The sequence below is a fragment of the Miniopterus schreibersii genome, assembly GCF_964146895.1.
Source record: "Miniopterus schreibersii genome assembly, chromosome: 8".
In the NCBI taxonomy this organism is placed as follows: domain Eukaryota; kingdom Metazoa; phylum Chordata; class Mammalia; order Chiroptera; family Miniopteridae; genus Miniopterus; species Miniopterus schreibersii.
Genome location: NC_138109.1, coordinates 78,791,367 through 78,862,769, shown reverse-complemented (window position 1 = coordinate 78,862,769; position 71,403 = coordinate 78,791,367). Strand labels below are relative to the sequence as shown.

Genomic DNA, 71,403 nt, shown 5'->3' with positions numbered 1-71,403 from the left:
AACACCCGGGCACCTCGCTCACTTCAGTACCACCCGCCACTCCGCGCAGCGCCCCTCCTTCCTCCTTTCCTGGGCGGGAGCCAGTGGCAGGGAGAGCGGAGGGGAGGGCGGCAGGGCGGCAGGGGGGCGCACTGGGTGGAGTGTATTCCGGCTCCCAGGCCACCAGCCCACTGTGACCCTCAGCTCTGCCCCTGCAGCGTGGAAGCAGCCAGGGACAGCACACCGCGGACGAGCATGCGGTGCCCCTCACGCTACATTTATGAGCACGGACATTTGCATTCTGTGTAATTTTCATGTGTTACAAAATACGGTTCTTCTTTTGATTTTTATTTATTTATTTATTTATTTATTTATTTATTTATTTATTTATTTAAAATATATCTTTATTGATTTCAGAGAGAAGAAAAGAGAGGGAGAGAGAGAGGCAGAAACATCAATGATGAGAGAGTCATTGATCGGCTGCAGCCCGCAACCCGGGCATGTGCCCTGACCGGGAATCGAACCCTGATCGCCTGGATCCTAGGTTGATGCTTAACCACTGAGCCACGCCCGGCCTGGCTTCTTTAGATTTTTAAAAAGAAAATAGCTGTTTAGAGCAGTTTTAGGTTCGCAGCAATTTTGAGAGGAAGGTACAGAGATTCCCATTGCCCCTGCCCCCCCCACGCACAGCCCCCCACGACCAACATCCCCACTGGAGTGTGACCAGCACCAAAGTGTTCGCTTGTTACGCCGATGAAGCCTTGGTGACACATCCTATCGTCCAGGTCCATCCTTTACATCAGGATCCCCTCTTGGGGCTATACGTTGTATGGTTGAGGGGTTTTTTCAACTATTAAAAATTTTAGCACCATTCTTGGCTCATGCACAGTATAAACACGGGGGATGGGCCAGACTCGCGCAAGGCTTGAAGTTGCTGACCCCTGATCTAAGAGGTTAAATCGACCAAAAGAAGTGAGTCGCTAAGCTTCCCTTCCCTCCTGCCTTCTCCTTGTCTCCTCACTCCTCCTGCCACCCCGTGATGTCCAAACTGTATTTATGCTTCCCGTCTCAGCTCCTGCTTTGCCTGTGCACTAACACACACTCACACTTGTGTTAGCAAGACACGGTTTCCCACCGCACACTCTCGGTTCTGTACAGGAGGACCAGGGCCACCCAGAACTTTCTACAGGGCAAAGCTCTTAAGGATCAGGGTAGGTGGAGGTGGCAGGCACTGTCAGGGGAGAAAGTGACTTTTACAAGCCAGCCCTATGAAGTACAGGCCCACCCAGTATCTGTTTTCTATTGCTTTATTACGAATTACAAACCATTTCTTGCTAACTATAATGCTTATGTTTTATTTTTCTTACCTACTCAAAATGTTAAGCGATTTTCTCTAAGGTTTAAAAATACTCAATAGTACCTACTTTGGGATGAAACAATGAGCAGGTACCACAGCTGGCAACAAAGGAGACACTTACTACACATGCCTGTCGCGGACTCATGTCTTTGAAATTACATTAGTAGAAACCCCTGCCCAAGTGAAGGCCACTGGCACCATGGGAGGACAGTGTTTAGAGTGAGACAGACCTGGGTCCAGACCCAGGTCTGCCCTGGGTGTTGACTCACCTTCCTAAAGCTCCAGTCCCTTTACTGGGAGGGGAGACAGCGAAGCTCTGCTGTCCTGACGCTGTATGAGGGGCCTGGTTTGTGTTGTGCAATTCGTCCTTTCACCTCAGGAGTCTCCCCCAGTCCCCTGCCAACCTATCTGAACTTATTTTGAGCACCACTGTTTAGTATCAGCAACAGCTATCTATTTTTTGCCTTGAGAGTAAAATCTGGAGGTAGAGCAACTAATAAAAAAAGCATTCAAAGCAAACCTCCTAGACCGCAGTTATTTTTCTGAGCTGTCTCAGAATATTCAGCTTAGATTCAATTACTTGCAGCAATAATTAATAGCACATTAGTAAATGAAGCCAGATTTCCAGAAGCAATAGAGCTAGCAGAACAGGAGCTGCTCTTGGCTCTTAAGTCTCTGCTGAGGGGGAGAAGGAGAGCCTGCCAAGGAATGTTGGGGGAATTATCAGCCTGTGGCTTTGCCAAAGAGAATTAACCAGGCTGAAATGCTCAGGGGCCACCGTGCAGATGGGGAGATGGCTGGGGGCAAGGCAAGGCAGGAGCCTGGAGAGGGCTGGCTGCAGGGGAGAGCTGGAAGGACAGTGGCAAATGTGCGCTGGGGCAGTGATGGGGAATTGTGCACTCAGTCACATATGGGCCTTGCTAGAAGGCCCGATTCAGGATGTCAGAGCTAGCAAAGGCTCTGCCCTCTCACAGCACAGGTGACGAAACAGAGGCCCGGCCATGTTCTGACTTGCCCAAGGTCTGGCATGTTTTATAAAGGAGGGGCCTCCTTGTATACGGCTGTCTGTCTAGGGGTCATTCAGACAAGGGAAGTTCAGTGTCCTGCTGTTCGGCCAAAGTAAATGTCTAGAAAGTTCTAAGCTCATGTTGTACAGGCCCCAAAGCAACGCCGGTTGCTTGCCTGTCACAGACTTACACCTCCATTGTCTCTCTTTTGGAATTTGGGGGTTGTGGGAGTTGAAGCCAACTGCTACAGCTTTTAAAAAACGTTGTTGTTATTGCAACAAATATTTTAATATTTATTATAATGAATATTAATACTCATAATGAACCAGACACCAGTTTGTGAAAATGACTCATCTCATGGTCCCTGTCCTCTGTCCTGAGAAAGGGGCATGGAAATGAGTACCTGTGGCCAGCTGGGGCGTGTCTTCAAAAACACACCTCCTGATAAGCTGTTGGGTAGTGTCCCAAGAAGTGCCCAGTCCCCTGCTGCCTTTACATTTGGAGCCCTAGCTCTCAAGCTGAACACCCCCCCACCCCCCCAACTGCCCCACCCCACCCCTGCTCCTCCCTTGGGCCAGGCTCCCCCTTTTACACCTCTCCCTATAAGGAGAGAGCCTGGTATTGGGCGAAGGTGGCCGCTTGGTCTTGCAGGAAAAGAGGTGCCAATTGTAGTCTTTATTAGGCTCACACCCAGTCTCAGTGCAGACCACACACACACTCCGCTTCCCTGCACTGGGCCCGGAGACCTGTGTGGTCCTGCCGACTCACTTATAAGAAATCTGTGAGCTTAATGAAAGCATCACTTCTATCTTTTGATCTCTCTTGAGTTACCCATCAGCTCTGGGTAACATGCTTTTTGACTGACAGGCTCTTCCCAGGGAAAACCCAAGCATGGTGGTTCTTCAAACAAAAAGCGTCATGGACAGGTGGTGTGTGCATGTGTGTGCAGGTGCGTGTGCATGTGCGTGTGTGTGTGCGCCAGGAGTGGTGCATATGTGATGTGCAGGAAGGAATAAGGGGAAGGAGGAGCTTGGCCATCCGGGGGGACAAGGTACCCAGACAGTGAACATCGCTTAGGGCCTGCGGCTCCCTGCAGAAGACTCCAGAGCCCTCGGGCTGTTGGGCCCTACATGCCTCCCCCGATCCAGTCTCCCCTCCTGCCTGCCTGCCTTCAACATCCTTCTCAAGATTCCACTTCTCTGTGGAACCTGCCTTTCACCTCCTGTTAGCACCAAGTCAGCTTCATTCACCTGCATTTGTTAAATGTGTGGAGGCTGCATCTTGGGCAGCCCCTTGCCTATCACTTCCTTGAAGGGATCAAAGTCCCATTTTCTTTCCCACTTCCTGGCACACCCCAAATCTGTCACACCAGCCACACGTGCAGCTATTTGCTGCCCTTCCTCTGGGCCAGGCGCTGGGCTGAGCTCTGGACATACATTGTTCTAGTGTCCGCACGATAGCTCTGTGAGGTAGGGACTGTTATGATCTGCATCTAACCTGAGGAAGCTCAGCAGAATTTAGGTAAGCTGCCCAAGGCCGCACAACCGATAGGCAAGGTATCGGGGATCTCATCTGAGAGCTGTGTGAACCCACTGGCCCTGCTCATTCCTGCCGCGCCCAAGGCACCCATCAGGCCTGCCGGTCGCTCAGCCGGGCATGCACCGTGCACTCCCTGCAGCACCCAGGCCCCACGATGAGGCGAAGCTCCCGAGGTTCCTGCTTCCCCAAGACTCATGTCATGCCCACTGCCTCTGGGTTACTTCACCTGGGCCACGGCTGCTCAGGGAAACCACAGCCCCCTAAGGAATCAAGGGGAAGACGCCAAACTCAATAAGGACTCACTGGCTGTTGCTGTTTCAGCTGAGAAAACAGCACCAGGCCAGCGTATGTGGTCCTCTTCACCACAGACACAGCCTTCTTCACAGCCACCCCACAAGACACCACAGCGCAGGGACCACAGGCCACGCACACCGAAGAATGGGCTCTGTGCCTGGTGGCTGAGGGCGCAGACTCTGCAGTCAGCTGGGGCCGGGTCAGACCCAGCTCTGCCCATTCGTACCTATCTGACCTTGAGCCAGTCACTCAGCTTCTCTTTTGTCTTCTTGCTGGTAAAAACAAGATAACAATAGCGCTTATTTTATATGCATGTTAAATGAGATAATCATGTAAAAGAACCAGGAATAAAGGAAAGTCCTTTTTTTAAGGTTAGAAATTATTAGTTTTGTGGATTGAATTGAGTCCTCTAAAAAGGTGTGCTGAAGTCCTAGCCCTAGTACCTGTGAATGTGACCTTGCTGGATCTTTGCAGATGTCATTAAGCTAAAATGAGTTCTTTGGGGTGACTGGTGTCCTCATGAGAAGTGGGAAACTGGGTACAGGTGTCTGGAGAGGAGGACACCATGTGCACACACAGACAGAGGAGAGATGGCCATGTGAAAATGGGAACGGAGATGAGGTGATGCTGCCACAAGCCAAGGAGCTCCTGGAGCCCCCGAAAGCTGGGAGAGGCAACATTGTCCCTAATGGTTGCAGACAGATCATGGCCCTGATAACACCTTGACTTCAAACTTCCAGACTTTAGGCCCGTGAGAGAATAAATTTCTCAATTTAAGACATCCTGTTTGTGACTTTATTACAGCACCCGTAGGAAACTAATAAAATTAGCATTAAAAAGATCACTGGTACAAGAGCCCCAAGACTTCTGTCCTAGTATTGACATTGCTTCTAACTAGTTGTGAGAACTTGGACAAGTTATAGAGGCATAGACTATTAGACTTGAAAAAGACTTTATGCCCTGATGAGGAAACTGAGGCCCTCAGAGGACAGTGTCTGGTATGTGACCCCAGTGACCCTCAGTTACTTCATCTGTCAACAATAGCTAATCAACCTGCCCTGCCTGCTTCACCCAGCTGTGGCTGGGGTGTCAGTAAGATAACCTAGGTAAACAGGTTACCATCACAGTCCCAGCAACACACACGCCACTGTCTGCCTTCCGAGGAGCACCCTTGTCATTTCCCAGGATTCCAGTTCACCTGGAGAAAGGAACCAAGACAACAATGAGCTATTTGAAGTAGATGAAATCAATAACAGCCCCTGGGCACCTACGTGACAGCCAGCCCGCAAGTTGAGTAAATATGGAAGAGGCGAGTGCCACTTGAGTCAGTGTAGACAATATATATGGGCATCCATGAAGGGGGGCTTGGTCTCTTAGGAAAGCGTATGAGGAGTCGGGACACCTAGCCCTGGCACCGCTGCCCGACTCCCGTGCGTTCTTGGGCAAGTCTTCCCTGGGCCTTCCTGGGTCTGTCTACAAAAGGTGGAGCTGGGCCTGCACCCAAGTCTGTGTGACTGCAGAATCTCTGACCTTAACCAGCATTTTACACTGGTTAAGTATAAAAGAGCTGAAACCGGTTGGTCATTCCAGGGAGTCGAGTGTCAGCAGGACACATATGTATGTATGTCTATGTCCTGAAATCACAGAGCTGGCCGGGTCGGGAGGTCATCTGGCCATGAGCAGATGTCTGAATAGCTTCTGGACATCCCAGTGATGTTTTCCTCACTCTTTCTGAGGATGTTTGCTCTGTTGGCATGGAAGCAGTATTGCTTATATGGGAAAGTGATGAATATAAAGATGAAGAGTTTAAAAAACCAGAAATGCCTCAGTTTTGGTTTTACCCCCCTTTTTTAGCTCATATGACTGGGGAAAAATCGCTTTGCTTTGCGAGGACTGATATGGAGACTGCAGACTCACTGCGGGGTGAAGCAACGTAAGGCTGTGAGAGCTCCTGGTGGCCCTGGAGCGTGACTGGTGCTCAAGAGACGTGGGGTTTTCCTTCCTCGTGTTAATCTGGAGCTGGACAGATCAAACCTATTCCTTGTGCCTCTGTCAGCTCTTCAACTGTCTGAAAACTCTCAAGTGGTCCCCGGCTCGTAGCACTCTCAACACATTTCTCTTCATCACCACCTTCGTTATTGTCATCAATGTCCTCACCAGCACTGTAGCCTTTACAGTCATGGGCTGCTCAGTGGTGGGAATATGCTCCGAGAAATGAGTCCTTAGGCCATTTTGTCATTGTGAGAACATCACGGAGGCAATTACACAAACCTAGAAGGTCTAGCCTACTACACACCTAGGCTAGATGATGCAGGCTACTGCTCCTGGGGCACAAGCCTGTACAGTGTGTTACTGTCCTGGACACTGGACACAATTCTAACGCAGTGGTGAGCATTTGTGTATCTAAACAGACCTAAACATAGAAAAAGCATGGTATAAAAGATTTTTTAAATGGCACATCTATAAAGGTGGCACTTACCATGAATGAAGCTTGTAGGACCGGCCGTTGCTCTCGGAGTCAGTGAGTGAGTGGTGACTGAGTGTGGTGGCCTGTGACACACTGTGCACTATTGCAGGCTTTATAAACACTGTACATCAGCATCCACACAAACATGAGCAATGTTTGCACTACAACGTTCCGGTGGCTCCAACGTCACTAAGCAATAGGAATCTTTAAGCTGCATTAAACCCTGTGAGGCCACCATTATATATGTGGTGTGTTGTTGACAGAAACATCACCATGCAGCGGGTGGCTGTGTCATCACCACCAACAGCCTCCTCGCCACCACTTTTATCAACATCATGACCTATATCATTACCAACCTCGCCACTGCATCACACATTTGGATTAATACTAGAATTTATTACGTACTTTCATAAGTGTGGCCAGTTGATCCTTCAACAATTTAATAAACTAAATATTATCATTATTTTACAGATGATGAAACTGAATTTCAGAGAACTGAGGTGACTTTCTCAGGTTCACACAATAGAAGCATCAAAGACAGGGACCTACCTTAGGTCATATTGTGCCGGATCGTTGGATGGCTCTTTGATGGCATTACTGTTTTTAACAAACACATCACCCAGCTAGCACATTAGCTCACATTATACACAAGATGAGGGAGGAACCTCCAGGCGTGTTTCAGTGAGGTTTGATATTCTCCGGTATGTTCTTGTACAACTGACTTCTCAGCCTTAAAAGGAATGTTTTATGTGTGAGTGTGTGTATGTGTGTGTGTGAGAGAGAGAGAGAGAGAGAGAGGGAGAGAGAGAGAGTGCACACATCTCTGGACACCTCGGGGCTCTCCCCTTGCCCAGCAGACCTGAGATTCGGCCCACACCTTTGGGATTTGGATGTCTTTTGTCCCTGAGAGTCTCACTCTGCCTGGCTAATCCAGGCGGAACTTCCTGCTGCCTCCTTATAGGACAGAGCTCAGACCAGAATATTAATGGAGACTACAGGAAGGAGAAAAACAAATTTGGGGGAGGGAGGGAAGGAGCTTCCTAATAGGGAAACCTAGCACAGAGGCGGGCTCCTTCCATGGGTGCAGTAGGCCCTTCCCAGGGGGGGCTCACCTATATAATATACTCTGTCCCTAGGTTGTTCTTTAGACAAATCTGCCCACCTTTGTTTTCCTAGGTAATTCACATGCACACACCGTTTCCCCTGCATATCAAATGCTATCTACGGTGTAGGGTGACCATGCAGCCCAGTCTGACTGAACAGTTAGGTTCACATCAGATGTCCTGACATCCATCCAATTTACCAATTGTTATCATCAAAAGTGTCCCTGTTTGCACATTAACCAGAGAATATTCTTTCAAGGATGAGCATTAAAGAAGGCAGGAAACAAAGGCTACCAAATGAGGGTTTTGCCATGTTGTTCAAGGGGGAAGAGCATTAGACTTGAAAGTAGGAACTTAGTTTAAGTCTCAGCTATACCACTTTCTACCTAGGTAAGACTCAGTTACCACATCTGTAAAATGGGCGTAATTATACTCACTTCACAGGGTTGTCAAAGGTGAATGACCTTAGTAGGTTCTCTTCTCTGCAGCCATCGCCTTGCATGATCTGTTATACCTTCATTTTTTCAATTAAAATGAAATCTGGTCACATGGAATTAGTAGGGGCCTTGGGCCAGGGTGAGGGGCTCACCACCTATGAGGTACACTCAGCTGTAAGAATCTAGTTATACCTAAAAAAAATCCAACCCATCTCTCAGTGGAGCAGTCACACCCTAGGAACTGCTAATTTGGTAAGTGGACTTGGATAATTTAAAAGATTATAAAAGGCATTTACTTGTTGAAATTTAGAAAATGAGAGCCCAAACGCAGAAAGTAGTATTGGAAGGTAGATTAACTACAATAAGGACTGAATCTGTGTAGGGAGGAAGGGATGGGAGTCAGCCTGCAATGTCATTCCCCTGGGGAGCCTGGCCCAGAACGTTCTCTCCAGACTGGTTCTTTAGCCTAGCACCACTCACTAAGCCCCATGTTGGTGAGTTCCAAGGGGCTTCCAGGTACCACTCTACCCCTTTGCCTGCTTATGGCCAACAGGGACGCCCATCAGGCACAGCTGGCCTGCTGACCATGCCCACTCCTTTTCCAGCCACATGCCAGCTGTGTGCCAGAGACCTTAACTACTCGGAGCCACACAGTGTGTCCAGATGCAGACGGCACTGCCCGGCCTCCTTCAGGTTGTTTCCTCTTCTCCGCAAGCCCTGCTTCTCCCCACTAGGTGAGTAGCCACCTTTCACACCCCAATAAAGACTGTTGACCTACAAACCTTTTCTTGACTCTGTCTTCCAGGCAGTGTGAACTGCTTCCTCCCCACCACCTCGCTGTGAGCTTAACTCTCCTCGCAAACATAGCTGCACTTTACAAGGGACTGTCTCTGGGTCTCTCTCTATCCACTGAGCTCTAAGAGGGCAGGCACTGTCCCACCCAGCTCTGTATCCCCAACACCTCACACAGTGACCTTGATTAGGTTGACCTCTAAATATAAGGTGTTTTGACCCCTGTATTAGTCAGTGTTCTTCAGAAAAACACAACAAATAGAATATTTGTGTGTGTATATGGATGGATAGGTGATGATAGATAGATAGATAGATAGATAGATAGATAGATAGATAGATAGATAGATAGATTTAGTATAAGGAATTGGCTCACACAATTGCGGAGTCTGTCAAGTCCAAAATCTGAGTGGCCAATGACCCAGGTGAAATACTGTCAGGCAGGAAAATTCTCTTACTCAGAGAAAGGGTCAGCCTTTTGTTCTATTGAGGCCTTCAACTGATTGTATGCGGCCCACCCACATTGGGGAAAGCAATCTGCTTTACTCAGTCTACCAATACAAAAGTTAGTCTCATGCAAAAATACCCCACAGACACACCTGGAATGACATTGGCCTAATATCTGGGCACCCCATGGCCCACTCAAGTTGACACATGAAATCAGCTGTCACAACCTCCCGTGCTGGATCTGGCTTAAAGGCAGAGAGCATGCATTCCCTGCCCTCTTTATGCTCTCCAGTGTACTGCAGAGGCTGTTTCCTAGACTTTCTCACCAGCAAGAACATGGTTGAAGTTCTGCCAATGGGTCAATTTGCACGAGGTTTGCAGGCAAGGCAGAGGCATCCTCCTGCCAGCAGGGGACCGGAGAGTCAGCATCGCAGATGTGATCTTGAATGGCCAGCCAGCGATCTCATCCTGTCCCTGTCATCTGTGCTGGCAGCAGCAGCTTCCTGCAGCTTTCTGATGTCTGGATAGCGACTTGCAGAGGCAGACTGACCAAAATCTCCTGGTGGCCCCTCACTTTGCTTCTTTATTCTAAGCATCTCATTCTTACATTAAATCCCATTTTTCTTGAAATACCTAAAGTATTTTTTTCATTTTCTGCACTGAGCTCCAGCTGATACATCATCATATTGACCTGAAGGTATTTGGACTCTGGATTTCTAAATATAAAATTTTAAAAACAGATTTATACCAATATTAATACATTTTTACCAAAGGGCATTTTGGGGAGCAAATCTCATTAAACTAATATAATTTCTAGATCAGTTTTCTATATAATGCAGTTATGCAGTTTTCTCCCTTATTTTCATTTTTATTTTACTGAGAAAATTTAATCAGAATCATGTTTTTTTTCTTTTTGCTGTAAAATTAACAATGAAAAATTATTTGCTTATTAATTAGGGTTTTATTTTTTGTCAAATTGAAAGATACCACATCTTCTAACATTGTGATTTTGGTTTTCTTACAGCATAGTAAAGGCTGGAAAATTCCAGACAAGTGGGATAGTTAAACAGTAGTTTGCAGCCGCCTAGTAAATCCTGTCTTCCCTAAACCAAGGACAGTTGAGAGTAAATGGTCTGCATTTCTCCTCCCCAGCCAGAGGGTAAATAGTTTAAATCATACTACTCAGGGAGACAGATAACAGAAATCCAATTAGTGCCATTTGCCAACCACACCCAAGGACAGACAAATTAAAAATAAATCTCATTTTGGTGCTTGCCTAAAGCTGATGAATATTCTATTGATCCACCCCTAGGACCTCCCCTAAGCACTAGGGGCTTTAAAGCCCCGGAAAATGAAGGTCCCAATGTGAGCTCTCTCCAGGGAGCGCACCCCGCCCGAGCCATCTTCCCCCTTCTTCCATCTAAGGGACCCCACGAGACTTGCAACCAAGGGAGCAATGGCCAGCGGCAGCTCCTCCTGGGCTAACCCCCTGAACCAGTCTCCAAGGCCCCCTTCTCTCTCTGACTTCCCAGTGAGCCAGAGCAGCCCAGCCCAGGCTCTCCTGTTGCTACTTCTAGGCCCTTCCTTATTTCACTGTCCTCAGTATATTTTTGCTGTGGTCAATAAATTCTTGCTTTCTTTTCTACACTTCGTCTCTTGATTGAAATATTTCCCTCAAGAAGACAAGAACAAAGGTCTCATCATCTCCCATCTCCCTGGTAACAGTTTCATGGTTTTATTTCTTTTTTTTTTTTAAATATATTTTTATTGATTTCAGAGAGAAGAAAGGAGAGGGAGAGAGAGAGATAGAAACAACAATGATGACAGAGTCATTGATCGAGCCCGCAACCCGGGCATGTGCCCTGACCAGGAATCAAACCCCAATTGCCTGGATCCTAGGTTGACGCTCAACCGCTGAGCCACGCCCGGCCGGGCTCATGGTTTTATTTCTAACAAATCCAATTTTCCTAGTGAGAGTCTAAAATTTTCAGTGTTGCCAAGACAATTTAATTCTTCTGTCAATTTTAATTGATAACAAATTTTACCATATACAGCTTTAGCTATTGACAGTTTAATTATATGTTGAATATTTTCACACAGACCAATTTTCTTGGTTTAAATTTTGATATTATTGTTAGAAAACAAAAATTCAACTGAGTAAATGTAAAGATTTGAATTTAAATATCAGGAATCTGGCTGCATCCCATCTAGTAAACAGAAAGGTGCTCCAAGGAGCTGTACCGAATGGAAGGAGGTAAGACAAGGGAGTTAAAGGAGTGGATGATTTGGGGCAAGGTCACCTTCTCTTAGGGATCTATCAGGCAGATGACCTCACTAGTGCTGACCAGGAAACTCCAATCTGATTGGCTTAAAATTCCACTCCTGGGAGCAGCAGAAACTGCAATGATTTATAGCCAGGATTGACAGGTTGTGGGTGACCTGGGAACCCCTCACTAGCAATTACTGTCTGACATTATATGGGGGACAGTCTTGTGGGATCGAGCCCTTAACCTGAGATATCGGCACTAACTCTGGTTAGCATCAGAGTTAAGTTGAATTGTAGGCCACCCAGCTGTAGTTGCAGAACTGCTCCATGTGGGAAATGTTCTGGAGTGACCCGCGACAGACGACCCCCAGAGTTTGTGTTTGGATTTTGGAGCCTTTATTAGCTGCCAGCGGCTACAGTTGCGGCGTCTCACCCACGTAAGAGCCGAGCTGCAGCCCCGACCCTCAGTTCTTCTCTCCCTTTATGCTCAGGGACCACAAAGGCACTGTGGTAAAGGGGTTGCCAATAATTTGTCAGGCTGTCAGCTTTGGGTACAGGAAACAAGGGGGGACCTTTAGCAACACAAAAGGAACGATTTAAACACAATGTCTTACAATGAGTAATGGGGTGATGCTTGGCCGGAGTGTGACTGGTTTGTTCTTTCTATGGGAACTCAGGGGGGCGGCGATTATTGGGCCGGCTTGTCGGGCCTTGTCCTGTACAGTAGGGGTCTTGCTCCACCTGTACTGTTAGTTCCTTAGGTATATTCTTCTGGCCATGGTGGCCAGAACAGGAAACCCACAAGTTTGGTGGCTGGGAGTGAGGGGTTCTGTAAATAGTGGTGTAGTAGAGAAACAGGAGTTTTGCCTTCTATTGTGATTCTTCAGTTCTCAGATTTCACTGTGCATTCTTTGAGCTTATGTCAGATTTCTTTCTTGGTTATTAGTTTTTTTCAAATTATAGAAGAAAGATTATTTAGAAAATTGCAGAAGTAGAAGAAGGGAGCCACTGAGCTGTGTAAGCTCAGGAAACAAGTTACAGAAACAAAAAAAGAGGAGCTTAGGAGAGAGAAAAGCAAAGGTAATGCAGGGGAGGGGGTGGGGGGGGAGGCATGGGCATGTTCCCGGGAGGGAGAGCGCACCTTGGTAATTATTTCTTCAGGTAAGTTCTACCAGTAATGATCACTAAATTAATTGTATGAAGATTTATTATTGGTGGAAGTGAGGTATCCCTTTCCCTGCTGGGTGCTTGGGGTGGAGTCCTTACGATGTCTCGAGAAAAGAAATGTTCTGAGATTCGCAGGGAAGGATGAGTGATTTTTATTTGCGTGGAATTACATCTCTGGGTTTCCAAAGTCCCATTTCCCTTAATCCAGTCCCCGAAGATGTGCAGCTGGAGATTCAGCAGAGCTAGAAGCAGAGCCAGCATCTGAAGTTTCTTTTCCATGGGGAGTTGGGTCCGATACAGCATCAAGTTAGTGCCATCCGTCAGTCCATTGTGTGTGGGGTTCACATGGCCGTGGGCCACGTGGGCAAGTGCAGGGGGCCAACAAGGCCAGAGAATAAGAGAGGGAACTGCCCTGTTTAGGAGATTAAATATCCCACATCTTCCCGAGCTTGCAGTGGCCAGGCCTACTCTGGCCAACGACCTGTTCCCAGGTGTGACTGACAGACAAGTACCTTCCCTATGTCACCTAGACTTTCTCCACCCGGTTCAGTCCCTTCCCCTAGCGACCTGCGGGGATCAGACTGGTGACTCTCCGGGGAGTGTCAAACTGCAGCTTCCTGGCAAAACTGCGCAAATGGCCCTGCCTATAATATCTGACCTTCCCTTTGCTCCTTTCCAGTTATTCATAACTAGGTCAATTACAGCAGGGTCCGATGGGTTTCTTGCATTGTTTTTTAATTGAAACAAAGCATCAGGTGTATGGGCACAGTAAGCTCATTACATTGTCTTCAAAGTGGTAGGGTAAAAAATTCCTCCTTGTTCTGAAGATTAAATTAGACAGCACATCAAATGCTTAGCATGATGTGTGGAGCATAAAGCGCTCAATAATCAGTGGTCATTTTATATTAACTCTAAATATTTGTGAGTTGAATAGAACTTTGAACTCTGGGAGATGGGTATTATTATCAACCCCTTTTTATCTAGAAGAAGCTGAGTGGATTGATGCCTGGCTCAGATTTATCTAGGACGTGGGCCTCGCCTTCTGACCCTGGGTGCCAAATGCTTTCTCACCCTACACAGCTCTTCTGGGGAAAGATGGATTCTGTCCCCACAGGAGACAGCTCAGCTCTGTGCTGGGCCAAGTGGACACAGGTATGACATACATGCCAGGTTGTTGCAGGAATTCCACCTGAACATTGCCAAGGACAGACCAGGATGGGAAACAGGGCAAATGGGACAAAAATGCCAAGCAGACCCCAGAAAGTTGAGGCACCAGGCAAAACTCACCATATCAGGGCACTACTGATTGTAAGGGGGCCAACACCACCTCAGGAACAGCCAAAAGCTTTGGGCAGGAGGGGCCAGGAAAGACTTGAAAAGTATCAGAGATACTGAGATCTCCATGGCCTAACCCAATGCTCAGCCTGCCTGTCAGGGTTCAAGAGAAGTAGGGTAGCAAGTGGAAACAGCAGCTCCCTCCGAACATTGAGGTGGGGCCAGGCCAGAGCAAGGGCTATGTATTAGTTCCCTATTGCTGCTATAACAAGTAACCACACACTCAGTGTCTTAAAAATAAAAATACAGCCCGGCCGGGAGCGGCTCAGCGGTTGAGCATTGACCTAGGATCCAGGTGATCGGGGTTCGATTCCCAGTCAGGGCACATGCCCGGGGTGCGGGCTCAATCCCCAGTAGGGGGCATGCAGGAGGCAGCCGATCAATGATGACTCTCTCATCATTGATGTTTCTATCTCTCTCTCTCTCCCTCCCCCTTCCTCTCTCTGAAATCAATAAAGATATATTTAAAAAATAAAAAAAATAAAAATAAAAATACATTATCTTACAGTTCTGGAGGTCAGAAGTCCAAAATGAGTCTTCATAGGCTAAAATCAAGGTGTCATCTAGGTTGTGTTCTTTTTGGAGGCGCTAGGGGAGAAGCCATTTCCTTACCTGCATCCAGAGGTCATTCACAGTCCTTGGCCACTTTCAGTAATGCCAGCCCAGGTCCTCTCACACTACCTTCACTCTGGTTCTCTCTTCCAATTCCCTCTTTCACTTTCAAAACCCTTTGACTACATTGGGCCCACTTGCATAATCCAGGATTATCTCTGTCTTTTAAAGTCAGATGATTAGCAACCTTAATTCCATCTGCAACCTTGATTTTGCTTTGCTGTCTAACCTAACATATTCTTCAGTTCTGTGGATTAGAACATAGGCATGCTTAGGGCCCACTTTCTGTCCACTATAGGCTGATAGAAGTAAACCTGGACAAAAGTGAGGTCATGAGAGGGCCAATCACTATGGAAAATGGGTCGGTCCTTGCATTTCATTCTAGCTGTTGGGCAAACTCCTGGCAGATGGTATGATGTAGTTTTGGGATCAGGCAGATCTGGATTAGAAGCCTGGCCTTAAAAAGAACGGTGAACTTTTGACTGGGTACAGCTTGATTTAATGGACTTCGGATTTAACAGACAAAATTTCTGGTTTGAGTGTCATATGTGAAAATTAACACCCTGCTAACCAAGATTTGCTTATAATTAAATTAACAGATTATTATTTTTTTGTTATTGAATCACTGTTATTTTTAAACAAATTTTAACAAATAGGCCATATGTTAGAAAAAACACTGCAATAATTTTGCCAACATAAATAAATACTACATATCTACAACTATAGTCTACATATGTAAATCCAAGAGTCACTGCTCATAAACAATGTTCAGCAAATTATTAGCATGTGATCACACTGCATCTCCCCGTAATTGGTTGTGCTGTTGCATGGCCTGACTTCCTGCAGCAGTATGTTTTTTTGTTTTTTTAAAATTCATCTTTATTGTTGAAAGTATTACAAATGTCCTCTTTTACCCCCATTAATCCCTTCCACTCTGTACCCCTCCCCCCAGGCCTTCACCCGACTATTGTCTGTGTCCATGGGTTTTGCATATATGTATATAAATTCTTATGTTAACCTCCCTCCACTCACCCACCCATCCCCATCTTCCCTCTGAGATTCCTCAGTCTGTTCCATGCGGCAAGCCAACATTCCAAAGTGTGCTAAGCTCCGTCCTAGTGTGGGCGTTTGCTTATTCCTGATGACTGGGGAATGCACGCATTTACCAGACCTAAAATTACTGTAGCAAACATAGAAAACTATTTTGTGCATCAGTTTATTTTGTTCATTAGATTCCACATAAGAGTGAGATCATGTGATACTTGTTTTTCTCTGATTGGCTTGTTTCACTTAGCATAATCCTCTCCAGTTCCATCCATGCTGTCTCAAAGGGCAAGGGATCATTTTTTACAGCTGCATAGTATTCCATTGTGTAAATGTCTGAAAAGATGCTTGATATGACTTCAATCTTCTTGAACTTGTAGAGACTTGTTTGTGTCCTAACATGTGGTCTGTCTTTGAGAATGTCCCATGTGCACTTGAGGAGGCCTATTCTGCAGCTTTGGGATGAAATGTTCTGCAAGTGTCAATGAAATCCATCTGATCCAGTGTGTCATTTAGAGTCACTGTCAATGAGCGCCAGCAAGCCAAAGTTCCAAAGCGCGCTAAGCCCCATCCTAGTGTGGGCGTTTGCTTATTCCTGGTGACTGGGAAATGCACGCATTTACCAGAACTAAAATTACCGTAGCACACATGAAAAACTTCTCTGTGAAATTAAGCTTTTCATACATAATTTTAATTACACAAACATGCCTACATAAGTAAAAACAAGTAAACTAACTTGTCAATTTTTAAACATATACATGAGGAAATCTACTTTATTATGTAATTGGCTTTTGGTTTTGCTGAACACCCCCTTGCCTGAGTTAGTTGGTTATATTGAGGTTGTAATGTAATGATTGGTAACTTAGGCACTCTGAGTTATTACCTTATCTGTAAGGTGGTGATGATAAAACTTAAGGCACATATTTTTAGCACAGGTTCAGTAAGTCATCTTGTGTAGAAATGCCCAAAACATTCCAAGTGTTCAATTTTCTCCTACTGTCACCCACTTTACAATATGTAGGAGCCTTTGTCTCCTTCTTAACATTCATTTACTTAGTGAATGTATATGGAACATGAACTGTGTGTTGAGTGCTGTGTGGTTCTGAGAAAGAGCCAGCACCTGGGTCTGCCCAGTCTGAACTTCAGATCCACAGCAGGAATAGAGCTGGATCTTAAGTCAGGCACCAGAGGACCATGAGGCTTATGCTTCTCCCAAGATGTAGGTATCACCCTTTACTGGACAGTGTCAACCCACAATTTGTCACCAGCTGAACTGCCCTATGAGAATAGTTAAAGGAAGTTCTCAAAACAAAAAGGAAATTATAAAAGAAGGAATCTTAGAACATCAAGAAAGAAGAAAAAAATATAGAAAAAGTAAAATGTGACTAAATATAATAGGCTTTCCTTCTCTTCTTGAGTTTCTAAATTATTTGATGGTTGAAGCAAAATTTTAACATTGTATGATGTGTTTATCAAAGTATGTACCATAAATATTTAAGATTATAAATGTGGGAAGGTAAAGGGACCTAAATGAAGATAAGATTTCTATATTTCACACAAAACAGTAAAATGTTTGCAGTAGTATTCTGCGATGTTATGTATGTACATGTAATACCTAGAGCAATGATTTTAAAAGCTATACATAAAGATACACTGCAAAACACTCTTGGTGTATCAAAATAAAATTCTAAAATATGTTCAAGTAATACACAGGGAATCAGGATAAAGGAAATAGAAGAATGGAAAACAGAAGAAATAGACAAAACAACAACAAATTAAAATGTCATACTTAAGCCCTAACATATCAATAATGACATTAAATGTAAATGGTCTAAACAAACCACGTAAAAGACAGAGATTAGTCCAATGGATAAAATAATATGACCCAACTATTTGCTGTCTACAAGAAACTCACTTCAAATATAATGATATAGATTGAATGTAAGAAAATACAAAAAATACCATGCAAACATTAATAAAAAGAAAGTAGGAGTGGCTATATTAATATAGATAAAGTAGACACTGGAGTAAATTAAATTACCAGAGACAAAGGGGAATATAACATACTGATTAAAAGGTCAATCCACCAAGAAGACCTAGCAATCCTATATGTGTATGCATTGAACAGCAGTGTTTTAAAACATATGAGGCAAAAACTCGTAGAACTAAAAAGAGAAATACACAAACTCAAAATTATAGTTAAGACATGAGCACTCCTTTCTAAACAATTGATAGAACTTCTGCTGGACAGAAAATCAACAACCAACAAGATTTAGTTGACATTTATAGACTAATCCACCAAGATGAATTCTGTGGTCCTAGATTTCAGCAAATACCATATTTTTCTGAGCTTGGCACCCTGAATAATAGAAGTCCTTAAATAAAGGTTATACAAGAAGACAAATATTTTGGTAATTGCTAATTTTTTAATGATTATTTTACTTTTAAATGATTATTTCTATTGCTGTAAGAAAACAAGAAGACTGTGCCCCAATCAATTGGTTGAGAACCTTGGTACTGAACCATGGAAACTCTGGGTGGAAGCACAAGTGATTTTAAAAAGGAATAGAGCTCAGAAGTCACTCTGGCTGCTCATGACCAATGCCAAGTGTATTAAATAGCCTGAAGCCAAGAGTTGGTAGAGCCCACTGCCAAGTTTACAAGGTTACATCAGCAACATAAGGAACCAGATAGAGAATCTGAGAACATAAATACTAACCCTAAACTCGGTCTAGCACATACTAGGTACTCAATAAACATTTGTTAAAAAAAAAAAAGAATGAATGGTTCCAGCTTTGCTGCTCTAACTATCTATTGTGTGTTGTTGTCTTTCTGAGCTTTCTTGTGTGTAAATGGAGTGAGAACTTGGGTCCAATGGTCTCTCCAGTCCCTTAGCTCTCACAGTCTACAATAATGCCTCACATTGCACAGCACTTTTTTTTTTAAAACAAGGCCTTTATGTTGTTGTTGTTGTTTTTAAATATGTCTCTATTGATTTCAGAGAGGAAGGGAGAGGAAGAAGGAGAGATAGAAACATTGATGATGAGAGAGTCAGCGATTGGCTGCCTCCTGCACAACCCCTCCTGGGGCTCAGGCCCAAAATCTGGGCATGTGCCCTGGCTGGGGATCGAACCTCGATCTCCTGGATCATAGGTCAATGATACACATACATGATATCAGTGCTCAACTGCTAGCCACGCCGGCCAGGAAACACATACATGATATCACTCTGAGTGTCAGTGCATCTCCACTACAGGGCAGAGTGAGTTGAGCCATTTTAAAGATGAGAACACAGTGCTTAACACAGTGACTGGCATATACCTAATAATTATTAGTTGTGATTTGTTCTTCTAAAAAATCTAGTAATTAGCAAAAAATGTTAGTTTTATTATTTTAGAGATGTGGGAATGAGAGGAGTGTTGCAATTTTCTCACCAATGACAGCATCCATCGTTTTGTAAATGAACATGTTTTCACAGACCCTTCCTGAGGACTGAGGCTGGAAAGGAGAGTTCAGGTGTGAGGGATGCTGCTGTGCACCTGGAGACTGAGGCTGGAAAGGAGAGTTCAGGTGTGAAGGATGCTGCTGTGCACCTGGAGACTGAGGCTGGAAAGGAGAGTTCAGGTGTGAGGGATGCTGCTGTGCACCTGGAGACTGAGGCTGGAAAGGAGAGTTCAGGTGTGAGGGATGCTGCTGTGCACCTGGAGACTGAGGCTGGAAAGGAGAGTTCAGGTGAGGGGATGCTGCTGTACAGCATCAAGTACTCACTCAGTACTTGACTAAAGAAGATGTCTGTCCAGAGAGAGGGAGGGACAGCCAGACAGCCAGAGAGATTCCCCCTGAGGTGAAAGGCAGAGGCAAAGCTTGTTCTCAAAACCTGTAGTTCTGGCGTGTCCTCCAGGGTGTGCTGTGTGCTGTCATCAGTGACCCGTGTGCCTCTGTTCCTCCCAGGGCCAGGATTTCACAAACCTGGCATCAAGGAAAGGACATGGAGTGGCTCATCTCACTACTGACCCTCAATCCGCAGCCAGCATTTTGCTTCCCACCCCCATAACTTTGGGCCCTGCTGGTCAAGAGGTTTTAAGTCCCCAAGGGAGGGGACATTTCCACATGGAACACAGTGGTGTTCCACTGAAGTAGGAGTTGGGGCTGCCACCTGGCACCTTTGGCTCCTCACTCCAGTGAATCAACAAGCAAAGAGGTCACTGTACTGTTTGGGGTGACTGATCCTGACTCTCAAGGGAAAATCAGGCTCAAGCACACAGTGAGGTCAGGAGGAGTATGTCTGGAATGCAGGGGCTCCCCTGGGCTAGCTCCGGGCTCCCATGTGCTGGGATAAAATCCAGTGGAAGCTCCAAGCCGAGGCTCTTCAGGAGGAAGGGTCAGGCCACCCCCAGGCAAGGACCTGGACCAGCCGAGGGGCCTGCTGAGGGCAGGTGGACTACGGATGGGCAGTTACAGAAGAGAATTATAAATATGAGCTACCCTAAGACCAACTACAGGAATTAGGGCTGTAATATTTGTATTTCTTCCTCTTTTTTGATATGAATACACTTGTGCATATATTAACTAATTTTTGCACCCCTCTCCTATTCTCCTACCATCTAACATAAGATGCGTTAACGGTAGTAAACCTTATATCTCAGTATTTAATTGATAGGATATCAAAGAGGGAACATAGATGAGCTTGAAGAGTGACCATCATCTAGAGATGAGAAAGGGACCCTGTGTCCAGTGGAGAAGCAGCTGCGCCTGTTAGCAGTGGTGTGTGGAACAGCCAAGCTGTGACTGCGGCAGCCTGGCTTGTTAGGTGCAGCTTAAAAAGACGGATGTAAGTGCTAAGCTGACAAGGGGGGGACTACGGTGGCTTTGTAATGCGACAACATGGCTGGGATGGGCTGTTTCCCAGTGTTTTTGGTTAGGGCGGGCACAAGGAAGTAGGGCTGGTTGCAGATGGAATTGTGCCCCCACCCCAATCACAGATTCATATGTTGACGCCCTAACTCCCAGTAAGACTGGGGCTAGGGCCTTTAAAAGGGTAATTAAGATTAGATGAGGTCATAAGAGTAGGGACCTAATCCACTAAGACTAATGTCCTTAAAAGATGAAGAAGAGACAGCAGGGATGCATGTGCACAGAGAAAGGGCCAGGCAAGGACACAGCCAGAAGAGGGTGTCCACCTGCAAGCCAAGGAGAGGCTTCAGGAGAAACCAGACCTGCCAACACCTTGAGCTTGGGCTTCCAGCCTCCAGAGCTCTGAGAATAAACGTCTATTGTTTTTCACTCTAGCGAACTGCGCAGGCTTGACCTGGGCTCCAGCTGGTGTACCTGGCACCCAGCCTACCCTGGAGGTTCCCCACTTGGCATCTCCTCTTCCCAGCTGCCTGCCCTGCGGACTTCAAGCTCCAGCATCAGAGGAGACAAGCCTGCCAGCCACTGCTGACACCGCTCTCACAACCCATGCAGTCACATCTTGTGACAACCCTGGGTTCTGCTCTCCCACTGAGGCCCAGCTCACACAGGAGAGCAGGTTCTTGCATAAGCCCACAGGGTAGCCCTGGAAGACTGAAACTCCCGACTGTGTTAAAGGACATGCACTGGCCAAGTTGTGGGCACATTGACAACATGCCCCATGCATCTCCCTCAGAATTGGGCAGGAGGTAGCCAGTATGCCACCGGGGACCCTCTGGCAACCCCCAGGAGAGAGGCAGATGGCAGAAGTGAGTTAAGTAATGGGACCAGGCAAGCACCCAGTCCGCAGAGCAGATGCTGGTGGCCCCACCAGCAAGCTGCCAGGCCCTGTGCAACATCAAAACCCTGCAGCCTTGGTCCCTGTGCCCCCGGCGGCCTGGCCCTGCTGTGGTGGGCACAGGCCCAGACAGAGCCAGGAGCCCCCAGCTGGCAGGGATGAAGGTGCTCCCCTGGGTCACTAAGGGGTTAAACACAGGCAGTGTCCCTCCTTCACTGAGCCCCTCTCCTCTGGCTCTTTTTTCTGATGGCCCTTTGTCTCCTCAGCAGGGCCAGACACCCAGCAGAGCCTGTGGTGTCTACTGCAGGCTCTGGGGTTGGGGCAGTTGCTGGAGGGAGTGGGGTTCTTAACCAGGCTGTTGCTGCTTTTAGGATTGACTTTTGAAGAACATGGAGACCCGGTGTTCAAAGGGAACCTACTATGTGCCAGACACAGGCTAACTGTTATGAACTGAGCTCCTACTAAGCACCAGATGGGTTTATGGCTATATTCTCAGCAACTCTATGAAGCAGGTTTTAGCATCTGCATTTTCTTGAAAATTCTCAGAGGGTCAGGGAAGTTAGGTGAGTAAAGGAAAGTTGTATAGAGACCAGAAAAACAACAGAAAAATCAAAACTCAGTTGGTCTGACTTCGAAGGCCTTTCTCATCTCACTTCCTGAGGCTGCTGCTTGTTTAATTCCCCCTCTCTTAGCCCCGACGGGGCTGGGGTGTGCGTGGGAGCAGACACATTGCGTAGTGCAGTGGTTCTCAAAGTGTGGTCCAATAGGCAGCCTCAGCGTCACCGGGGCCTTGTTGGAAACCCAGGTTCTCAGGCAGGCCCGCCTCAGAACTGCTGCATCCGACGAGGGAAGGGGGCCCTGGGCAGCCCCACGTCAGTCCTGCAGCTGGCTCGGAGGTGTGCTCAGGATTGACAACCACCCATCAGGGGGCCGGGGCTCCCTCGGCTTCGCCTTGGGCTGCGCATGCGGGACTCCCAGGTTGGAAGGGCTGAGCATAGGCCCTATAGCAGGGCAATGACCAAGGGATGCGCCCCTTTCATTCACAGAGCACCTCTCCACCCTCGGCTGTCCCAGCCTCAGGCCAATGGCAAGGGTGATGCATTGCCCTCTTTTTTCCTGACACTTTCTGACAAGCATCTGGTTCAAATCCTGACTCCACCACATCCTCTCTGTGTGGCCTCAGCCACGTGCATCCCTGGTCTGAGCCTTGCAGTCTTTACCTGTAAAATGAGGTGCCTGTGCCTCCACCTCCTTGGTTTGAGGGCCACGAGCTCAGTGCTGCTCCTGGCAGACAGCCTGTGCCTGTGACAGCGAGGGTGGTCCTGCCATGGTCGGTCAGGGCTGGGAGAGGAGCCTCTCCAGCTGCCTGAGTCTCCAGGAACCTTGGGAGGAACAGTGTCCCGCTGGGCTCAGGGATTCTAGACAGGACAGGGGCTCCGAGGCCCTGCTCATGCCAGTCTAGCTCCAGGACGCTGGATTCATAAGTCACCTTCCTTGGGCCTCAGTTTCCTGTAAGAGAGGGGGCCAGATGTGCTCAGAGTCAATCCACTGATTCTCAAGGACTCTCTGGGCTCCGCGTCTGGGGAGGGGCTGCCTGGACACCAATGCAGACAGATCCTTCCAGGGGTTGGACAACATCTCAGATGACACCAAGTGTCCTCATCTACTGTAACACTCCAGACACACATATTTATTAAAACGTGAGTTTCCCAACGAAGGAAACATTCTTGGCCCCGGACCACTTGGCTCTCAGCAATTCCACTCCTGAGGCTCCTCAAGGAGGCAGCAGAAAGGATGGAGCCCAACCTCTTCCTTCTGGACAGACTCCTCAGGGTGGGAGCCCAGAGCCCTGCCTCCAGGAGAAGGCAGTGATGCTAACGCTGAGTGTGCAGGCGGGTTTCTCTGCCTCACAGGTCCTTTCCTGTCACATTCCATCACAGAATGAAAACCTCTCCTCTGTGTAGTCATGGAGCCTTTCCGGGCTCATTTGCTCCTCAAAGCTGTTCTGAGAGCACAGTGTCATTGCTCCCATTTTCCAGAAGCTGGTGCAGCAAGAAGGCAGTGGGGCTTGGATTCGAGCCCCCACTCCATCTTCTAACAAGTGCTTTATTTTAGAACCAGAGTTCCTAAAAGGTGGCCGTGAAGCTAGATTCCTTGGACCCTCATAAGGAGCCTCCTACAGGGCCAAGCTCTGCTTCAGGAGGGAGGCTGCAGGTGCAGAGGCCTGGGTTCCAGTCCTGACTGGGCAACTTTCTAGCTGCATGTCCCTTGACAAGTCAATCAATTTCTCCAGATTGAGTGGTGCTGTTTGAGCCTGTAACCACATACATTGAAAAAGGCAAGCCTAGCTTTTTATAAGAATAAGCTCTGATTGGCTCTGATTTCATAAATAAAATGAATGGAGTTTCACTGTTTTATAATAAAAGTGGTTCACCTGGTGGTAGGTAAAGCCTTTGAGGAATAGAGCCACAGAGTGGGGAACAAAAAACAAAAGGACTGCGAGTGATGGTCCATCCAAGTACTTCTCGTGGCAAGTTGTCCTGCAGGAAACCTCTCTGTGTGATCCCTACAGGGGTTCATCTGCCTCTCCTTGAAGGCTTCCGGTGATGAAAGCTCCCCTCTTAGGATAAGCTCTTGCAGGTTGGATGACTGATTATTATTAAGCTTTTCTGCAGAGCCCATCAGCACTAGCCTCTAGGACCTCAAGCCTTTGGTCACCCTCCAGTCTCTGAAGCCCGAGGGTAAGTGTAGGCCAAGAGTCTTCTGGATATTTGCAGACAAGCTCTGGAGTCTCTCTATCAAAATCTCATGTCTGTTTGGAGTCCTCGGCCTGGTCTTTATGACCTACCACCTTACTCCCAGAATATTCTGGCATAGTTTAAAATTTAAAGTTAATTAAATTCATGTAGAGAATTTCGTAACCCCTTCCAGGCTTATACATGAGAATGCCACCAACCATTCCCCCATCTGGGTAGTGCTTCATTTCCTTCTAAGGCTCTTGCATTTTTATTTCAATGCTCTCTGCAGCAGTAGAGCAACGAGGATTAGTGTCCTTATTTCATGGATGAGGAGCCCGAGGCTCAGAGAGGTCCAGTGATTTGTCCAGGAGCAAGTGGTGAGCAGTGTGGGCAGGGCCATTACCCTGAGGACACCTGGATCCATGGTTAGTGCCCCATCTACTGCAACTCATTTTCAGAACTAATACTAGGTTAAAAAACACTCTGCTTCTAAGACTGACATGTATGCCACCAGCTGAGCCACGTAGCATTGAGTAGGGGAGAAATGCTTTTTGAGAAGTAGATAAAATGTTCCATTTTTATTTCAGAAATATATATGTTTAGATGTCATAAGAGCTTGAAAGGACCCACACCAGCTCTCAACCATGGTTATGTTTTGTGTGTGGAAGGGTGGGGAAAATAAGTGGTTATTGAGTAAAGGGAGGTTTACTTGCCCTTCTCCATTTTTTCACTTTTTTAAACCATGACCGCAGAAAGTTGAAAAAGACAATAGAAGTCAGAGTCCTCACATTACAGATTTTTGTTTTGTAATAAAGACACATTTTTATTTGAAAAATATATATACCCCAAAGCATTGCCAGAAAATTATTTGATTTCAAAGTAAGAAAATTTTAGAGTTGCAGTCACTGAGGTCTCTGTCTCATCCTCAGGGACAGCACTCACAGTCTACAGAGATGGCCCTTCTATATCCTTAAATAATCTTACACTCAGCAGGTGGGAAGTCATCAGGCCTGATGGTTCATGGGGTTCTCGGTGAATTCTTTTAACAAGTGTTTAAATTTTAAGGACAGGACAAAAACACAGTTATTGAGGATCCATTAGTTATAATGTAATGACAGTGGCAGTGATAATAACAAAAGCTATTATTATTGCCATTGGGTAATCTGAAACCCCGGAGGCTGCCTCAGCTGCTGCAGGAAGCAAGCCCACCGTGTCTACTTCCTGTCTCCAGAATTTAAGACAGTGCCTGGAGCACAGTAGATGCTCAATGGACACTTTTGGTAAATATCTGTTGAAGGAATGAATGAAAACTATTTAGATTCTAACTGACAGTTATCATAAAGATGGTTTGCCCTAGTGATGCTGCTTCAGGAGTTTTAAAATAAAAGGACACTTAGTTTTCCAAAAATTAACTTTCATGATTTCCTTTAGTTATCAAAAACCCTGGCAGATCAATCCTCCTAATTCTGCTTCCATGGGGCAGGACCTCCTTCTCTTTTGAGGCTGGAAGGTGAGTGGTGGCGCCTGGAGGCCAACCTGGAAGGGGAAGCACATTGGCAGGTACCGCTGAGTGGTGAGCATAGCCACCCACCCAACACCCTACACAGCGTGGCCCTAAGACAATTCTCCCAAAATTTCATGAAGATGTTTACTAATTTGAAGACTGACAAAGGTTTTGAACTTTTTCTTTAAATATATCTACTGCATCTTTAATCTTATTGCCCTAAATTTCATAATCAATGCATTCTTTGTATTCAGATGTTTGGGTGATGTTCTTTAACTCCTAGGGAGAGGCCACAGCCCCTGCTTCTTGCCCTCTTCAATTTCTCTAGGCTCCGCTTTCTGAGGTGGTGGGACTGTCTGATCCAGGGCCTGGTGGGGAGGGGTGTCTTTGAGATGAGGGGGTGACCACTGGGGAACAGGTGAGAGCGGCCATGGTGTAGACTGCGTCATCCTTACTCCAACCTGAGACTTAAAGGAATGGATCACAGGAGGTCCTCAAGTCTTAGTGGGGTCCCGCCCAGTTCCCCAGGGCTTTGACTTGTAGCAATTCAGGTCCAAGAGGCCAGTGTGCCTCTGGGCCACAGACCCGCAGGGCTAGGGAGTTCACATTGTTCCAGTCCTGCCCACTTGGTACCACCCTTAGAACTGGCTTCAGGGATCCATTTCAGTGGGGTTGTCTCCAGGAATATCCTTGACTGTCTTAGGGTCTGACGACTGTGATCTTCACTGAAGAATCTTCGTCTACCTGGTCCCCTAGCAACTGGTGCTGCCATAGCTTCTCTTCTCGTCTCTGCCTTGCCCCTGAGCTGTGTACAAATCCTGTCTGTGTGAAGGAATCCCACCGAAGCCTCCATATTTCAGAAAATCTGAATACCAATTTCCTAGTTATGTGAGGATTACGAAACAGAAACAGCATTTAAATTGGGTTTTGGCCTGTAAGGGGGGCTCTCACACCCTACCCCTCACTGTCAGTTACCCTACGCAGGAAGAGACACGCTCTCCACCTCCAGCAGGAGCTGCGTTTCTACTCTCCTGCCCCCGCAGGAAGGGGGGATGTCCTCCTGGTCTGGCAATGGCTCGGCCAACGAGAAGCCACTGCACTTCAACTCCCAGCTTCCTCCAGTGGACTCTGTTTACAACAGCCCCTCTGACCTCCCCTTTTCCTCAATAAAGAACTTTCCTCTCCTTTGTTCTTTGCACTTGAGTGTGGTTCTCCATTAGACCACATCCCAAATTACAGTTCTTTGTTGTTTCCAATTCATCCTGCTTTGCTGGAAAAATATCTGACCTTCTGTTTGTCTGAGGTCAACATTATCTATTACTGCAAAGCAATAAATAGTACCACAAACTTAGCAATTAATACAACACACAGTTATTATCTCTGTTTCTGTCAGTGAGGAGTCTGACATGGCTCAGCTGGGCCCTCTGCTTGGGGGTCTCTCAATAGGCTATAAGCAGAGTGTCAGCCAAGGCTGGGTCTCTGAAGCTCAAGTGGAGGAAGCCCATGTTCAAGTTTACATGGTGGTTGGCAGGGTTCATTTCCTTGCAGGATGTCCGACTGAGGGTTTTGGTTTCTTTCTGGCTGTTGTCCAGAGCCCACTCTCAGTTTCTTGTCACACGGGCCTCTCTGTCGGGCAGCTTACAACATGGCAACTGGCTTTGTTAAAGCAAAATAAAAGTTACAACCCTATGAAAAATAATCAGGGGAGTCACAACCTTTGCTGTTTCTATTGTTTAAAAGTAAGTCACAGGAAGAAGACCATCAGAATAACCCAGGAAGATGGGGAACTGCCTCAAATTCCCCGCCTGGGGTGGCATCTCCCTGCTTCAGGAGCCTCAGCCTCACCTTCCAGGCTAGTTTTGGCGCCGGGGGTTGGGGGTGGGTCAGGAGCTCCTGCTGCCGCATCAGGAACAAGTTCTAGTTCCCATCTATCATCCAGCACCTCGCCAGACTCACCTGGCAACTCAGCTGACTGAAGGGGGACAAATTAAGGTAGCTCACAGCACGGGCCTCATGTGGCATCTGCCTCAAGGGGTTTATGGCCCGGAAGAGATGGGTGAGGAAACAGGATCCGGGAGTGTGTGGTCTGCTTGATGGACTTGTTGATGGGGACCCAGCTCCAACCCTTAGCACATGGATCACCCAGCTGCACAGACGAGTGGTCGGATCCTTCCCGTGCCACCGGCATGGAGCCCAGTGGTGCAGCGCTGTTTTCCTCCTGCCAGGCTCACTGAGTTCAGGCCTGTCTGACTTCAAGTCAACCATCATTTTTGGTGGTTTTGATCTTTTGTCACTGAGCCCAAAGAGCCAAGGGTGAGGAATTAAGGTCACGCACAAAAGTTTCCTGAAAATTCCTGAATGGCTGCAGATACTGGGAAAAGTACCTGATATTTTAAAAACTTAGAGGGAAAGTAGGATGGTATTTCTATGTAAAGATTTGACCCAGTGTTTAAGCATATAATTGCATTTACATCTTGTTATTGCTCCAATACATAGGAATCGTGGAAAGTGTTACAGCAGGTGTGTATGTTTCAATTGTGTGTGTTGAAAATCAAGGAAAAGATAGTGGCTGTTTTTCCTAAATGAAATCACTTTCTTCTTCCCCCATCTAAATTCTTTTCTGAAGTTGTTGGCATTTGGGTCAAGGTTTTATTAAAAGCTGCATTTTATAACGCTAGCACACAAAAAAGCAAGTCCCAGGCTCCACCCTCACTCAAGAAGGGATTCCAAAAAGGTGTGAAAACCAGAGTGAATCAAGTGCCATTTAGAGTCTGTCGACCACAGGGGACAGCAAATTCCTGGAAAAGCCCAGCGAGTATACATTTCAGACTTAAAGTGAGATGATTTTTGTCACAGCTACTCACCTGTGACATTGTGGTGCAGAGTTAGCCACAGGCAGTGCAGGCAGAGGAGCAGGTTCCGACAGAGCTTAACTGATGAACACTAAAGTCTGGGTTTCATGGAAGTTTCACATGTCACACAGTGCTACTCATCTTTTGATTTTCCTCAACAATTTAAAATGTAAAAAAACACACAACATTTTGAGCTTGCAGGCCATGCGCCAGATTTGGCCTGTGGGCCATAGTTTGCCAACCCCTGCTCTGATGTATCAGTCAGAAAAATGAAATGTTTGCGCATCAAGTTTTCTTAGCATGCGGAATTCCCGAGCCAGAGGCCGCATGCAGGGCCGCCTCTCGGAGTGGAGCCAGTTTCAGCTGTGGGGTTTCAGAGACCGTTCAGTTAAACACTGTCCCAAGCCAGTGAACCCGTTCCCTCCTCACTTCCACTCTGGCGGGTCTGGCAGGAGGAGTGTGTGTTTGTCCTGAAATGATTGTTCTGGGACTAGAAAGCACGCTCTGACCAGTACATTGGGCCACTGATAAGGACATCCCAGTCCAGAGGGACAGAGGCTACTCTCCACCCCAAGGCTGCGATGGGAACTCAGTTTCTTGCCTCCCAGTCTTTCACCTTCCTGTGCCCCCATCAGCCCACCCCAGTCTCTTTCCCTCTCTGCCTAACGCAGGCCAGTCCCTCAAGCAGACCTGGAGCTTCCAGAGGCCTGGTAGAGTAGCCCCTCTCTTCCATCTGCTTGGCCCCGTCTCCTCCTCTCACCCTGCCCCTGACTAGGGAGTAGGGGTGGGCCAGGAGCACAGTGGGATGGGAGAGGAGGCAGCGGGTCCTCGTGGAGTCCACCTGAAGGCCAATGAGGTACCTCTGCATAAAGCGCTTGCCGATTCTTTGCCTGTATGAATCTGTACTTGCTGAGCGACTGGCTTGGAAGCTGCAGAAAATGTTTGCCACTATCTGTTCTCCAGGGACGCGCCTTCGACTGCAAGAGGCAATGAAGGCTGCGAGCATTTAATTCTCTTTCAGGGTTTGTGAATAAAAAGTGAGTAGTTCCTCAGTGAAATTATACCCAGGGGCTTAAAACAGAGTTGGTCTCCAGACTCTAGAGTGCTCTTCTAAAGTGTTAAGTGTCATGTCTTCCCTACTTGGTATCCTTAGAATAAAATCCAAACTCCCCCTTGCATCTCCCAGGCCCTGCCTGATCTGGCCCTGCCGCTTCTCCGGCCCCTCCCACCCCTGCCTCCTTTCGCTCCAGGCCCTGGCCTCCCCTTTGTTCCCCCAGCAGCAAAGCATGTGCCCATCTCAGGGTGTCTGCACTTGCTGTTCCCTCTGTCCCGTAAGCTCTTCCCTGGGGCTTTGAAGGGTTGGCCTCTCCTCAGTTAGGTCCTCATTCAAGGTTGCCTCCTCCAGGGGTCTCCTCCAAGCTAGTCTGGAGGGGTCACACATGCTCGGCCGTGCCAGCCTGTTTATTTCCCTCATCCTGCCTGCAATCATCCCCCTTGTTTACAGGGTTATTGTGTTTCTCTCCTTTATTGCTACATCACCAATACTTACTGTAGAGCCGGGCAAATGGGGCAACTCCATAAATATTTATTGAATGGGCCAATAAGTGTTTCCTTTTCATGTAAAGAATAATTGCAACCCAAATGTCTAGTGGGTGAGTGGTTAAACAAATGTGTTACATCCACACGGTCAGTGCTCCTCAGAAAATATACAAACTATTGATGGTGCTGCGACTTGGGAAAAGCCAAGTTCCAAAGGTCACATACTGTTGATTCCAGTTAGCAAACGTTCTTGAAATGTCAAAACTGTATGATAGAGCCCATTAGTGGTTGCCCGGGGTTGGGGCTGAGTAGGGAAGAGGGTGTGTCCATAAAGGTGCAGCAGGAGGGAGCCCCGTGGTGACGGGACAGTTAGTGGTTTTGATCGCAGACATGGTTACACAGAGCTACATGTGTGATAAAACATCGCAGGACTGTGCACACGTGCACAGACGGGGGTACATGTAGACTGGCTACTTGTGGCCAGGCCCTGTAGGGGTGCCGAGGTCCCCATGGTTTCCATGGTCATGCAAGACAGTCACGCAGAGGCAGGACCAGGGAGGGTGCGCAGACCTCCAGCACATCCTGTCTTTGCATCTTCCTCTTTGCATCTCATCTTTGTATCTATGATTGTTTCAAAATAAAAAGTTAAGAAACCGTTCTGAACCATTAGAAAAAACGCAAGTCAAAATATTAATATTAAATGTGTTCCTATAGTCTATATTGTTATTACCATGCGGTATAAAGCACACTGAATTCAACTAGCAGCCTTTTAAAAAAATAATTGTGCAATGTGTTTGCCTTTAACATCAATAAGAATTCTTTTGCCTTATTTTAGGATTGGTGTTTCTCCCTGGTTAACCTTTAGCATGGAGACTGCTTTACAGACCACACAGCCTCTCACGGGCATCACTCATTGGTGACCCCTACACTGTGGTGTTGCTTTGGTTGGAATCTCCCTTTTACGAGGGAGAAAACCGAGGCTCAGGTATAGAAATTATACACTTTAAGAGGTAGAGCATGAGTGAATTAAGACCCAGGTCTCTAACTCCAATATCCCCTCTTCCCTTTTCCCATCAATAACACCCGTTTGAGTACTGGAAGTCCTAACAATCTAAATTTATGCAGATATCTAGTCTCTGAAGCCTGTACCCATTCTCTCCTCCAGAGGGGCTGCGGCCTCCCAGCCCCAACCAGCTCCCAGAGGCTAATTAACACTGCTTTTAATAAACTCGGGGTGGACTAAGAGAGAAAAAAAGACTGTTGGTTGTTGCTCATTTGCAGATGTTTTTCTTGCAAAACCACATCAAAGCAGGGAAGCCCACCGTGGACTTGGCCAGAAACCAAAGCTCACTGGCCAATCTGAGAAGCGGCAAGTTCCATCAGGCAGCAAACATTTTATCTTCTGGGCCCAGATTCCTCACTTAGAACTGATGGAGGTGGATGCCCCCCAAGCAGCAAAGCTCTCCCTGAGCCCCAGCTGGCTTAGGAGCCCCCACATGAGGAGCCCCACCCTGCACAGGCTACGTGGGATGGAGCTGAGGCTCTGAACCAGCCCCACAGGTGGTCCTCGCAGTGCCTGCGGAGTGCCCACCAGGTGCAGGGCCCACGGTGGTGAGATTGAGCAATCCCATCTTGCTCAGGTACTGAAGAATGAAAGGCGTTTTCATCTCCCTGAAAGGCGCCACCGAACATATGTTGACTTTTTTGGAAGAGAGGTCAGAGGGGTCACCCTGTTAGACACTGAGAGTGTGTTCTGGGCACTGCAGGAAACATCTAGTAAAACTGCCATGGGCCCCAACCTTCCCCTCCCCTTCCGGCTCTCCAGGAGATCCCAGCATTCAGCACACAGAGAAGCATCCAAAGTCTCCAGGGAGGAGTCTAGATCAGATCTGAAGGAAGCACAGGAGTCACAGGATGCAGGCGTGGGGGCGGGGAGGGCTGCTGTGCTGGGGAGGACACTTCAGCAAAAGGCACCAAGGACACAGGGCTGCATGTGCTCCCTTCTCTCTGGATGTAAACATGTTCATATGCATCTCCTTGGGGGCTGGGCCATGGCTTTCATCTTTACATCCCAAGTGTTAGCACTGTACCTGCCACATAATAGGCACCAGTATACTTTGAGTGAGTGAATGAATGAGTTAGTCTGGGAGTAATGGAGATTAATCCATGATTTCTGAGCTGTGGAGGAGACAACTTTACGTATGTTTTAGGATATCACCTTGCCAGCCCTCACAGTAGGATGAGAGTTTGGGCATTTAGGCTAGGTGTTCTGAACCTGAGAGGCTAAGGTAAGTCACTTTAATCCTTCCTAACACCCCAGTTTGACCTCTGGTCTTGTAAATAAAGAGCCCAGTTAAGGCTTGGGTACATGCAGGAAGCAAAGACCTTGATCTCTTTCGAGATCTGAGTTGGATTTTTTTTTTATTAATTAGAGAGAGAGAGAGAGAGAGAAACATCAATTTGTTGTTCCACTTATCTATGCATTCATTGCTTGTCATTGCTTGTCTCTTTGCTTGTCTCTTGCATGTGCCCTGACAGGGAATCAAACCCACAACCTTGGCTTATTGGGATGATGCTCTAACCAACTGGACTATGCAGCCAGGGCTGGAGATCTGAGTTTTAACTAAATGTGACAGTCACCTTCCTTTTACTGTGCCTTACAATGACCTTGGACTTGATAAATGTGTGTTGGTTCAATAAATGAAAAGACCTGGTGAATTTCATAACTGTGGAGGCATGGACACTTTTCAGTGCATCGCGTTTAATCTCTCTTTTTAGTTGGATGAACTCCCCACGTCTTGGTGAGGAAAGCCCATGTCACGCTAGGAAGGAGCAACCCACAAAATTGCTCCTGGAGGCTTCCTTACAGTCAGAACACTCATGTGGCACCAAAGTTAGCCAACCAGAAGCCCTTACCTCCTTTGGCTTTAATGAGGTGCCAATGACACCATCCCACACCTCAGTCATGAGCTTCCTATCCGGCAAATCTCACCCAGGTGGATAGGAGATCAGTGCAGACACCAGTGGTGACCCCCAGGCATTCAGCAGACCCAAGGCCTCTGCCCAGCAGCCCAAGGCCATAGCAAGCAACTCGAGTGCCCAGTCCCTGCACCTCGGAGATGCCTCTTTAAAAGAGAGGTCTATCCAGCTCAGGGCTGGGGCCTTTGATTGACAAGCGAAGACTCCTTGACTCAGCGCTTCGGATTCCAGATGATGCTTCATTGTCAGTCTGAGGGTCCTGGAAGAATTTTTCCTGTGCTAGTTGCCCTGAAGGCTCTGAAGAAACAGCGCGTGCGGTTGTTTCCCACGGGATGGAAGGCTACAATCATGACGCAGAGGTCAATTACCTAGGCCCAGAAATCAGACAGACCCGCCTTCGGCTCTAAATTCTCCCGCTGCGTGACCACGGCATCCAGCGCGTGGTGAGTTCATTCGACTGTGGCTGTGATTATTGTTACTGCCGGGGAGACCATCTGAGGAGTCAGGAGTGCAGAGGAGGAGGGCTGACCCATGAGCTCCACGGCCTGGCCGAGCCAAGGCGACAGTGGGAGGGAGGGGGTGAGTGTGCTCAGCGGAGCCCTGAGGACCGTGGAAGGACAGGGACAGGGCACAGGGTGGAAGGTACATGGTCGGCCTCAACCTAAGGTGCCCTGGTGCTCACCTGAAGCTGCGCCAGGGTCACTCAGTAGGCACTTAGTCTCCGGTACAGGAGGTGTGTAAGCCACAGCTGGAGAAATGCTTGCTGTTGGAGAAAGGATTTAATAGACATTAGATCTGATCAAAAGTTTAAACTGTGAAACTTCCCTTTCAAATGAGATGTTCTGTGAACCCGAGTCAGTGCTGCGATGGACCAAAGGCGCACTCAGCACACGCTCTGAACACCAGGGAAGCACAAGAGGGAGAGAGAAAAGTGCCATTTAAATAAACACAGCTATGATTTTTCTATCAGCAAAACTGAAAATGAGCTACTTAACCGTCAGCAATTACAAGCAAGGTGTAGGCAAGGATGGAGGCATTACAATCTCCGTGTTCAGGCCTCTACAGCCTTCATCTGGTCCTGAGCCCATTATAACAAAGAGATCAAAGCCGAGTTGCTTTAGAGGCAGCAGGAGCAGGAGCAAGAGCCTGAGCCTCGCCCCCCCCCCGCCCCGGGACCTGGGACCCCTAGAGTCCTGGAGCCAGGCCGAAAACCCAGAGTCCTTCTAGTCCCAGGATTAGGGGAAATTCTCCCCGTCTTTACACACTGGCTCAAGTCAAGCCCTGTTTAGAGTTTTATCTATGATATTACTTAATTTTAAATTCTTAGTAACTTTAACTGTTCAATGCCTTTTCCATATCTGTTATTTTAGTTTACTCTCTCAACATTCCCTGAAGTAAGTTGAAGGATGTCTCTTTTATCTATTTTATAAGTAAGAAAATAGGCCTAGATCAGACAGCTCTTTTTTTTTTTTTTTTTGAAGTGGAGAATTTCTAATAGATAAAAGTAGACAGAACAAAATTATAAACCCTCAAGTATCTATTATCTAGCCCCAATAACCATCAGCCCACCACCAGTCTACCTTATCTATACCTCATTCATGCCTACTCCGGTTTTATTTGAAATAAACGCCAGCCATCATATCATCTCATCCATAAACATTTCAGTATATATATTTTAAAGGTTAGGATTCTTTTCTCTCTCCCCTTTTAAAACATAACCACAATACCACCATCATATCTAAAAAACTAAATATAATTATTTTATATCATCACATATCTATTTGGCATTCACATTTCCAATTGTCTGGTGTCAGAATTTTTTCCATTAAAAACATGGAAAGAACCACACTTTGCAATTTATTAAGTTTTAGAATAATCTTTAATCTACATGCTCTCTCATCTTGCCGCTTACTTGCTGAAGAAATTCAGGCATCTGCAGCATGGAGCTCCTCACAGTTTGGGTTTTGCTGATTGTGTCCCTCTGGTGTGACTTGACATTTTTTCTCTCCCACGTCTTCTGTGTTTCCTGTAAACTAGTGTTTGGATCTAGAGACTTGATCAGATTTAGGTCACGCAGCTATTTATGGAAAGTAGGAAACAGCCTTGGTGTGACTGAGTCCAAGAGTCCTGTTGGACCCATGCCTGACCCCATCTCCGCCACCAGAGTTACTCTATTCACAAGCCACAGTGCAGACACTGGGGTGCTGAGGTCAGAAGTGGGTGAGTCGATGGGCTGAGTCATCTTAATCCTTCAGTTGTTTGTGCCCTTCCTCTGCAGTAGCTGCTCCCTGATGGGCATTAATGGGTCAATGCAAAGATTCTCACACTTGGCGCTCACTCCCAGAGTTCTCTCCACAGGCCTCTTCTCCTAACTTCTTTGCCTTTGATATTTTAATTTTGCTCTTTTCAGACCCCTGACACCAGCCAAGCCATTCGCCACAGCCCACCACTCTATGTTGTGTCTCTCCTCAGGCAACTTCTCAAGAGGATGTCTCCTTACTGCCCCCTTTCAGAGCCACCGCTGAGAGAGGCTATGCCATGTCAGCACCCCTCTGGGCTGCACTCACCACTGAGCTGACCCATCTATGAATCATGCTCTTGTCCTGCTCTGGCAGCGGGTCACAGGGAGCACCCTCTTCCCTGCCTAAGGGGGAGCTGAGGAGCTGTGTTAGGGCAATAATGCTAAGGGCTGTGGGTGTCTGTCTGGACACCCACTTGTGCCGCCCCTTGTTCCCCCTGGGCCTGCCTAAGCCCAGTGCCCAACGCATTGCTTCCATTTCATTATTGGTTTCTGCCGCTCTCTCCCCAGACTGCGACTTGGTGACTCTAACAGTGCCCAGCTTGTAGCCTTTTAAAAGGCCTTTTAAAAAATCATAATCTGCCTTTTCAAAAATGATGTGCCTTCTTGAAGAACACCAGGAATCCCCTAATCATGCCCACCTGACAGCTGAACTAGCCTCCCTCCATGTGTGTTTAGCAGTTGGCCTGTGTGTTGTGTGATTCTTGACCGTGATTAGCCTGAATGTATGTTCAGACTTATAAGGTCCAAATACATTCGTGATGCAATTCAACACTTCTCTATCCTAAACATACCTACTACCACGTATCAATCTAAATGGATTCAGAAGGAGGAAGCTTCCAGTTAAAAGCAGAATCATGTGCTCCCCAGCGGGGTTTGAATCAGCCACAAATTAGGGAGCTCCCAAACAGAGACCCTTTTGTTTCTAAGAAGTTGGGGAAAGAGCTGTTCAAAATGAAATAACGAATGATATTTATTGCCAACAATAGTAATAACTCTGATAAAACACTACACAAATACTGCAAAAAGCCCATCTTTTCTCTTTGCTATACTGTACTGGTGACAGGAATAGAATATGGAAATAAGCTTGATGTTGAGCCTTGATGACAAAGATCCAACCCAGCACCTTACTCCAAAGAGTGAGCAAAATGGTAGTTTTTAAATAATGCAAAAATAATTGCTTTAATTTAAAATTTTTGAGTCATATTTTATAATAAAAAATATATAATATATATTTAAAGTCTTGATCTATTTCATTATTAACATGATAAAGATAGTTTAAGTTCTAGAATTTGCCATTTCTATTTTAAATTAAAAATATAAATCTCCTTTTGGTAATTTCTTGTTACAGTTAGTTAATATGTTCACTGTTGTGCTCCAAGCACCCTAATGCCTTTTCACTGTCCTGGGGTCCCTTCGATCCCCTATACCTTAAAAGTCTCTCATGGTGACAGGAATTGAGAAGCAGGGTCACAAGAACTGGTAAGTGTGTGGACACCGGGGTTGGAACCTCCCTTTTACCACCTTCTTCCTGTGAGTCTGGACAAGCTCCTCAACCTTAGTGTCCGTTTTCCAGCTTTAGTAGGAGGGGGAGCCCCAGGTTCTTGGGGGCTAAGACGGTCATGCTAAGTTTCTGGCGGCCACGAAGGTTTGCAGGCACCTGCCGAGGCTGGGAGGGGAGGTTCGGCCCAGGAGTGGAGACGGAGGCGCCGACAGCCCCCTCCCCCGGAAAGTCTCGCTCTGGATCTCGTCTTCATTTCTCCTGTCCCCAGACTGCCACATTGAGCCACGGCTGTGGTGCTTCTCCGTGGGCTGCAGGACAGCCCAGCTGTTGTCTCTTTCCTCCCTTTGACTCCACAGATGCACCTTCCAACTGCCTAGCAACCGCTCCGCTGTCTCCAGGAGCAGCTGCCTGGCACTGGCTTTAGATTTTGCCTTAGTGATTGCCAGCAACTCCCCCCCTCCAGGATTGAAGGGCACCCCCCCCCCCCACACACACACACACTGTACACAGCCCTGAGACCCAACCCTATGTGGAACTTTTCTCAGCTGAGGAGGCACCGCACACAGGGTCCTGCCGTCCTGGGCTAGAGCTTCGTCCAGTGACTGGTGGATGCGGGGGACAGACACGGCCCCCTCCTGCTTCCTTCCCTTCCCTTCCACAGGAAGGCCCACCCTAGAATTGCTCTTCTCTGGTTCCCTCCTCGCCCCCCTCACCCCCCTCACCCCCACCAGCATTTCCCTACTAGACCCCCTTATATGAAGCTGCTCTGCCAGCATCATTTTTGGAAAGGTTCTTGGGCCAAAATCTCCTTCCCAGTCTTCATATGTCAAAGCTCCGTCTTGTCTGTTTTGTTTTCCGTTGAGAAGGAAAGAGCGGGAGACTCCCTGAGAGGAGAGGGAAAGGGAGGGGTAGGGGCTCGAGAAGAATCTACCTGCAGCTTGCAAAGCCCATCCACGGATCCCAGAGAGGAGGGAGTGAGCTCGCACCCCCAGGCAGGGGACTCCAGGTCAGCTTTGTTTGCTTTTTTGCTTTTCTATATTTTTAGGACTTTTCTTTCTACAATGAGCAAATCATCAGAAGAAAAAACACGAAGGAAGCTATTCGGAAGGAGGGGAGGAAGTGAAGACTGGGGCTGGGGTTGGATTCTTCTCCTCTCCTGCCTTCCTCCCCCACCCTACCCCCCACCCACCCCTCAAGCAAGCAGCACAGTCCGAAGGTGGCTGTGGGCAGAGGAAGTGAGAGGAACCTCTCAGAGGCAGCTCAAAGCCAGGATTTCTGGCCGAGCAGATTCCCCTATTCTTTGCTTCCAGCCCCAAATCCCACGCTTACTCACTTCACAGCACCCACTTTTAACCTGCCAAATGCCACTAAACCTGCAAATTAAACCTCTGATTACAGATTTCCTTTTGATGTAAAAAAATGTGGGGATTTTTAAAATGTAATTATTCATACACTAAGATTTTAATTGTGCTGCTCTTCTCCCTCTCTCACCATTTTTTTTTTTCCAGGGCAGGGTGATTCCCCCATGTGGGCCTGCCCAGGCAGAGCCGGGGACGGGAGCAGAAAGGAGCCTGCAGGAGTGTCTGCTGCGATCTGGGTGCTCGGGAGGCTGCCAGGGGCCTGGGCAGCAGCTGGCAGCCCCAGACCTCCACCCCGAAGCTTCCCCACCTGAACAAAAATGAAGACCAAGTGCCAGGCCGCAGTGTGAGTCCCCAAGGGCTCCAAAGCCATGGCTTCTGCTGCAACTTGGACACCCATGGCGCTGGGCCTCGGAAAGTTCTCCAGATTCCGGATGGGAGCTCCAGGGCTGCCTGAAAGGGTGCAGGGAACCGGCCTGGGCTGCCCACTGTCTTCCAGCCTTCTCCCGCCTTCCCTCTTGAGCTACAACTAGACTGATCTTATTTTAAATTGTAGAAAAATACACATAACATAAAGTTTACCATTTTAAACATTTTAAAGATATACAAATTCAGTGGCATTAGGTACATTCACAATGTTGTGCAACCTCACCACTATCCATTTCCAGAACTTTCCATCATCTCAAACTAAACCTCTGGACCCATTAAACACGAATTCATTCCCTCCTCCTTGGAGCCCCCCGGGGCAGCAACAGCTCTTCTTTTTGTATGTGTAACTTTGACTATCCTAGGTACCTCATGAAGGTAGAACCATATGACATTTATCCTTTTGTGTCTACCTTTTACTGAACATAATGTCTTCAAAGCTCATCCAACGTTGTAAATGCGCATCAAAATGTCCTTCCTGTCTACGCTGGTTACTATTCCATTGTATGGATAATACCACATCTTGCTTAGTGATTCATCTGTCCGCAGACACTTGGGTAAGTTCCTCCTCTTGGCCACTATGAACAGTGCTGCTACTAACATGGATGTGCAAATAGCTGTTCAAGTCCCTGCTGTCAATTGCGTGGGGTATGTACTTACAGATGAAATTGCTGGATCGTATCACAGACTGATCTTTTAAACATGCAAACTAAACCATTTTCTTCCAAACTTCTCCTGGGGTCCTCAAGAGTCTGCTTGATGGGATCCCTGCCACACTTGTTTGCTCATCTCATCCCACTGTCCCCTTGCACACCCTACCACAACCACATTTACCTCCTTGGGTTCTCAAACATCCAGGCACACCCACCCCTCAGCTCCTGCTCTGGCTGTGGCTCCCCCCTGGAATGCTCTGGAGCGTGGCTGTTCTTGGGGTGGCAGATCCTCAGGGATCCTTCCCTGACCACCCAGCTACAGCTGGTCCTGCCCTGCCCCGTCTCCATCACATCTCACCCTTTGTTTATTTCCCTCCACAGCCGTATCACAGTCTGGAATTACATTGCTTATTTATTTATTTCTCTACTGTCTTCCCCAAAATGAAAGCTCCAGAGAAGCAGGTACTTTATGTGTTATATCCCTGAGCCTAAAACCAAACCTGACTCATAGTCTGTGCTCCTTAAAGAATTGTTCAATGAATGGAACCAAGTCCATGCCTTTCTGTGTATGTAGAGTGGGCCACAGATGTACCTTGGGCCCCAGATTAAGCATGGGTGTCTTCCAGGAACATAACATTTATTTGAAGACTTGAGGGGATAAAGTTATATTTATATTTACCAAGACAAAAAAGGTACTTTAAGGAATATATTAGTTTCCTGGGGCTGCCATAACTATCACAAACTGAGTGGCCTAAATGACAGTTTAGCCTCCCCCAGCTCTGGAGGCTGGGAGTCTGAGGTCAAGGTATGGGCAGGGCTGGTCGCCTCTGAGTGCCCCTCCTTGGCTGGCAGAGAAGCGATGGTCTTCTGCCTGTGTCCTCACGTGGCCTCCTGCTGTACGTGGGCCATGCCGTCATCTCTTCTCATAACCACACCAGTCATATTGGATTACGCCCCGCTCTCATTACCCCTTTTTATTTTAGTTACCTTTTTAAAGACCTTATCTCCAAATACAATTACATTCTGATATTGGGGTTTTGAACTTCAGCAAAGGAATATTTGAGGGGGGGCACACTATTTCGTCCATAATAGCTGATAAGTGTTCCCTTAGCCAGCCACCCTTTGGCAATATACTTGAGTCACTGCCTCTAGGAAGCTTTAATTTACTGCCCAGCACTGCACCAGGGACTCCCCTTCTCAGAACCACCAGGAAAACGACCCAGGGTTGCCACCATTCCCCTGTGTGCACATGTGTGTGTATGTGTGTGTGTGTGTGTGTGTGTGTGCGCACAGGTCTTCTGGCAGCTACTGGAGAGCAGAGCTACCTTCTTGCCAGATTCCTCCTCAGGCCTAGCATGGTACCGAGCACATGGTAGGGGCTTTATAAAAACTGAATGTTCAGCTGGCCACTGACACGGACCCTGAGGCTGAGAACAAAGTGCTGCTTGGAGGAGTCCCACCCGTCTCTGAAGGGGCGGTGCGAGAAGGGGATGCAGTTGCAGGGCACTGAGAGTCCCGGGTGTGAGGACCGGGAGGAACACAAAGAGCGTGGGCCAAGCCCGCTAGTCACAACCCAGGGCGCTGCAGGGGGCAGGGAGGGAGTGTCTGAGGGTGCCCAGCGAGCAGGAAAGGGGGCCTCCTGACGCCCAGCCACTCCTCTGGCCCCAGGACTGGCCCCAAGATCCAGAGCCCTCGGCTCCACCCTGGGACTGACTGCAGCCCAAACCCACAAGCCCCACTTGCTTTTATCTAGGAAAAAGGGGGGAATCTGGCTCACTGAGAGTAACCACCTCCATCATAGAGAGATGGTCCGTTTTGAAGGAATTTGTACATTAGAAGGGAAGATTTCTGGCCTAAACGGCCCCAGGTGGCCCATCCTTTCCCGATGGTGCTGCTGGCCCAGCTGGGGCTGGCGGGGCCTCGTCACCGTCTTCGTGGGCATCGTCCCAGCAGCCTGTCCGCAGGGAGGTCCAGGAGGTTGGACCCACCCAGACGTTTCCCCTGAAAGTGGAATCGGACAATAAACTTTCAGCTTTAACAGGCTTGCACCATCCATTTCTCTTTTCATCAAGCTGAAACGAGGATCAGGCTCCACCCCAGTTTGCATATTTACCATTATTTTGCACTATTTTACCATTTTATTTATGAAGCACTTTGCACTGTCCCATCCTCCACACTGCCATCACAGTGTTCTTTCTAAAGCATTAACCACACCACTTCAGGCACTTCCCCGATCACTTAGCGCCCCCCCCCTCAGCCATCCCCCCAGGGATAAACCACAGGCTCCCCAGAACATCACGGAAGCCTTCCCCGATCCGGCCCTGCCTTCCCCTTCACACGCTCTCACTAGGATGCCTTCACCTGCGAGGCACAGAACTCAACTGAAATGGATTTAGACATAACTCTCCTTGCTGTCTCCCTCACTGGAGGTCCGGGGTGAGGGGGCCTCCAGGGCTGCGCAGGCCGGAGACCCACAGCATCGCCGAGGCCCGGGGCCTTGCTTCCACTCTGCTCTGCCATCCTCATGGGAACAAGGCGGCTGCTGTGGCTCCACATGGCTCCGCCTCCCAGCCAGTGTCAGTCGGCAAAGCCAGTCCTGGGTGACCTTCCTGTTACACCTCATGGGCCAGAACCAGGCGGAGGCCCTCAGGGAGACTGGCATGAGGAACGGGGAACCATGCTCAGTCTGTACCTGCCTGTGCTTCCCTTAGTCCGAGGCTCATCCCAACCCCACGTTTCCCTGGAGACATTTCCGACCCCGACAGGGCTTTGTGATCACTTCGCATCTAGTCATTCTCACCCTCCACTGAGCCCCTGGGAGGTGGCGGGCACGGGGATAAGCAGAGAACAGACAGGCACCGTGCTACCTTCATTTTGTTTCGTTCCTGTGATAGCGCTTCCCATACTGGCTGTGTTTGTGGCGGATATGACACTAGGTGCCTCTCTGAGCCTCAGCTTCTTCGTGTATAAAAGGAGGTCATAATATCCACTTCATTGTTGCAAAGTCTAGAGATAATGTACACACAGCACTAGGATGCACCCAGTTTCTAGCTGATGCCCAAGAAATGGTAACTCTGGAAAGATTTGTTCTCCCCAGATGAGGGGTGATTTTCTTGGCTGTGCACTGCTTTTACCATCTGGAATAGTATTTTCAAATGCATAAAATAAAATACATGGGACATGAAAGAAAACTATATCAACAGATTGTCAAAATATTTAAAAATAGTTGTAATATAGAAGGATTGACAAATAACAATATAGAGTCGGATCTAATATTGTTTCAAAATAGTGATGATGGTTCCTGATGTTTCAGGGGGCTGGCAGCTGCTGCAACGTCGGGGGACATGCCTGCTGTCCTCACCGCTGACGACGCCCAGTGCTGTCGGGTCATGGGGCTTGTTGCCGTCATTTTTATTTTAAGGAAATGCTCACTTCCAGAGACAGGCTAGGAAAAGTGAAGATGCAGTTCCTCCTAGCCAGGTTCTCAACCCCACTCCCATCCCACCCCAATTCTAGCCATGGACCCTTTGGGAGTTAATGGACTTCAAATTAAAAACCTGCCCTGGAGTTGGGGCAGAGATGGCCTATTTCCCCAGGCCCTGAAAATAGCATCCAATACAGTCTCCATACCTGACAGGTCTAAGAAGCGTGTGTGTGTTCTCATTTTTAGATACATATCAGAAATCGTGTACACACTCAGGGAGGAGCAGGCTACACCTTCTCTTCAGACCTCAGAGTCTGCAAGGGCTTTAGACAAGTTCTCCCCGTCGGCGGTGGTAGCTGTGTATCTCCAACCTCTTTCCTATTTCAAGCAGAGATGGCTGCTTGGAACCTGCAGGAAGCTCTTCCCAAATTTCAGGGCCTGATGCCTGAGAGAATCTAGGATTCATTTCCTTGGGCCAGTCCCATAGGGCTGCCTGAGGGTGTTGACAAGACACCTTGCAAAGTGAGAGCCCAGAGCTCTCAGCTGCACCACCAGATTAGCTGTGTGGCCTTGACTAGGCTGACTTTCCTCTCTGAGCTTGTTTGCACATCTATAAAAAGCAAGAGCTAGGGGAGATGTTTGTCAGATGGGACTCCAGACATGCATTCTTGGTGTTTAAGAATTTTCAATGACTGGTGTGCTTCTCTCTCTCTGTGTGTGATTTTATCTGGATAATTTTTTTTACACTTATCTTTATTGTTGAAAGTATTATAGATAACTCCCCCTTTTTCCCCCCTCCATCCCACATCCACCAGCTCCTCCTCCCCGTGCCAGGCCTTCACCACACTATTGTCTGTGTCCATGGGTTATGCATACATGCATATAAGTTCTTCAATTACTCTCTCCCCACCCACTCCCCCACCCCCATCTTCCTACTGAGACTCATCAGTCAGTTCCATGCTTCTATGTTTCTGGATCTATTTTGTTCCTCAGTCTATTTTGTTTATTAGATTCCACATATGAGTGAGATCATGTAAAACCGAATCAGGAAGAATCAGAAAACCTGAATAGACCAATAACAACTGATAAAATCAAAGCAGTAATCAAAAAACTCCCAGCAAACAAAAGCCCTGGTCCAGACAGCCTGACAGGGGAGCTTTCTAATTCTTTAAGTTGTAGGTAAGATGGTTTACTAAAAATTTTTCTTGCTTTTTGAGGTAGATTTTGGGTTGTTGTGTGTTCATTTTCATTTGTTTCCAGGAAGTTTTTGATTTCTTTCTTGATCTTCTTGGTAACCCATTCACTATTTAATAACATGCTATTTAGCCTCTATGGGTTTGAATGTTTTTGAGTGCTTTACTGTAGTTGATTTCTAATTTCATGCCTTTGTGATCTGAGATGCTTGATATGATTTCAATCTTCTTGACCTTGTAGAGACTGGTTTTGTGTCCTAACATGTGGTCTATCTTTGAGAATGACCCATGTGCACTTGAGAGGAATGTATATTCTGCACCTTTGGAGTGAAATGTTCTGTAAATATCAGTCAAATACATCTGATCTAATGTGCCACTTAGTCACTGTTTCTGTGTTGACTTCTTGTCTGGAAGATCTATCCAGTGAAGTCAGTGGGGGTGTTAAAGTCCACAACCATGACTGTATTGCTGTTGATCTCTCCCTTAAAGTCCTTAAAATTATTATTGATAGGTTCTTATTTATTGCCATTTTAATTCTTTATGCCTATGTTTCTCTCTCTGTTTCTTCTTCTTATTACAGCAGTCCCTTTAACATTTCTTGCAATGCTGATTTGGTGGTGATAAAATCCTTTAGCCTTTTTTTTTTTTTTTTTTTGTCTGGGAAGCACTTTATGTCACCATCTTTTTTGAATGATAGCCTTGCTGGATAGAGTAGTCTTGGTTTCAGATTCTTGTTTTGCATTACCTTGAATACCTCATGCCATTCCCTTCTGGCCTGTAGAGTTTCTGCCATGAAATCAGCTGACAGCCTTATGGGAGCTCCTTTGTAAGTAACAGATTGCTTTTCTCTTGATGCCTCTAAGATTCTCTCTTTGTCTTGAATTTTTGGCATTTTAATTATGATGTGTCTGGGAGTGGCTTTCTTTGGGTTCTTCTTGGTTGGGACTCCCTGTGCCTCCTGAACTTGTGTGACTTTTTCCTTGACCAGGTTAGAGAAGTTTTCTGCCATTATTTCTTCAAACAGGTTCTCTATCTCTTTTTCACTTTCTTCCCCTTCTCTCACTCCTATTATGTGAATATTGTTAACTTTCATGTTGTTCCACAGCTCCCTTAGACTTTCCTCCTGTTTTTTAAATTTTTTTTTCTTTTTGGCTCCCTGAGTGGTTTTTTTCTACCCTGTTTTCTAATTCACTGATCCAATCTTCAGCTTCTCATAATCTGCTGTTTATTCCTTCCAGTGTATTCTTTATTTCTGCTGTGTCATTCTTAATTTCCTTCATAGTTTCCATATATTTTGTCATGCTGTTGAGCATCCTTACAATCAGTATTCTGAACTCTGTATCTGAACTCTGCTTATCTCCATTTCATTTAGCTCTTCTTCTGGAGACTTCTCTCATTCTTTCATGTGGGGCTTGTTTTTTATCTCCCATTTTGGGTTTGTTTCTATGTATTAGATAGGTCTGCTAGGACTCCAAGTCTTTTTGGAAGGTCTCTGGTGCAGGCCAATGTCAGATGCTGTTTGTGACTGGCCTTGAGTACACTGTTTGGAGCTATCAACAACCCATGGCTTGAGGTCTCCTCTGCTGGGGCTGGGTGTGGTTGGATAGGACCAAGATGCACACCAAAGTCTGCTTTTCCAAGGTCCAGGCCCAGAAGCAGATCAGGCAAAACTCAAAGCACTGTGAAAGTCTGCCTCTGCCTGCAGGCTGATTAATCTGATTCTCTTAATGAGCCTCAGGCTGTAGAAACTCCACAGGGTAGGGGGAGAGGTATTCCAGCAGGGTGAGGCAATTGCTTCCCCCCTTAGGCAAAAGCTGCTTGGAAGGTAAATGTCTATCTCTGCAGTATGAAGGAATGACTTGGCACAGGAGTCCAGAGGGGTGCCCTTTGAGCTCTATTTCCAGAGCCCACAACTCTAGATTCTCCTCCAGTCCACTCTGCCCTCCCTCTGCTGGAGACCAAGGTGAGTGACTGCACATGAAACTTTGTGCATTGGCTCTGTAAGAAGGTGCCTGCATTTCCAGCCATCTCTCTTTGGAAGACAGAGAGCCAGTGGCTTTTCACAGCCAGATGTTATGTGGGGACCTTTCTCAGTTCTGGTGCTCTTGGCTGGGAACCCCAGCCTGGGACTTAGGCCCCAGAGTCCTCGGTGGGAAACCCCCACAGCTGAGATATCCCTCCTGACCTTCAGCTGTTGCCTATGGGAGCCCAGCCAGCTCCCTTAAGCCTCTGCATTTTCTACCAGTCTCTATGTGGTCTCCACTTTTCCTCCTTGGTTATGAGGGTGCTCTCTAGCTCGCTTTCAGTTGCAGTTGATCATTCAGGGTGATTTTTCTATATTTTAGTTGTAATTCCAGTTTGGTTCCAGAAGAGTGTCAGTGCAGCTTCCACTTCCATCTTTAATCTCCTGGCTAATTTTTTTAAAAGACATTTTCTGGGTCATCTGTCTGGACAGTTTACAACTAAGCCTTATGTATTTCAGTGCCTGCACTTACACTGGTATTTACAATTGTAGGCAATGATACTATCTCAATTGTCTCAAGCCAGTAAGGAGAGGTAGGCAGATGTGACACACATATGACAAGCTAGTGCCAAGTAGAAGCCATATGACTTCACAGTGCTGTGCTTGGGATGTTTCCCTGTGATTAGAATACAAGAAGTGATGGGAGAGTGCATTATTCCACACATAGAAAATAAACATGCTCAATGAGCAATGGCAACAAAAACCACGCCTTAAGAATGAAGTGCCACAGTTCTGTGTACCAGAGATCTCAGTGAGCACACGATGTATCACATACATTAATGAGATGACTCTGAATTGTATTGATTTTGTTTGTTGACCTGTTCTCATTTAATTTAAATTTTGATTTGTTTTTATCCTTGTATGGAAGTTATCAGTATCAGGGGCTTATAGGTAGTTTTATGTTTGCATATGTTGAGTAGCATTACTACAAAACAGAAAAGCTATTTAAAGCAACATTGGATATATCGCTAGAAGTGGGATCACTGGGCCAAACAACAGTTCAATTTCTGATTTTTTGAGGGAATTCCATATTGTTTTCCATAGTGGCTGCCCCAGTCTGCATTCCCACCAGCAATGTACTAGGGTTCCCTTTTCTCCACATCCTCGCCAGCGCTTGTTGTTTTTTGATTTATTGATGGTAGCCAATCTAGCAGGTGTAATTATTTTTTCACTTTTTAAAAATTGTTTTCAGAGAGAGGAAGGGAGAGATAGAAACATCAGTGATGAGAGAGAGTCATTGGTGTGCTGCCTCTTGCACAACCCCTGCTGGGGATCAAGCCACAAACTGGGTATGTGCCCTGAATGGGAAACAAACCGTGACTTCTTGGTTCATAGTTTGATGCTCAACCACTGACCACACTAACCAGGCTTTTTTTCACTTTTAAAAAAGAGAGTTCCCAATGTTAAATTTGAGAAACAATAAACTAAAAAAATATTTGGAGCTTGTCCCCACCCTTGACCTTCAGGGGCTATAATTCCCAGACAACAAAGTCAGACCAGCATGCTTGCAAAGTATGGGAGGAGGAGGAACTTTGGGTGTGCTCTGCTGCCCTTTGCTGGCCATGTGAATCACTGGCTTGACTCATCTTGCCTCAGAGAGTTTGGAAGGATGCATTTGCCCACAGGTGGTGGGGACAGAAGGAAGGTGGGGTAATTATAGCTCCAAGTGACCTTTATTTGCAGAAACGTTGCACAGAGCTGGGCCCTAACCTTTCTCAACCCTTAAGACCTAAATTGAATTGATTTTACAAGCGAGTATTATTCCTGCTTGTGGCTGAGGCCTGGAAAGGCAGGTGGGAGGAAGACAGTGATCCAAACAAGTGATGAGATGAAAGGGAGGCCCCAGAGGTGACACTCCTGTGCCTCCTAGCGGCCAACCCTTGGGGATGTCCCAGGAATGTCCCCTGGGCTTGAAGGACTTAGAGCACTTCCACAGTCCTCCACTTTGTACCTGTTACAGGGCCTTGTCTTGGGCGTTCCTTCAGAGTAGAGGAGCCTGGCCCTATATGCACGCTGTTCTGCTGTGACAGGAGGTCCCGCCTCCTCCAGGGTGTTGGTTTATGAGAGACCTCTGTGATGACCAGAACTTGGGGAACAGTGCTGACTGGGAGGATCCTCGTGGCACCCAAAGGACCCTTGGAGACGCAGCCCAGCCTTCTTCCCCCACCACCTCCCTCAATCACCTGCGAGTCAGCTTTCCTCCCCTGCAGCTCCTCCTGCCAGGTCTGTCCCAATCACCACTCACAGAAGCCACAGTCAGGGAAGGCTGGGTTTCCTGGCTAGGTGCTGGGATAGTGGGTACTCGCAGTAGACTTTAAGGAATGTGTAACAGTGGGAAAGCAGTCCTAAACCAATCAGGCAGACACCGTGGGTCAGTGCTGAAGTGGGCAGGAAAGAGGGGCCAAAGGAGGCCTTACTGGGCTCTTGCACTCAGGAACCAGTTGCTTAAAGTCCTGGAGCAGCCCCAGGGTGTTTTCCCAAATGTTTACCTTTCTAGTCAACTCCAGCCTCATCTTTCCCCATTTTTTTATCTGTGCCTTCCTTGGTATCCAACTTAGTGCCCAGCGCTTGGTAGGAAGTCACCACCCTGGTCCTCAGCATTTGCCAGGCCCTGGCACCCAGAGGCACCCCGGTTGTGGAATTGATGGCCTGAAAAGGGGAGACCTGGGAAGATGCTTTTTGGGGCAAAGGCAGCAGGAAGGCCAGGGAGAAGTCAGTCCTACGCTCTTTCCTGGGGGCTAATGGCCCAGCCCTCTCTGTGTTGCTCCCCTTTGTTTATTCAGGGACACAGAAAATGCAGTCAAGCCTCCCTGGCTCACCCAGCTGTAGTCTGAGCCTTCCCGGTGGGGCCAACCAGGCTCAGCCTCCTTGCCAGCAGGTGGAATCCCACAGAACAACTCTCACTCCACTCTCCACTCTAACACCCACTCCGCTCAGGAGACGCCTGCGCCCAGGCATCCCCAGTGAGGAACTTAGCTCCAAGGGTAAGCCCCACAAAGGTACCAGCTCTGTGCCCCTCCCCAGAGCATCTGATCCATCTCCTAATGATGGGCCCTCTTTTCCTCCCCTCTGCCTCAGACACTGCCATCTCCCTGCCTCGCCTGCAGACTCTGACAGGAAGAGAACTTGGAGGCCATCTGACTCAAAGCACCTCTCCTGGTCTAGCATGTAGTTAAGCTCAGAGACCCTACACCCAACTTCAACTCTCTCCTTCACCTCTTACTGGCTGAGTGGCCTTGGGCAAGTTACTTAACTTCTCTGAGCTTCATTTCTTCATCTCTCAAATGGAGATCCTAATAGTATTTTTTATACAATTCTTGTGAGGACTGAAGGAGTCAATGTCTCTAGATGCTTTACAAAGGGCCCTGCACATCACTTATACTCAAGAAAGGGAATCATTCCACCATTATCATTGCAAATTAACAAGGCTTGTTAACTGGCAGGCAGAGCCACCACTGACTAACCCATAGCATCCAGCCCCACACGGCCCTCACAGAGGCTGTTGCTGGGCACGGTGGCTCTGAGATGGCAACCCAACCCTGCCCCGGAGCCCAGCCAGCACTCTGAGGCCACGTGGAACTCTGTCCCCCTGGAAGAGGCAATCTCACTGGCAAGATAAGACTAATTCTGGAAGCAATTAGTAAAAAATACAAGGTAGTTTAAAAGGACTAAATTGTTTGGTGCAGACTATAATTGTGTTAGTAATCAGAACCATTTGTATGGCATTTTAGCATTTACCCAGCACTTGGAAATGTATTATCTCATGTAATCCTCACAACAAACCAGCAAGGAAAGTATTGCACTGTAATTAGTAGGCGGGGAAACTGAGGCTCACAGAGGCGAAACGGCTGGTCTGTAACAGGACCACCTGTAAGTGAATGAATGACTCAGAAGGGGCAACTTCAACCTGGTTCTACTTCACTTGGTACGAGGCTTCTTCCTTCTTCCATTAGGTGGGCTGTGCGTGTGTGTGTGTGCGTGTGGGTGTGTGGGTGCCTGCGTGCCTGGGTGTATGTTCACAGGGTGGGTGCTTCTTCAGACTTCATCTCACTCCTGTCCTTCTCCTACACTCGGCCCCAAGACCCCTGTGGCCAGAACATCCTGCAGTTCGTGTTCACGTCTGTCTGCGCTGTGTCCCATGGCTCGATATCTGGGCCCCCTTTCACAGGTGTGGTGGCCTCTCAGAGCTACTAGGTCTCTGAAGCATGCAGAGAACAGGGGATTTGGTGACGCCTGTGGCCCCCACACTGCGCTCTGAGGCCCTCAGAAATATGGAGCAAAGGAGCAGGATGCTCTGGCTCTGCCTGCCCACAGCTGGCCCGGGTGCAGGGCCGGGGCTGGCCACAGACCCCAGCAGGCAGGGTTGCAGCAGCCCCTGGTGGGACCCTGGAGAAGCACAGCCAAGCTCCCAGGCCCACCCACAGAAAGGGCGTGGCCTGGGGAGAGACGCGGAGTGCAGCTGCCCAGAACTTGGCCAGCTCCCTAGGTGGCGTGGTGAAAACTACACACTGGGTTTGAAGTCAGGTGCCTGGGCTCAGCCCCAGCCTCTCTGCTCCCTCGTGGTGCCACCCTGGCAAGTTTCCTCACCTCGACTCCTCAGTTTCCCCTTCTCTAAAATGCAGACAATAGTAACACCTACTGCACAGGTTGCTGTCAGGATTAAAGTTTGTCAAGTATTGCCTGGTACATAGTAGGTGCTCTCACTGCCACATCATGTCGTCTGTGGGCCTGGGCACTTTTGCTTTCCCTTTAAAAGAAATGAAAACACTTTGATGGCCTCTAAATGCATCATGACTTAAAGCTCCTGGGCCTCTTGAGCCTGATGGGCTTATTACACATGCTGCTGTGGATGTTAAAGAACCTCGGGTACCACCAAGTGCTGTGCCTGTGAGGGCCACAGTCATTCTTTCAGGGATGCTCCTCCATCCTTCCATGTGTCGGGCAATTTATACTGAATGCCATGCTGCAATGCCAAGTTTCCCAGTAAGGGGGTGGCCTCTGGCCTCTCCTTTCCATCCCTGGGCACCACAGGGATGTGGGACTGGTATGTCCTGGTATGGGGATGGCATGCAGAGATCACCCTGGGTGACCAACTCCTTTAGACCTCAGGGCAGGGGAAGGGGGCTCTGGAGACCAAATACCCACTGGATCCTTTCAGTGTCCCTCAGTGGTAGCAACAGCAGCCTCTAGTGGCCCCAAATCTCCCTCCACCCGGTGCCTGCCTCATCTGCCCTCCACAGGGGGCCCCCCAGTGTCCACGATATGACTGAGGCCTATGCTGACATTCACGTATTTGTGTTTCTGTAAACCCCCCTCAATCCACACAGGATTTAAATCCAGTAATATAACTAAACCCACAACTATGTGCAGTGTGTTAATGTGTGCACAAAGCCAAGATTAAGCTCCACAGAAATAGTGGGAACTACCAAATGAGCCACATGCATGCTTTAAATGTCCTTGTGAACGAAACCCAACAAAAGTGATTTGGTAACATGTTTTATTTCACCCAAAACATCAAAATATTAACAACATGTAACCAATAAAAAATATTAATGAGATATTTTTGAATTTTCATTCAAAGTCTTTGAAGTTCCATATGTATTTGACAATTGTGGCATCTCAGTGTTCTATTTAGTGCTCCAACTAATTTCATTGGAAATGCTCATTTGTATTTTATGTGCTTCATGAAATTTACAGCTGAAAAAGCAGATTCACATACCAGCATTTTCTCAACCATACTGCAAAGTTTCCCAATAAGGGATTCAAGTAATAGTTTTGAAATTTAAATGTAAATTAATTAAAATTAAATCAAATTTATAATTCAGTTCCTTAGTTATACTATTCCCATTTCAAGTACTCGATAGTCACACACAGCTAGTGGCTACCACACTGGACAACGCAGGGCTGGATGGTAAAAAGTGGAGGAGTAAAGCTCGGCTCGGTGAAAGCCAGCCTTCTGCACTGTGGAAGAAAACTGCGTGGGAACAAAGCCCTCGCAGTCAGGTGCAGGAGTCCCCACTCCCAGCCGGGCCAACGAGGCGCCTCCACAGCACAGGGGACACAGAACTGAGCCTCGAGAGGCCTGGGGGTGGAGGTCTGGCCTCCTCTGAGGACGGGCTCCCAGAAGCCAGTGCAGGGTCAGGGGCAAGGGGACTGGAGAGCAAGTCGCATGTGCAGAGAAAAGAATGATCTGGTTCCTCCGGGCGCTGTGGTGACCAGGGCACCACGGAGATGCAGGGGTCCAGGCTCTGCCTAGTGGTCAGTGTGGGCCACTGTGCCTCGCTGCTGTGACGCCTGCCCTGGGTTAATGAAACAGGCGAACCAGTCCCTGGACAGGGCAGCCTGACGCAGTCTGCACCTTGTGGAGCACTTTCCACACAGCCTACACCCGGAGGTCCCGCAACTCAACCCTGTGCACCCCACCTATGCCATCTACCCCACTGCCCATCTGCCGCCCCTCAGCACTGGGCCAGCTGGAAGCAGCGGCAGGAGGTAGTGCACACACTCACTGCCACCCCTGCAGCCACCATCCTTGGCTGCAGGCCACGCACAGTCACCATCCCACTGCACATGCGCTTGCAGTCTGGGGATTCAGACCCTTTCATAGGGTGGGTGACTCACGAGGCAGACTGACTCTCTGGAAAAACACGCTCAGAAATGGCAGCCCCAGGCCTCTGCCAATGGAGCGTGCAGCCCCCACCTGCACAGGTTTAGGGCCTGGGGTCCTGGACCCTGAAGCCAAGGTCAACTCTGTGCCCAGGGCTCTTCATCTGCAGGCCCTGCAATGTCCAGCGGTGCGGGTGCACCTCCAGCGACCACGCACACCCCCTGCCTACCCCCCGACATGGCACCACACCACCATGGTGAGAGCACAGAGCAGCCGCGAGGCTGAGCAAGGCCAGCTGGCTCCACACCCCACTGAGCAGCCTCCTGAGAACCTCCCACACCAACTCTTAACAGAGAGAAGGTGCTCAAGGCAGCTCAGAGGGAACCCCCGCCCCACCCTGGAGTCCGAAGCCTAAGGGAAGCCAACTGCAGCCTGGCTACTCTGGGCACTCAGGAAGTGACCCTCCACCGCCGGCCCATGTCCTCAATTGTGTCTCGAAGCATCAGCGTCCAGTCGTCACCCTTCCGCATTGGGGTACAGCGCGTCTCCTTTCTCTCCAGGGCTAGGATCTCCGCGGGAGTTTCGGGGGTCAGTCCGGCAGCCAGGACAGCTTCTGGGAACTTGGCTGCAGAGGCAGGGGCCAGGCAACACCGGGGAGGGCTGTGGGGTGGGGCAGGTGCAAGCAAGTGGGTGGGAGACCACAGATGGGACACAGGTACAGAAAGGGGACGGGAGGAGGGAGACGAAGGGACAGGGGAGGAGAGGGGTAGTGTGGGGCACAGAGGAGAGAGAGAGACAGATGTTTGGACCTTAAACTTATTCTACAATGACTGCTGAGCAAATTGCTGCTTCTTGCTGAAGGCCCAGCTCAACCGCCACCTCCTACGTGGGCTGACCCAGGATGTCCGTCACACACCCTCTTCGGGGACCAGTTCTTGGGACACAGTTCCACAGAGCACCCACCATGCTCATTAAAGCCATTTGTTCATACTCCTGTCCCCTGCTAGGGGAAGAAGAGGGCCCCTGAAAGCCAAAGGGCCTCCCCCACCAGTGACCCAGGCGCCCAGGCCATACCTGGGCGTCTGCCTGTGCACCTTCTGGTAATGACAGCTCACGGCCACGGCCGAGTGAGGGCAGAGCAGGTACTGGTTCTCTTCCCAGCAGCGGGCCATGGTCTGTGTGATGGCCTCATCTGACACTGACTCGGATGTCACTGCCGCTGAAAGCTGATGGGTCCCAGGGCCAGAGGGGTGGAAATCAGGGTTGGGGGGATCAAGGAGAAAGGTGGTGAAAGTCCAGTAAACAGCACGAGACTGAGTTCAGACTGAACAGCTTCGATTCAGCTCAGAGGAAAACCCGTTTTCCCGCACTTCCCAGTTGTGAGCTGCCTCACTCAACTTGAGGGAAGATGCATTCGACTTTCAGGTCAATAAACTTAGTTAGGATTCGCCTCATGAATGAGTAAATGTAGAGTCTCGTTCAACAACCTCAAGAGCTCAGAGGTCAAGGGCAGTCAACATTCCCAGTGCTGTGTCCTTGGTGTGACTTCCTGTGGGCACAAGGCCCCTTCCTGTCTGTTCCGAGCGGCTCCTGCAGCAGCTCCTCTGGGAAACCCCCGCCCCACTACTCAGTGTCCCCTGGCATAGAAAGCTTATATGATCATTCTCAGAAAATTTACTGCATGCCTACGATGTGCCAAATACCCTGCATACACCCGATGGCAGCAGAGACCAGAGGGTGTCATAAACTGTCTACGTGGCTACCTGTCCCATTAGGGCTCCTGGAAGACAATGATGTATTTTACTTGTACTGTTATCTCCAGCCCCTAGCACAGCCTCTGGCTCATAGTATACACAGTATACATATGAATGAATGAATGAATGAATGAATGAATGAATGAATGCTAGTCTAGTAGATGAAGTGTCTTCCATATGCACCGCCGGGGAGAGAGTGAAGAGCTGGGGACACTGTCTGTGTCCTGCGGCACCTCATTCACATGAGGAGAGGAAAGTGGATGTCAAAACAGACTATCAACCAAACAATTTGATCTGCGCGTGTGTTACGGTCTGAATGTGTGTGTCGCCCAGTCTCATAGCTGCAGCCGTAATTCCAGTGTGATAGCATCAGGAGGTGGAGCCTTTGGGAGGTATTTAGGTCCTGAGGGTGGAGCCCCCATGAATGGGACTAGTGTCTTGATAAAAAGAGGCCAGAGACTGGCTAAAGCTCTTTTCTCCTGTGTGAGGACAGGAGAAGGCGCCTGTGCAGCCTGGCAGGAGGCTCTCACCAGAGCCCATCCACGCTGGCACCCTGGCCTCTATCCCTCACTGTGAGAAATGAGTTTGCTCTGTTTATGAGCCACCCGGTCTGTGGCACTCTGACACAGCAGCCCAGGCTGACCAAGACACGTTACATCAAGAGCAGCGCAGGTTCAGGAAGACGGAAATTCCACTCTGCTCTGCGGTGGCTAAGCCCCAAGAACTGTGTCTAGTTCTGGGACCAATCCTTTAAGAAGGACAATGACCACTCAAAATTATGTCATGTAAGACACCGCTAAAGGGACCAGGAAGGTTTAGTGGGTGAACAAAGATCCTCCTCAAGTCTGGGAGTCGGCCGACCCTCCAGTGTGCAAGTGAGAGGGGCCACTCCCAGCGCAGTGTGCGGGGTGTGCAATGACTGGAGTGACGTGCGGTGGTGAGGTCCTGGGCCTTGGGGACAGACACAGTTCAGGTGACCACTGTTGGGAATGTGGTAGAGAAAAGTAAATGCAGCTTCAACATATAAAATCGTGTGTTTTTTTTACATAAATTAAGTGACCATTATCAAGGTGGCATTAAAATGAAAGCAATCCTTCCCAACTCCATTCCTATCACTCTGAGAAGATAAAATTTCACCTCCTTAAAAAAAAAGAGAAAAAAAGCTAACAGGACAATGGTCTCTGTTCATATCGGATGGACAAAGTGACTTCCAGTTGTCCCTACTATTGGAAATCAACAACAATAAAAATTAAAGTAATAATAGTTAATATATTGCCTGGTAGCATTCAAAGTACTCCCTGGGTATTATCTGACTTCAGTCTTCAGCAAGGCGATGACATGGGTTCTCTTCATTCTCCCCATCGTACAGACGAGGAAGCTGAGGCACTGAGTTTGAGAAACTGGCTTGGAGCTGAGCCCTGTCTGACTCTAAGCCAGGACTCTACTATCCCTCTTCTTTCAATAAAAGAACCCATATAAAGCGGCTGCAAAGTGACAGGCTCAGAGCAAGTGCTCAGGAAACAGGTGTCCCCATCCCTTGAACAGATTTTCAAACCCAAGTCTGGTTGGTCTTGGGGCTGCACCCTTTCTTTCTCTGTGGTGAGTGGGTGGTGACTGACCTTGCTTTGCAGTTCCTCGGGTAGACTCACACTTTGGGTCCTTTCAAACTGCTCCATGAGGGCTCTTGTCATCTGGCTGTCAGAGCCAGACAGCAGCCAGAAAATCCTCTCCATGTTGTAGGGCACCTGTGTAGAAAGGCAGGGGCCAGGGTGTCACTCTGATCTCAGCCCTGTCCGTCCCCACCCACCCAACACCCGACCGCATGCCTCCCCACAGGTCCCACCTGGATGTCCATAGCCGATGCCAAGGTTGGCCTGACCGTCTCAGACAGAGAGAAGTCTCCTCGCTGGACAGTCCTGTGGATGATGTCGTTGCAGTTCACGGCCGCCACCAGGCGGATGGGCAGCCCCATCTTCTGAGCAATGCAGCCAGCTTAAGGCAAGAGAGGAGGTCAATGGCTTCTCAGGCATGACGCCAAGAGCACGAACAACAAAAGAATAAATAAATAAATTGGACTTCATCAAAATTAAGAAACTTTTGTGTTTTTTGAAGCTTTTGTATTTCAAAGGACACTATCAAGAAAATGAAAAGGCAACCCACAAAGTGGGTTAAAACTACTTGCAAATCATACATCTGATAAGAGATTGAGGTCCAGAATATGCACAGATATATAAACTCTTACAACCCAACAATAAAAATACAAGTAACCTAATTTAAAAATGGGCAAAGGACTTGAGCAGACATTTCCCCAAAAAATATAAACAAATGGCGAATGAACACATGGAAAGCTCCTCAGTATCACCGGTCATCAGGAAAACACAAAGCAAAACCACAATGACATACCACTCATACCCACTAGGATGTCTAGAAAAAAACAAAACAGATAATACCACGTCTTACTCAGGATGTGAATTCACTGGAGCCCTCACACACCGTTGGTGAGAATGTAAAATGTGCAGCCGCTTTGGAAAAGTCTGACAGTCCCTCAAAAAGTTATGCATAGAGCTACCATATGACCCAGAAATTCACTCCTGGGTATATACACTCAAGATAAAGAAAAATAGGTTCATACAAAAACTTTTACACAAATGTTCACAGCAGTATTATTCACAATAACTAAAAAATTGAAACAATCCAAATTTCTATTAGTTAGTAGGCATTGTGGTCTATCCATGCAATGGGATATTATTTAGACATAAAAAGGAACGAAGTACTTGATCCATGTAACAACACGGATGCACCTTGGGAACATTGTACTAAATGAAAGAAGAACAGACACAAAAGGCCACATATTGCATGATTCCATTTATATAAAATTGGCAGAATAGGCCAATCGAGAGAGACGGAATAGATTAGTGGTTGCTAGAGCTGGGGGAATGAGGGGTAGGGAGTGGCTATTAATGGGAACAGGGTTTCCTTTTAGGGTGATGAAATGTTCTAAAATTGATAGTGGTGATGGTTATGTAAATATTTAAATATACTAAGAACTATTGAATTGTGTGCTTTAAATCGGTGAGTTGCATGGTATGTGAACCACACAGCAATAAGCTGTTACCACAAATAGAGAAGAGTGTCACCCCCCAACCCCCGCCAGGCACTGACACACACGCTGGCCATCACTACAGAAGAGAAAGCGGAGGCTCTGGGGGCTTAACTGATCCCTCCAAAGCCTGCTGGGTGGCAGAGTGAAGGTTCAGACTAGGTCTCAGCCAGACAGACGCGCTTGTGCTGACAGCCTCCTAGAGCCCTCGCCTTCGGATGCACCATCTGGGAGGCACCCAGGGGTGACTGAGCAGTGCCCTGGGCCCACCCCATCAGCAGTCCTGTCTGCAAGAGACAGATAGGGAATTCCTCACCCTGAGAGATGGAGAGCCGCCAAAAGTAGTTTAGGAAGGCTTTATACAGGGTGGGCAAAAGTAGGTTTACAGTTGTGAGTACGCAAAACAGTTTACTCTTGTATAATTTATTAATTCTTATATTATTTATTTGTATTACAACTGTCTACTCATGTTGCCCACCGTGACTACTTCTGCAAATGGTTAATCCCTGGTGAGTGGTTAGAGAAGTCAGGACGGCCCCCACCCCAGCATCACTCTCAATTTTCAAAGCACTTTCACACTCATTTCACTTGCTCCTCGTGAAAACGTCGTGATATCCTTCCACGAAAGGGGGGAAATGGAAGCTCAGGAGGGGCGAGGGGCTTAAGGTCGAACAGCTGGCTCCTGACAGAGCAGGGGAGCTAGAAACACCCTCGCTGATATGGATTTTGTGCCAGGCACTGTGGTAGGTGCTGGCATGGGCAGGCTGCATGATTGTGGGTGGCATCATTTGCTGGGGATGAGGCAGAGGGGGAGGGAGCAGGGTGGGCTTCGCCCGTGGGTGGTGAGGAAGGCTGAGGCATCCTTGCCTAACCACTAAGATGCCTGCAGGGTCTCACCTAAGCCGCCCCACTGGCACCTGCTGACAGAAGCACCAGAGACACTAATGCCCATAGGAGGCAGCCCGGCAAGCGGGTAGGGATGTGGGCTCTGGAGCAGCCTGCTGGAGCCCCAACCCTGGCTCTGCCACGGACCCCCATGGGAACAGGGGCAAGCCAGCTAACTTCTCTGTGCCTCAGTTTCCTCATTACAAAATGGAAGTAATACGGCTACATAATATCCCACTGTGTAAATCCCTTACCCTTTGGGACAGCATGGAGGACCTGGAGAGGACTATGCTCAGTGAAATAAGCCTGTCAGAGAAAGACAAACATCACATGATCTCACTCATATGTGGAATCTAATGAACAAAATAAACTGAAGAAAAAATAGATCCAGAGACACTGAAGCATGGAACAGACTGATGAATCTCAGGGAAGGCAGGGGTGGGCGGGAAGAGATTAACCAATGAACTTAGATGCATAACCCATGGACACAGACAATAGTGCAGTGAAGGCCTGGGGAGGGGGTGGGAGTGCAGGGGAGGGGGTCAATGGGGAAAAAAGGGGGACATCTGTAATACTTTCAACAAAGATAAATTTAAAAAATAAAAAATGAATAAAATATATGGCATAGAAAAAAACAAACAAAAATCCAAAAACAAAATGGAAGTAATAGTATCGTCCTTCTCATAGGCACATGTGAGAATTAGATGAGTTAGAGCAATGCCTGCTGTCTATTCAGTGCTTGACAAATGTTAATTATTATAGAAAATGATTTTAATATCATGTAGCTGTACGAAGGTCACATACAAATAAAACAGTCTTATCTGCCCTCACAATGGTCCTGAGATATGAGCAATCCACTGTCCCTTTTACACCTGTGAAGCCAGGTCTGAGGGGCCGCCCATAGTGTTCAACTAGCAAAGGACAGGTCGGCCCGAACCCAAGGCCAGGACTCTCCCCGCCCGTCTCCGGCAGCGGTTCCAGGAGGGGCAGCACCTGCCAGCCAAGCTGTGTGCCCTCCAGCAGGCCCCTGGCCAAGGCCGGGAGGAAAGTCCGCGGAACCTGGACCTCCCCTCCCCACACCCTGCCACACTCGGGCATCGGGCAGGGGCCAGAGGACGTCAGGGCTGATGCACCACCCTTTCCCTGCAGCAAGAGGCCAGGTGCCCCCCAGGAAGCCAGGGGGGAGTTTCTGGGGAGCTTCTCCTGCATAGCTTCCCATCCCCTTCAGAGTTACGACTCAGTCTTTCTCCTCATGCTTGCCGGCAAAGGGCAGCTGAAAGGACTGGGCCACAGACGTTTTTCTGCAAAGTTCCCTTCCGCGCAGGGGTCTCCTCACCTGCAAGGTTGCCAGCGGCCCCTGTTGGCACAACCACCTCCACAGGGGGCAGCGGGTGCACATCTAAGGATGGCACACACCGGAAGTAAGCGAAGAAGTGGTGAGCCATCTGCACGAGGACCCGGGACCAGTTGATTGAATTCAGACTCATCAGGTTGTGCTTCTTGACAAAAGCCACATCCGTGAACACGGCCTTGATGGGCTCGTCCAGCTCGTCGCTGTTTCCCTCCACTGTTGGGAGAGAGGAGAGGGCAGCTGTCAGGAGCATGAACCCCCAGCAACTCAGGGTCAGGAAGGAAGCTTCCATGCACACCCTCAGGGAAAAACCTTCCAACATCTGTACAAAGTGAGGGGGAGTAGGTGGCAGGACACAGGTACAAAAAGCTTTTTTTTGCTTTGATTCGAGGAAACGATGGTCTTAGTTCTACAATTAGCAATTCTGGTGCTTGGGGTACAACAGGAACCCTTGGGAACCTGAATCTTGTGCATTAAAATCTTACAATGAACTCAGCCGGTATGGCTCAACGGTTGAGCTGAGCTATGATCCAGAAGATCGCAGTTTGATTCCTGATCAGGGCACATGCCCAGGTTGTGGGCTCAATCCCCAGTAGGCGGCGTGCAGGAGGCAGCCACTCAATGACCCTCTCATCATTGATGTTTCTACCTCTCTCTCCCTCTCCCTTCCTCTCTCCCTGAAATCAATAAAAACCTATTTTAAAAAATATCTTGCAATGACTGCAAGAAAATGCAGCCAAATATGGGCAATTACCAAGACATGCGTATGATTTTGCCAACACCTGCATTACTTGAACCATGAACTTCTCATCTGAAAGTGAATGCGCTTGCTAAAGAAAAGGGCACAGTGCTTTTTTCTTGCTCTTGAACAAAGAGACAAAGGATATTCATGCTACTCCCACCAGTAAGGTTTGTTTTCACTGCACTGTAGCTTCTTAAAAATAGTGTTATATAAAAATGTCCTTTCGCGTTACACCAGGAGGCAGGCCAGCTGTAGAAGGAATGTCTTCTGCCACACTTGCTGTCCTGCCAGATAAGCGGCCAAAGAAGCCAGGATGCCCAGGCAGCTTGCCCAAGGCCACAGTGCACAAACCTCGCCAGGACACCTACCGTGGGGTTACCTGGAGTCTTGTGGGGTATGAGAGATGAAAATAAAAGCACACCCCCTCCTTCTCCACTCTCAATCTCCACAAAGATGGGATCTGCTGGGAACAGATCGCCTGATATTGAAGGAGATAGGTTTTTGCCTTTCTCAAAATGCTACAATTTGTGATGTGGCTAAGAAAGGGGTGTCACCGGAGGTGAGTGCCGCTAAGTAGCTGCCTACTTTAAATACTCAGACCTGCTAATCACATGCAAGGCTTAGTTATTTCCAAACCACAGCAGAGGGCATGAACTGTCAACCTGTAATGACATTCTTTTAAAATAATTATTTAACACATTTTTGCCCTCTAAACTGCAGTGCCCTGGGGGACAAAAAACTCCAGGTCATGTGGCTCAGGGTATGGCCTGGGTTGCTGCATTTATACCTGGCCCTGGCAGGTTGGACTGCATGGAGGTGGTGTTCTCCAAGGTATGTTTTTAAACCCGGCTTCCTAGCCTGTCCTGTCAACATTGGCTTATGCACCTGTCACCCCTAAGAGTTTATGAGACTGTGTAGCAAAGAACCTGCCCAGAGCCAAGCCAACCTCAAAGATGACTGTTCAAGGAAAGGAGGGAGAGAGGACGGTCAGCTCGTCAACAACCAGTTTTGATCCAGCCCATCTGCCCGAACAGGCAGCTGCCTGGGGCCCCACCCAGCACTTCCCTCCGAACACACGGACGTTCTCCTGCAGCACCGTGGTCATCTGCAGCTCCTGGACCCTCGTGCAGTGGCCCTGGGGCAGCAGCACGATGACGGCCACGTTCCTGGCCCCCCGGACACTCTCAATGGCAGCACTCCCCGTGTCTCCAGAAGTTCCTGGATGGGAAGGAACAGAGCCTCCCTTTGGAACAAGGCACACAAAAAGGGCCCCCACAGCACTGTAGCCAAATGAGGTAACATCTACCATCAAGTGCTCAGAGGGCAGGAATCTGGGATCCACGAACCACCAAGAGACCCATGGATAGAATTCCGGACATCTGTGGACGTGGAACCACATAATCTATATAGTTTACATCTTTAAAAATATTCTTCTGAGCAGGTTCCATAGCCTGCACCAGACTGTCAAAGGGGACCATGGCATGAGGGAAGGCTGAGAGCCCTGCTCTGGAAGAGCTAGTGACACACTCCCCGAGAGACAACAGCGGGGGACACGCGGGGGGTGGACAGGGCCGGCTGGGGTGCTCCGGGGCTCCTGGGCTCACTCCCACGCGCACCTACAACCACAGTGACGTGCTTCCCCCTCTTCTCCAGGAAGTACTGCAGGAACTGCGCTGTGCAGCTCAGGGACAGGTCCTTAAACGCATACGTGACCCCATGCCACAGCTCCAGCACGTTCAGCCCGTCCCGCAACCTGGACAGATGGACCACCTCTGGGTGGCGGAATCTGCGGAAGGCTCGGTGGATCAGATCTGCGGGCACAGTGGGCGGAGGGCATTGTTAGGTCTTCCCTCCAGCCTCTCTCAGTCTCTTTACACTTTTGAATGGGAAGTTTTTATCTCTGCTACAGGATAAAAAGAGCAGACACATTTATCCTAAATCACACCATACAGGAATAGAATTGTATGATCTTAGAGGAAGTCTGGAAAGACAGGCACCAAGCTACTGGCAGAGTCTGCACAGCGATCCCACAGAGAGCAGAGATGCAACTACAGGACTTGCATTTTTTTATTTTATAAACATCACCATCTGGATTTCTTGTCAGAAGATATTCCAAACAGCATTGAATTAAAGTTATGTGACAAACAAATCAATGCCCCATCCCTTCTCACTTTCCTTCTAAGGTCAGGACACCGTTTGTTTGCTGCATCACTAAATCTTACACCTGGGAGGGCAGCACCTTGGGAGGCTGTGCCTGCGGTGCCACCTGAGGCGGGGCAGTCTCAACCACACTGCTCAGACTTGAAGTGACAAACCCTCACCTGGGATCCTAAAAGGCAGACTCTAGTTCGGCAGGTCTGAGGGAATCTGAGAATTCTGGTAAGTGCCCAGGCGATGCCATCGGTGCTGGTCACTGGACCACCGTCTGAGTGGCCCTCTTCTCCGCCCAGCCCCACACTCAACATCAGGTATGGATACCGTATACCTGGGCCAGGGAGCAGCAGCCCTGGCATCACCTGGACACCTGATAGGAAGGCGGGGTTCCCAGACCTCCTGAGCCAGAATGAGCCTTTAATGAGCCCCTGAAGGGAATCCACAGCACTTTACAGTTTGAGACCAGCTGGTCCAGGACACTCTCAGAGTCCCTTCTGGAAATAAAACAGCAAGGCAAGGGACTGTGTGCCTTATATGCAGGAAAGGAAAATCCCAACATTCACACTACTAGTCCTGAAAAGGTGTTAAAAAAAAAACTAAAGGGAAAAATGTCTATGCAGATCATTTTGGCTGGCGGGAAGGGCTGGGTATGTCCAGCTCTGGAACTCCAGTCTGAAAGAAACACTAAATTCTGAGAAATGTGACCAAAGACCTCCAAGGGATGAAGTGATAGATTTTCAACTCTGCAGGCACTGGGCTGGCAGGGGTGGGGAGTGGAAGTGGGTGGGGGTGCTCACCATTTAAGTCATCTCTTGGGATGAGCTCCGGGCCGATGAAGAGGGCACAAAGCTCGGCCACCAGGCTGGGGTAGGAGAGCGCACTCCACTGCCGCAGGGTCTCCCTGCCCAGCTGCGGGAGCTCCTCGGGCATGAAGAGGCCCCCATCGGGCGCGTAGCCGGAGAAAAGGGCCCCCTCGAAGTTGACAGGTGGGGCAGTCCCCCTGGTGCTGACATACCACATGACCCTGGAGACCTGCAGAAGGGACAGTGCAGAGGCACCTGGTCTCTTTGCCCCCTGGGCAAAGCTGAAGCGGACACTGCCCCTCAGCTGGCTCCTGGATCACCATTCACTGGGGAAGTGTTCCAGGCCAGAATACTGGAGCCGGCCTCGGGTCTCACGCCCGCTTTCCCTGGGACTAAGCACATCGTGAACCCTCTAATCAAAAAGAGGCAATTCCATGGCTTATTACCTCGGGAGAGGGGGCACCAGAGCTTGGTCCTCACTGATGAGGACGGCCTTGGGTGGGGAAAGACAACAGCAACATGAGTAACTGCCGTGCTGATCCCCCTTTTCATGAGAGGACCACCACTCGTGGCCATACACCCTTTTGAGAGATGTCTGTGCCCACTTCTGCTCAAAAATAACCACCTGCGACGGTCATTTAGCCCTGTTGCCTGTAACCTAGTGTTCTCAACTCTGTTGGTTTGTTAGAATAAACTTGGGAGCTTTTTAAAAAAATGCATCTACCTGGGTCAATTCAACTAGAATCTCCAAATGAGAGGCTCCTCCTGCGGCCCGGCGCAGTCAGGGTTAAGAGCAGGCTGACTAGCTCACCCCAGGCTTCCTGGGACTTTCCTAATTCTAAAACTGAAAATCCTAGTCCCGGGTAACCCCTCAGCACCAGGCAAACCAGGCCAGGCGGCGACCTAGTTGAAACCAGTGCATGCAACTGCCGCTCCAGGTCTCGGGTCATGGTCCTCCAGGCCCTGGGTCAAGAAGGTTCTGAAAAGGTCTGCAGCATGGGGCGCCCCTGCCAGCCTCGGACAACACCGCAGAGCCCCTGCAGGGGGTGCAAAGCGTCGGAAACCCGCAGCCCCCAGGTTTCAACGAGCTGCGGCGCCGAGCCAGGGTCAGTTAGAGGGGCGGAGCCAGTCTCGCCGCGGCCGGGGGCAGGGAAGCCCGGGAAGTTCCTCCAGGCTCGGAAACGCCGGTCACCCGACTTTGGGGGGAGGTGCGCCACGGGCAGGGAGGGGGGCGAGGGGACCCCGGGGAAGGGAAACAAGGCCTCGGGGGTGCCGCGGGCCGGTGCGGGCGCTGTGGTCACCGCCGCGAGCGAGCGGGGACCCCAACCCGCCCGGGTCGGATGGGTGCCTGGGCCCGCAGAGGGGTGAGTGCCCGGCGGGCGCGCGTTACCCGTCCCGGCGCTGCAGGCGGCGGCGGCGGGGCTGCGCTCAGAGGGGCGCTCGGCACGGGCGGGGCGGCTTCCGGCGACCGACGGGGAGGGGGCGGGGCGGGGGGAGAGGGGGCGGGGCGGGGCAGGGGCGGGGGGAGACGGGGCGGGGGGAGGGGGCGGGGGGAGAGGGGGCGGGGCGGGGGGAGAGGGGGCGGGGCGGGGCAGGGGCGGGGGGAGAGGGGGCGGGGCGGGGCGGGGCAGAGGGGGCAGAGGGGGGCTGGGGAGAGGGGAGGAGAGGGGCGGGGAGCGGGGGCGGGGCGGGGCGGGGAGAGGGGGCGGGGCGGGGGCGGGGAGAGGGGAGGAGAGGGGCGGGGCGGGGGAGGCAGGGGGGCGGGGCGGGGGAGGCAGAGGGAGGCGGGGCGGGGAGAGGCAGAGAGGGGCAGAGGGGGGCAGAGGGGGGCTGGGGAGAGGGGAGGAGAGGGGCGGGGGCGGGGGCGGGAATGGTAGCGGGGGGCAGCCATGCGTTCCTCACGTCGCTCGCCTATCCCGCGCGTTGGCCCATGCTTGATGGCTGTATCTGCCTTCCAAGAAGTGCTGAAGGGAGGGCTTCAAGCTGAAGTGAAAAGAGGCGCAGTGACCAGCGAGGACAGTGCGCGGCCCTGGCTGGTGGCTCGGTGGTTGGCGCGCCGGCCTGCGCACCGAAGGGCCTGGGGTCGGACTCCGGCCGCGAGCACCTGCCTTGGTTGGAGGCTCGGTCCCTGGCCCCTCCCGGGGGGGAGGCAGCCGATCTAAGTGAGTCTCTCTGCCCCTTCCACTCCCCCTGAAAAGCAATGGAAAAAATACCCTTGCTTGAGGATTAAAACCAAAAAGCAAAAGGAAGTACACACACTGGTAAAGGTGAATTTTTTTTATAATAAGATTTTGAAAACGCCAATTCTATAACAGTTTGTTTTATTTATTATTTAACTATAGTATACAGATTAAGGGGGGAAAGTATTAAACATAAGTATAGCTACTATACTTTGTTAACAAATACACAGCATAAAAAGAGGTCAGTTGTAACAGCAAAAAATAAAAGGGCAGGAGTGAAAGGGTGGAGCCTTCACAGATGAATAAAAATAAGTTGCAATCAGCATGAATGGATGGTTTTATCTATGAGATGTTTGATGTATCCTTACGGTAATCACAAAGCAAAAACCTATAGTAGATTTACAAAACATAAAAAGGGGAAACAGGGCACACAGCCGTAGAAACCTCCAGTTTACCTCGGTAAGAAAAAACGGGAAAACAAACAGTGGAAATACAGGGAGAGTCCAAGACGGTGGTGGGTAGGTAGAAGCTACGCTCACGGCCTCCCAGGACCAAACTGGAATTACAGCTAAACTACAGGACAATTGTTAGAGGGATTTGCCAAGGCAAAGATGTAGGAGGCCTGTTGAGAGTTAAAAACAGATTTACTGAAAACCACCTGGGTGCAGGTGGGGTGCCGCTCGGTGGGCAGTCACCACCCCTGAGGGGTAGAGGCTGTTTTTTGTAGGGTTTAGTGGGACGGGAGGGGGCTGGGGAGTTGGGTAAACAATCAATCTTGTTTGTTCTTTCCTGGAGTCAGGTACAGGTGTTCTCGCTGGTCGTTTGTGGCTTGGCAGGGGCTTGTGGTCCGGTCCCTTTGTGGTTTGTAGGTTGCCAAGTTCCCGCTTCTGTGATTGCTCCTACCAAGATGGGAGATTTGGACTCAGGTTGCCAGGGACTTGGGTTGCCAGGGACTCAGGTTGCCAGGGACTTGGGCTGCCAGGGACTCACGTTGCCAGGGACCTTATAACAATCATTGTTAACAGCCAAGTGGAGACTGGTAGAAAGGATGGAGACATAAAAAAGCCTGGCCCTGCTCTCACTGGCAGTGACAGGCTCCTCAGCTGTGGGGGTTCCTCCTGAGAAGTGTAGGGCCTAAGCCCCAAGTTGAGCTCCCCAGCCCAGAGCACCATAACATCTGGCTGTGAAAAGCAGCAAGGTTTCTGTCCACCAGGGAGCGACAGCAGTCCACTGGACACACAGACTCTCTCTCTTAAAGGGCCAATGTGCAAAATTCATTCGCAGCCACTCACTGTGGGCCCTGGCAAGGGAGGGCCAAGGGGCCTAGAGTAGTATGAGGAGAGTCGAGGGTTTGTGGCTCTAGGTGTTGTGGGAGGTGGAAACGGCACGGGATGTTAGACTGGTGGGGTCAGACTACCTGGGTTCAGCGACCTTGGTACTTGGGTTCTAGCTAAAAAAGAATTCAAAGCCAAAACTCAAACCATAACAGAACATTTATTTACAAAATCACAGAGGTAAAAGAAGTAATGCGTAGAAGAAATGGGCTTAGGATACAAGTGATTTGTTTAATAAAAGGTAAAGAAAGGGCCCTTGGAGCTTGGTTCTGAGGAAGGTAATGGTAAAGTGTCTGGAGGGTGGAGGAGGGGGAGGGAAAGGAACTGCTCCTCGGAGAGAGAGCACACTAGGCTCTCTGTCCTAAGGGTTTTAAGGGAGGAGATCTTAGGGGAGGTCCCAGGGGAAGATCTGAATAGAATATTCAGTAGCTTTCCAGGTGTGTCTTTTCAGGGTCTAGGTCTCCACTGATTGATTGGTATGTGCCTGGGCAGAGGGTCATTTTCCAATGCAGCTGGCCCTGAGGTCAGTAATGGGGTCACTTGTCTGGTTTTGCTGCTTTTCTGGACCTGGAGTTGAAATACAACTAAGGCCTAGATGTTATTCTAAGAGGAACAGCCAGAGGGGCCAAACCACAGGACCAGCAATATGCTAGGGGAGGAAAGGTCACCCTGGGGCGAGATCCCACCCTACAATTGTCCTTGCTAGGCACCTAGGGCTTTCCACACTGGTGACCTTCTGTACCTGGCCCATAGTCCTCTCTCTGCTCATGTCCGTCTAACTGCCTACTCCATGGGGAGGAAACTGAAGGGACAGCCACCAGGATCCCTGTGCTGAATAATTCTCCCATACTATAGAGGCCACATTTCTTAGATGGAGCACTACCCTCCACGTGGTATCAGCCTGAGGGAAAGCAATAACCTCACCCTGTGGACTCCCTTTCACCCCACCCTACAAAGTTTATGCCCTGCTGAGGAGTCAGCTGCTTTGGCCAGAGTGTAGAGGTTTGGGCAGACTCGGGATGTCAGGGACTGAGTCGAGTGGCTTTGGGGTGGGGCCATTCCTCCCACTTTCCTGTGAACCTGACTGGTGCTTCCTCCTCACAAGAGGAGCACTAATCTCAATTTTCAGACTTCTGAGGGACCCACTGTCCAAGCTCCAAGAGCCCCACCTGCCCAACTGTGGCTCTGCACTGCTGAGGTCAAGGCAAAATCCAAGACACACTGAGTTGTGTGGCTGTGGTGCGGGGCCACACACCTCCCCCTTCCCTGAAGCCTGATCAGCACCTCCCCCTCAGAGGAGATCAATTAGTCCCATCCTCCCAACTCTCTGAGGTCCCACCCTGCTGAGCTCTCTCTTTTCAGGCAGAATCTGGGACAAACTGAGTTGTGTGACTCTAGAACTGAGGCCTTTTATCCCTTGCACACCTGACCAAAGCAGAGCCCTCCCTTCACATTGGCCAGCTTGGTCTGTTTGGGCCTGATAAACTCTGCTGGCCTCACCCTGATGACTCCCTGAGACCTCACCCCAACACAAAGATGTGTGAGCACTGAGTGGGCGGCAGCTAGACTTGAATTATCCGGGGACATCTGTGGAGTGGCTTCAGACCCAGCACTGAAACTGAGTTTTAACCTGTATCAATCTGGTGAACACGACTCACCCTTATGTGGTGACAAACTGAACCTATCTCATGCAACTTGAGTACCACCAGAGGCCTTTCAGTGACTGAGCCTAATAGGCAGCCAGCAGGCAGAAGCAGGTGAAAGCAGATCTCAGGGTGACTTGGGACTTTTGCTAAAATGCCCCTGGGCCAGGTGCTGGCCTTGGTGTACAACTTGGTTCTTGCAATGCACACCCAGGCCCAGCAGGGGCAGCCACAACCTGTGGATTGATTTATAGCTACAAACAGGTTGCCTAGGGCCAGTCATAGCTACATCTGACATTGGCATGCACACAAGTACCTCTCAAGAGACCCAGAACTAATGCATTCAGTGACCAGCTACAGACAACATCAGAGCAGGATCCAATAAGCTTCATAAGCAGAAAATCCAAAGAGAAACCTTGGCAGGCACCAAACCCTGCTGAAATGAATTCTGCTTTGTGTGGTCAGCACCTGCACAACAGCTCGCACACCATAGTTGGGGCTAAGCCTCACAGTCAGCAAGCTTGGGGGTCTATTCCATGTACAAATGAGCCAGTAGCAAACAAGACTCAATTACAACAGGAGGGTTCAGATAACTGACACAATAGACATTCCTAGAGCACCCAGCTCAGGTGATCAAGTGGCCTGCACCACTGGACTCCACAGGACACCTACTACATAAGGCCACCCTACTGAGACTGGAAGTCATAGCAGATCTAATACATAGAAACAAACACAAAGAGGCAGTCAAAATAAGAAGACAAAAAAACATGCCCCAAATGAGTAAACAGGAGGAATCTCCAGAAAAAGAGCTAAATGAAATGAAGGCAAAGTACTGGTTATAATGATGCCCAACAGTATGAAAAAGAACATAGAAACCATAAAAAAAAAAAAAAAAAAAGGACGAGCCAGAAATGAAGAATACACTGGAAGAAATAAAATAAAAAGTAGGTTAGAAGAAGCAGAGGACTGATCAGCAATTTGGAAGAAAAAGGAGGAAAAAATACCCAATCAGAGCAGCCAAAAGAAAAAAAGAATTTTTTAAAAACCGAGGATAGTTTAAGGGATTTCTGTGACAACATGAAGTGTAACAACATCCAAATCTTAGGGGTTTCAGAAAAAGGAGAGAGAGAGTAAGGGATGGAGAATTTCTTTGAAGAAATAATGACCAAAATCTTTACTAATCTGGTGAAGGAAAGAGACACACAAGTCCGGGAAGTGCAGAGATTCCCAAACAAGATGAACCCAAAGAGGCCCACACCAAGACACATCATAATTAAAATGCCACAATTTAAAGACAAAGAGAGACTCTTAAAGCTACAAGAGAAGGACAGCTAGTTACCTACAAGGGAGCTCCCATAAGACTGTCAGCTGATTTCGCAACAGAAACATTTCAGGCCAGAAGGGATTGGCATGAAATATTCAAAGTGATGAAAAGCAAGGACCTACAACCAAGACTAATTTACCCAGCAAGGCTTTCATTTAAAATTGAAGAAGAAACATAGAGCTTCCAGAGGAAAAAAAGCTAAAGGAGTTTGTTACCACCAAACCAGCATTACAAGAAATGTTAAAGGGCCTGCTTTAAGAAAAAGAAGAGAGAGAGAAAAAGCACAGAACAACATAGTTAAAAGAACAAGATGGCAATAGATACGTACTTATCAATAATCACTTTAAATGTAAATAGTTTAGCCTGGCTGGCATGGCTCAGCCAGCAGTTGAGCATCAACCTCTGATCCAGGAGATCGTGGTTCCATTTCTGGTCAGGGCACATGCCCAGGTTGCAGGCTTAATCCCTGGCTGGGGTGTGTGCAGGAGGCAGGAAGCAGCTGATCAATGACTCTCTCATCATTGATGTTTCTCTCTCTCTCCCTCCCTCTATCTGAAATCAATAAAAACACCTTTAAAAATAAATAAATAAATAAATAAATAAATAAATAAATAAATAAATAAATATTGAAAAACAAATGTAAATGGCTTAAATGCTCCAATCAAAAGACATTGGGTAGCTGAAAGAATAAAAAAACAAGAGCCATATGTATCCTGTCTACAAGAGATCCACTTCAGAACAAAAGTTACACACAGGCTAAAAGTAAAGAGATGGGGAAAGATATTTTATGCAAATGGAAAGAAAAAATCTAAGGTAATAATACTTATATTTGACAAAATAGACTTTAAAACAAAGTCTATAGTAAGAGACAAAGAGGGATACTACATAATGATAAAGGGTGTAACCCAACAAGAGGACACAACCCTCGTAAATATATATGCACCCAATATAGGAGCACCTAAATATATAAAGCAAATCTTGATAAATATAAATAGAGAAATCAGTAGGAATACAGTCATAATAGGGGATTTTAACACTCCATTGACATCAATGGATAGATCTTTCAGACAGAAAATCAGCAAAGAACCAGTGGACTTAAGTGACACATTGGAGCAGAAAAATTTAATTGATATCTTCACAGCATTTCACCACAAAGCAGCAGAATATACATTTTTTTTCAAATGTACATGGAGCACTTTCTAGGATAGGCCACATGTTAGGACACAATACAAGTCTCAGTAAATTTTAGAAGATTCAAATTATATCAAGCATCTTCTCTGATTTTAATAGTATGAAACTAGAACTCAGTCATAAGTAAAAAACTGAAAAACACACAAACACTTGGAAACTAAATAACATGTTAGTATGCAATGAATGGGTTAACAATGGGATCATGGAAGAAATCAGAAGATACCTGAGAGAACTGAAAATGAGAACACAAC

General features: G+C 48.4%; 1 protein-coding gene across 2 annotated transcripts; it reads right to left on the bottom strand.

Moving 5' to 3' along the window:
- Positions 1-51,564: 51,564 nt before the first annotated feature.
- Positions 51,565-64,940, bottom strand: THNSL2 (threonine synthase like 2). Of its 2 annotated transcripts, XM_081146037.1 has the most exons (9): positions 64,871-64,940; positions 63,475-63,709; positions 62,140-62,334; positions 61,591-61,741; positions 59,767-59,999; positions 56,289-56,437; positions 56,065-56,190; positions 53,766-53,917; positions 51,565-53,351 (listed from the first exon to the last, which is right to left on the bottom strand). In XM_081146037.1, the coding sequence occupies exons 2-9, from the start codon at positions 63,695-63,697 to the stop codon at positions 53,141-53,143; spliced, it is 1,440 nt and encodes a 479-aa protein (XP_081002163.1). In that variant the 5' UTR covers positions 63,698-63,709; positions 64,871-64,940; the 3' UTR covers positions 51,565-53,140. The 2 variants fall into 2 exon arrangements, with proteins under 2 accessions (XP_081002163.1, XP_081002164.1); XM_081146038.1 differs by lacking the exon at positions 62,140-62,334.
- Positions 64,941-71,403: the final 6,463 nt, after the last annotated feature.

What these genes read in the sequence shown, in the direction of transcription:
- THNSL2 (XM_081146037.1), bottom strand. Translation starts at nt 63,697, where the DNA reads ATGTGGTATGTCAGCACCAGGGGGACTGCCCCACCTGTCAACTTCGAG. An exon ending in GCACGTCACTGTGGTTGTAG is followed by an intron (nt 61,742 to 62,139) that starts GTGCGCGTGGGA and finishes CTTCCCATCCAG; the next exon opens with GAACTTCTGGAGACACGGGG. An exon ending in CCGAGGAACTGCAAAGCAAG is followed by an intron (nt 53,918 to 56,064) that starts GTCAGTCACCAC and finishes GGGACCCATCAG; the next exon opens with CTTTCAGCGGCAGTGACATC.